Here is a 72,089-nt window from a genome sequence, read left to right as displayed (position 1 = left end):
GGTGCATGCACTGTCTTGGAGGCTCTACCTACAATGGTCTCGGACACAGACCTAGAGGCCTAGAAACATTCAATAAAACTGACGCAAGGCCCGATAGATAAGACGACAGACTAACACATAGACAGAGAGACCACTGGACGTTCAGAGAGCCAATATGGGCCCTTAATGATTTATTACTTTAGAATTTATTAAATAAACCAAACACTAAAAGAATGACAGGCCAGCCAGTTTAGTGAAGAGTGTGGAGGAATTCAATTACAGATGTCTTAACTTCAAAGTTATAAACCACGGTCCTTTTTCTGGCAGCCTCTGCTCTCCTTAATTAAGTGAAATGCGTTAATTTAGTGTTGCTTGCTGAATCTCTGAAAAATGTATTCTCTCTGGTGTGCCACCCTAAAAAAGTATAAAGAAAGGATCTCATATGCAATTGCTGAGTGATGCCTTGCATTTTTTGTCTTTGTGCATTATGGCTGAACATATATTTCAAAAGTAGACTTTAAAAAATATGTACATTACAAAGGAAAAGAGTTCATCGGAGAACATTTGGCTTTTCATGAAATCATGGTCCCCGCTTATCTGTTCCCTAGAGCAGCATTTATTTACAGTGTCATATCATGCATTTCATTGTGTACTGTCTGGGCTTGCTGACTGTGACACAGGACTGTTAATGGGTGCTTAATGCGTGAGGCTGATTATGAAAGGAGACCCACAAGGCACGTATGCAGACTTCAGGAATCAGACACTAATACCAATGATTGACTCCTATCTGCCTCGCATCCATAGATGGCGCCATTTTAATTGTATTAACTTGTATGCAACTGTACACAAATTACTTTGCAATATTTTTTCCTAATGTGTACACAAAATATGGCGTTTGACTCTGCTAATCACCGTCGTTTATATTACTACCATAATTAAGCCCCAGCAGCAATCTGCACGTTTGCTTGCAAAGAAGTTTCAATGTGTCACCTTGGGGAAAACTGAAAATGTAAATAATATCAACATGGACCCCGTTTTACAAAGACTGATTATCAGATGTGTTTTAGTTCTAAGCGTGCTTGTCTTAAATTTCTCACCTCCAACTGTACTGACCTTTAACCCAGCGCTCCTGCTCATTGGAGGTTTAGGACATTCTTGACGGTTACCTCTGCCACTTGCTCTGCGTCCTCTCATCCAACTCAACTGCTCCTTCTCTATTCAGGAAAATTCCTTTGCGGCCGGGGGTGGGGACAACCAACCAGCTCTCACGCTGCTGCCTGGAGTGCCCCGGAAGTCGATTTGCGCTGAGATCTTCCTGTTCCGTTCGCCCGGGCCAGCCTGTTCCATTTGTGATGAGGCCTGCCTGTCGCTGCAGAGCCTTGAAGGTGCCTCCGACCACAGCCCTGCTCACCACTTCACTCCTTGCTCCGCAGCTGACCGACTCCTATCAAGCCTCAAAGCAATGAAAGAAACTCCACCCTGAAATAGTCGACACCTGCAACACTCTGGAGCATACCTATGCTCATCAATTCTATAGACCCGGCCCTGAGAAATAGGTGCCGGTGCTTAGCACCGGAAAGCACCGGCACAAATTAAGCACTGGGCCTGTCTCTGTCCTGAAGCCGGGGTGAGGCTTGTCTGTCTTGAAGCCAGTTAGGCCTGCCTCTGTTCTGAAGCCTGAGTGAGGCCTGTCTCTGTCCTGAAGCCTATGTGAGGCCTGTCTTTGTCGTGAGGCCGGTGTGAGGCCTGTCTCTGTCCTGCAGCGGGTGTGAGGCCTGTCTCTTTCCGAGGCCTGTCTCTGTCCTGAAGCCGGCGTGAGGCCTGTCTCCGTCCTGAAGCCGGTGTGAGGCCTGTCTCCGTCCTGAAGCCGGCGTGAGGCGTGTCTCTGTCCTGAAGCCGGTGTGAGGCCTGTCTCTGTCCAGCAGCGGGTGTGAGGCCTGTCTCTTTCCGAGGCCTGTCTCCGTCCTGAAGCAGGTGTGAGGCCTGTCTCCCTCCTGAAGCCGGTGTGAGGCCTGTCTCTGTCCTGAAGCCGGTGTGAGGCCTGTCTCTGTCCAGCAGCGGGTGTGAGGCCTGTCTCTGTCCAGCAGCGGGTGTGAGGCCTGTCTCTTTCCGAGGCCTGTCTCCGTCCTGAAGCAGGTGTGAGGCCTGTCTCCCTCCTGAAGCCGGTGTGAGGCCTGTCTCTGTCCTGAAGCCGGTGTGAGGCCTGTCTCTGTCCAGCAGCGGGTGTGAGGCCTGTCTCTTTCCGAGGCCTGTCTCCGTCCTGAAGCCGGCGTGAGGCGTGTCTCTGTCCTGAAGCAGGTGTGAGGCCTGTCTCTTTCCGAGGCCTGTCTCCGTCCTGAAGCCGGCGTGAGGCCTGTCTCCGTCCTGAAGCCGGCGTGAGGCCTGTCTCTGTCCTGAAGCCGGTGTGAGGCCTGTCTCTGTCCAGCAGCGGGTGTGAGGCCTGTCTCTGTCCAGCAGCGGGTGTGAGGCCTGTCTCTTTCCGAGGCCTGTCTCCGTCCTGAAGCCGGTGTGAGGCCTGTCTCCGTCCTGAAGCCGGCGTGAGGCCTGTCTCTGTCCTGAAGCCGGTTTGAGGCCTGTCTCTTTCCGAGGCCTGTCTCCGTCCTGAAGCCGGCGTGAGGCGTGTCTCTGTCCTGAAGCAGGTGTGAGGCCTGTCTCTTTCCGAGGCCTGTCTCCGTCCTGAAGCCGGCGTGAGGCCTGTCTCCGTCCTGAAGCCGGTGTGAGGCCTGTCTCCGTCCTGAAGCCGGCGTGAGGCCTGTCTCTGTCCAGCAGCGGGTGTGAGGCCTGTCTCTTTCCGAGGCCTGTCTCCGTCCTGAAGCAGGTGTGAGGCCTGTCTCCGTCCTGAAGCCGGTGTGAGGCCTGTCTCTGTCCTGAAGGCGGTGCAAGGTGATGGAGCGCGGTTACCAGCTCTGGTTACACGCACATACCTAATACTCACCTGGGCCCAAAAACATTCACAGAATAAGCTAGTAAAACCCGCTGGCATAAAGTTTTGGGTTTTTACCTGAAATTTGTTATTCACCTTTACCAAATCTTACCAACTCGATTATCATAACAGTAATGTCCTCTCCTCAATGCATCAGGTTGCTGAGTTAGTTTAAGGTAGAATGACATTAACCTTTTATATTACGTATAACCACAGACTCGAGAAGTTTTGAAAACCTTTATCTAAATCAGTATTTTGTGAGTCAAGAATCAATGACAGTGACCACCTTCATCCAAAAAGGCAGAGTGAGCCACATATAACAAAGTCATTAATTTATCAATGAAGACGGTACCTGAAAAGGGAGGGAAAGAGAAAGCACAGGCTCAAAAGACAGATTTTGCTGAATTATATTTACCTATGGTCATAGATGAACCCACCTCCTTTAAGATGGGCCAGATAGAATCTCCCAGGACAGGATGTAGACAGAGGAGCGGGCAGATTCAGATCTGGGAAGGTGATGTCTTCTAATGTGCAACGCCAGCGTCGCACCCCTCTCTGGCACTCCTCTCCTCGAATGTCCCTCTTCCGAAGTCCCCTTCTAGATGATTAGATTATCGATCAGTCTCTCGATTTCTCAAGCAGAGTTTCTGGCAGCAGCAGGGTCTGAGACAGCGTCTCAGACAAAATCTGGAGCAGCATACGCATTGGGTCGGTGACGAGTTGGAATGACGGATCTGACAAGTCTGACAAAGTCTCTAGCTAACTTACCTCAATTATACTATTCTGTATTCGTGTGCCACCCCCAAAAGTTTCAATATTTGTGTTTTCCCCTATTCTGATTGGTCAGGGCGAGGAGGTGAGTTCATCACACCATATTAAAAGCAATGTTTTCTCTTTGGGCCATTGTTTTATGTTCCCGCCCCTTAATTTACTTTCCCATAGCTTTATTCCCACCCGCATTTCACGTTATGCTTTATACAAATTTTGCAACAAAATATACATTTCTTCATGCATTCAGGTCAATAGGTCCTTTTCCCAGGTGTCTCAGTTCGATGTGGCCTTGGCTGGGTTTCAAGTGGTGCTGTCACAGGGTTCCGGCAGGTTCTTGTGCGCCTGCGTGAACATAAGATGGGTAGGGAATCCAGTCACCCTCCGTGGCCCAAATATAGACTAATAATAAAGTCAGAAAAGGACACATTAGAACACGGAAATAAATGATTTCACTGTATGCCACCTATCTCTACTCTAGCCCCATTTACTTATTTAAACCTTTTGCATTAGTGTTTAATTGAGTTTACGAGGTTTAGCTCAAGCAGCAGCATATGCGTTAACATGTGAGTTTGAAGCGGCCATATTTAAAGCTATTGCGCAGCTGCAAAGTTTCCCACCAAAAGCATAGAGTGTCATACTACGTAGATGCAGTAGACACACGCGTTTTTGGCAGCCATCTTTAGTCACTCGGATTACTTGTTAATAATACACATAGAAAAGCTTCCCCTAGATACAGTATGTTCGTATGTAATGCAATATTAGTATTTACAAGACTTGTTGGTTACATTATTACATGTTATTTGAGAGGATTGCATCCAAGCAAGTTTCTTTTCCCCAAACCTTGCTCCATCAATCCCCTCTCTGATGGCATTTATTGCCATCATTAATTTCTACTGAAACAGATGCCAACTTTAGCACATCTCTATTTCTTCCTCAACCTTTTCATTTCTTTCTTTTTCCTTTTTGCATTGTAATCCTCTCATTATTTTATAAAAGCCTCCTTTCAATTCTTCTAGTTGTATTTCTTCACGTTTTCTTTTCTTTCCCATTTAATTCACTTCATATTTCTTTCTCCCTTTGCAGCATTTGTGCCATAACGTTATTGCTAATACTAGTAGGGTTATTCCCATTATGGGCAGTATTATTTGACCTAGAATACCTATACCTAAATTAGAAAACCAACTACCTATGTTAGAAAAGCTATTTGTCAATTTCTTCCACACACTTTGAACTTCCAGTGGTTTTAACTCTTCCTCTAATTTCGTAATATTTTTAATATATTTTCCAATCTCAACACTTTTAATAGGAACATATGTGCAACAATGTTGCGTTTTCAATAATTTATAGACTCCACCCTCTTTTGCCAATAATATGTCAAGGGCAAGTCGATTTTGCATAACCATAGATCTGACCGCAACTAATTCAGTGTTGATAAGCAGGAATCCTCCAGCAGTGTCAGTAGATAACCGATCAACTACTGTAGATAATTGAGAAATCTTCCATGAATTTAGAAGAACTCCCACTGACGGTATCAATGCACCAAAATTTTCACCTACGATTTCTAAAAAACGAGCTCTTTTTATGCGCGTTAGTCCATTGGTGTCTTCATTGTTTCCAGTGAGTCTTTTTACGTGATAAACTTTAGGGAATACTATTCCGAAATAGCAACTCCCATACCAATGGCCTGGCAGCCTCAAGTAGGCTTTATTGCCGCTCACATAATAAATTCCAGGAAATACTGGATCAGTTCCTCCTTTTAGTCCCCATCCCCCAATTACTAGGAAATGATGCTCACATTCACTGGAACCAATAAATACATTGTTATATTCTGTTTTTAACCTATTGAGGCAGAGTGTTCCCTTCTTTTCAAAATCTAGGGACATAGCAGCTTGAGTCTTGCCATTTGCAAAATGCTCTTCCTCCTCAGCACATTTAGGTATCTGAGGTTTAGGTTCCGAATCTCTTCTTTGGGAATCTTGTCTCCTTTGTTCAACTAGATTCAAAAATATTTTCTCTTCTTTATGCAATTTACATGTTAAATTGTGCTTATGTGCTTCAGCTATATCTATTATTTTCATGGTCAGGAAATATTCACCCATAAATTCTGAATCTCTTTTACTAAGAACAGGGTTCATGCTTTTTCGCACAGAAACCTCAGAAAAAATCCCATCTACAATAGAATAATAATATTGCAATTTTCCTGTTCTATAAAATAAGCTTTCTAAGACACCACAGGAGATACCGTACGTTAATGGTAAATGATGATAGGTCACTCCTTCTGCTACAGATGCGGGTAATTTCATGCAGACAGAGCAATCACTAACCTCCATGGTCTCTACGTATTGTACTAACAGGTTTGTAAAAACATTGAAGTCTGTATCATTTTTATTCATCGTGTGATGCAAATCTAACTCATCTGGTGCTTCTAATTCTACTCTATCTCCTTTGATAGTAGCTTCCTTTTCATGTGTGTTAGTGTTATTCTGTACATTTGTGACCATTAAATAAGGTATGGCCACAGCTAATATCAACCATGTTATGAGTACTACAAACATGCTACATATACACATTCTGCAACATTTCTCTAAACATTTTCCAGCAGCTCTATAGTCAGCCATTTTCAAATGGGATATGAAGATTTATCATCTCTACTTGAGTAATTCAACTTTGAGACTGAGTCTAAGAGGGGGAAATTCGTTTCAGGGTGGTCTCACTTCTTCGTCAATTAGCTCTGCATTAAAATTTTCAATTTCTTCTTCAATTATTTCCAAATTCTCGAAATCTTCGAGAATTACGTATGTCCACTCAGGACCTTTGAATTTATTATTTATAATTTTTGCTCTAGGGCTTCTTCGTTTTGGGTTTTCAGCTGATGGTCCAGTTCGACTGGACACTTCGTCTACCTGCTCTGGCATTTCTGTTATTGTTTTAAGGTAATATTTCAATCTCTTGATAACACCTGGCCTATTATAACCTTTTGTGATTTTTTTTAGCTTGCACTGCGCTTTCACTTTCTTCAAGTGCTCTTTTGTTCTCGCTGGTTTGAGGCACAATTTGGTTATTTTCGTCTTCAGAATCTCTCTCTAGCTGACCTTGTCCAGGCCTTATTATTTTACTGTCACCTGCCTGGATGCGTTCTCCTTCCCTAGTCTGACCCTGTTCAGGTTTCATTTTTATTGGTGTTTCTTCTTCTTTCACCTGAACTTCTTTGACTTCTCCTATCTGGTCCTGCTCAGGCCTTTTTGTCTCTTGATTGTCTTCTCCCTGAACGTTTTCTCTAATTCCTACCTGTCCCTCCCCAGACTCCGGATCTGTGAATTTGATTTCTTCTGTCTGAGTAAATGGCACTTTCCTTATCTGGTCCTGCTCAGGTTCCCTAACAATCGTGCTTTCTATCTCCCGAGCTCGTTCTTCTGTGCCTATCTGGTCATCACTCTTTTCCTGACTATTTTGTCTAGTTTGGCTTCTTGTTCTCACAATTACTTCTGGTATATCTACTATTGGTTTCCAATCATGCTGACTGGTGCTCGGTTGTTCTTCGTCAGCTACTTCAGGATCTATCACTTGGGATCCTTCAGCTGTGCAACCTTCAGCCCCTTCAGCTGCTTGAGTCAGTTGAGGTTCGTCCTCGTCAGGTGCTGGTACTCTCTTAGAATGGCTTGCATGGATCCAATTAGGCAAGCCAGTACACTTTACTGCTGTTGTTGTAACCATTATAAACCTGATGTGGTTTATCCCACCTTGGTGCTAGGCACAATTCTCGAGTGTGATTCTTCACTACAGCCCAGACAGCGGGATTCAGATCATGCGCTTGGTTCGGCTGCCTGGCGCCTGTGTCTTCTCCTACCTGGTGAAATATAGAACGCACTTGGTCAGCCAACTCTCTGCAATATTCCAGTACCAAATCATCAGTTATATTTAACAGCTTGTGTCCTGGTATACATGCCTGCCTCATTGCTCCTCCCATGATTATTTCATGGGGACTAAATCTGGTATTCTTGTCTGGAATACTTCTAAGTCCCTTCAGAACAAGAGGTAAAGCATCAGGCCAGTCCAGTGGAGTGGATGCACACACCTTTCCCAGCCTTGACTTAATTGTGCCATTCAATAGTTCTACCACTCCAGAAGCCTCTGGGCGGTATGCGCAGTGCAGTTTTTGCTCAATTTTAAATGCTTCACAAATTAATCGAATTATTTCATTATTAAAATGAGAACCTCGGTCTGATTAAATAGTTACTGGAAAACAGAAGTGTGGTATAAGTTCTCTCAGTAAGAGTTTGGCCACTGTCAAGCTGTCATTTCCTCTGGTGGGGTATGCTTCCACCCACTTTGAAAATAAACAAACAATGACAAGTACATATTTCCATCCTCGACAAGCAGGTGACTGAATGAAGTCAATTTGAAGTCTTATAAAGGGACCTTCAGCCTTTCCAATTTCCACTAATGTTTTCGTGCCTGGATTCATTTGTTGGCAGGTCAAACACCTTTGACATAGTCTTTCAGCAACATTTCTAAACCTTGGATTAAACCAATCTCGTCTGAAAAGTCTGATCATTGCATCTCTGCCTATGTGGGTGTCTCCATGATACATCCTAGCCATTGGTGCAAGCATACGGGCTGGCAATACAGGTCTGTCATCTAAGTAAACCCATACACCATCTTCTGCCCTTTTTGTACAACCAATTTTCACCCATTCTTCATTCTCTTTTGCTTCTGCTTCATCTGGCAGTCCTCTTACTTCTCTCCATGTTTCTAAACCTGACAATAGCATAAGTTGGCAGCTGTTTCCACAAATTTCAACAGTTCTGTTTACTGCCATTCGAAAGTTTGCGCAGTGTTGGGCAACCTGGTCAGCATAACGATTACCTGCAGCCACACGGTCATTTCCTGACTGGTGTGCAGCACATTTGACCACTGCCACTTGTTTTGGTAATTGTATTGCTTCAAGCAATTCTTTAACAAATAGTCAATTTTTAATGAGAGACCCTGAAGAAGTCAGGAAGTCTCGCTGCATCCAAAGCTGGCCAAAGTCGTGCACAACCCCGTAACCATACTGACTGTCAGAGTAAATGGTTACTCGCCAATTTTTCCCCTTTTTGCAAGCTTTAATTAAAGCAATCAATTTGGCTACTTGTGCAGACCTGACTCCTGGTAAATAAGATGCTTTGACTATTTCAGCCAATGTACACACAGCATAAGCAGCGCTCAATCCTCCCTCCTCATGGCGCATGCATGAGCCATCTACAAAAAATCCATGCTCAGCATCTTTTAATGGCTCATCCTGCATGTCTGGACGTGGTTTGGTACTGAGTTCTGTTACGTCAAGGCATTCATGTTCGGGTTCATCTTTCACTTCTTCATTGTATTGATCTGGTAACAGAGTAGCTGGGTTAAGTACAGTACATCGGACTATGGTCACATTTTCTGCTCCTCTCATACTTCGTTAATCTGCTTGTGGTAAGATACTGAGTTCGAGTTCTTGTTAAAAGAATAACAACTGCATGTGGAACGTACACCTTTACAGGGTGTCCCATCACAATTGTCTCACTTTGCTCCAGACTCACGCACGTGGCTGCCACAGCTTTTAGGCATCCTGGCAAAGCGGATGCTACAGGATCTAAGGTAGCAGAAAAATATGCCACTGGGTATCGCATTAGACCATGTATCTGAGTTAGAACTGAGCGGGCGCAGTTATCTCTCTTGCAGCAAAATAATGCAAAATCTTTTGGTTAATCTGGCATACCTAGGGCAGGTGCTTCGCACAGGCAATTTCGTAATTTCAAAAAGGATGTCATGCTCTGATCATCCTATTCTATCTGGTCCTTTGCTCGTTTCATTGTCATTTGTATCAAAGGCTTCTCTAACAAGGAGAACCCCATAATCTACTGCCTGCAATACCCGACTACACCAAGGAACATTCCTATTTCTTTCTGTGTTTGCGGTAACTTCATTTGTTTTATTATTTGTATTCTTTCTGTGGTCACTCTCCTTTCTCCTCGTTCCATCTGGTGTCCCAGATATTTTAATTCTTTTCTGCAAAACTGTAGTTTCTCAGGGGACACTTTATGTCCACCTTTGGCTAAATGGTTTAGCAAGACTATGGAATCAGTTACACAGTCACTTTTTGTTTTGGAGGCGACCAAAAGATCATCGATATACTGAACTAGGACAGACTCCTCAGGCATCACTAAGGTCTCAAGACATTTTTTCAAAATTTGATTAAAGATCGAAGGACTGTCTGTGTACCCTTGAGGAACGCGATTCCAAACATAAACACGATCCTCAAATTTGAAAGAAAATAAAAACTGACTGCCTGGATGCAATGGGATGGAGAAAAAAGCATGGCATAAATCAATCACGGTAAACCACCTCGCATTCCATGGTATTTGGGTCAAAATCACTGCAGGGTTGGGCACTACCGGGCAACAGGGCACAACAATCTTGTTAATCTTCCTTAAATCTTGAACTACCCTATATTTTCCGTTTGGTTTCTTAATGCCAATTATAGGTGAATTACAGGAACTACTCTTGATTTCCTTTAAAATGCCTTGTTTAGTTATGCAGCACAATATCCTTGGTTCAACAACATCAACTGTTGCATGGCTAAACACTTATACGGTCCCAAACGCAAGACCTATTGGCTATGCCAATGCTTGTTTCATTTTCCTAGAGAGCATTTTCACTTCAAGATGTAGTATGTGCCCTGTTTGTTAAAGCATAACTAAAGTTTGCTTTCCTGTTATAGTCGGATGCATCTTTGAAGCAAGATCTTTCAAAAACCTTTCCCTTCTGCTTTACTCACAGGACCACCTCGATCAATGGTTGAGCGTCTGCAGTCGCATGAATCAGATGATGAGGATTCCTCTTCTGGAGAACAAACTGTAGTGAAGCCCAATCCCATTACCAGGGAATCCAGGTGAGATTACAACAGTCGTCTAGAAGTGGCTTCTATAATGCCAAACTTGATCCGTCTCTGGCTGCTTTCCCTGCTTAACAGAACATGTTGCACATATGAAATATTATAGTTTGTCACACTAGAAGTACAGAAAACTTTGTTTATACCACTTAGCATGCCCATCACACGTACTAGATTAATTTCCCAGGTCCTGTTTTGTATCCGCATATAGCATATTTGACATATACTTTACAAATCACACTTTGCTTTCAAGTGTGTTGCCACTTGCGAGACAACCCACCTCAGCTCCTGAAGGAGATTTTCATGCTTATGGCAGGAAGATCTTTAAACATGGAAAAGGTCCAGTGTGTGACAAACTGGACTTGTGACAATGCTGTTTGTTTACATAAAGAAATAACTATCTGGATGTCAAGTCTGTTATGAGAAACCTGCACATTTTTTAACCTAAGTTCAATTAGTACTGGGAGTTGAAAATATCCAGGAAAGAGTGAGAAAGAGAGAGAGAGAGGGGGAGAGAGAGAGTGAGAGAAGGGGAGAGAGAGAGTGAGTGAGTGAGAGAGAGAAAGAGAGAGCGGGAGAGAGAGAGGGGGAGAGAGAGAGAGAGTGAGAAAGGGGGAGAGAGAGCGAGAGAGAGAGAGACAGAGAGCGGGAGATACAGAGAGAAAGAGAGAAAGCAAGAGGAGAGGGAGGGAGAGAGAGAGAGAGAGAGAGAGAGTGAGAGAGAGCCCGGGAGTGGTGCGTGCGTGCGCACGCAGTCTGCTGTTTTTGTAAGCACTGCACTCGTGCTTGTGGCGCGCCGCTGCGCGCGCCCGCAACCTGGATGCTGCCACAAGCACGAGTGTGTGCTTCCAAAAAGAGCAGAGCGATGGCTAAAGGTCCTCCTATGCAACGCATGCGCGCTGCGTAGGCGAGACCTGAAAAGGGAGCAGTAAAGGTGCGGCTCTTTTTCTAGATGGTACTTCGTGTGTCTGGGGCAGATCATTCTGTGAAGTCCTCAGTATTACAAGTCCCTTCTACGTGACATGTTGCTCACTAGCCACTCTCTGTTAATGTATTTTTACTTTTAAAAGTTTGTTCAGTCCACTTCTCTCTTTCCTGGCTGCTTTAATTGTGACATTTTCTAAAGGACAATCAATGTACAAGTGTTGCTACACACATTTATATACATGTTGTAGTTTCACTACAACTCCCATAATGCGTTAGTGATTCACTAAGAATGTTAAAAATTAATTTCTTAGCAAAATATAAGAATAAATTAGTAATTTAACACGCTTGCTAATCTACGAAACGAACGTACACATTTTATAATGTGACTTTCAGTAGTAGATGGTGAGTTTGATGTATCAACGCTGAAAACACCCACAATACTCTCAGGCTGAACTGTTCCCTCACTGAGAGTTTCCATGGGTGTTGGTGGTGGATGCGGAGATGGTCCTCAACTTGTCTCACGTGCTCATGCCTTGTCTTCGGTTCAGGGTCTTAAGTCGCACCATCTTTTGCGTATTTCCGGGATGGTACACCTCACAACACGGACAGAGTTTACCCTGTCCTGGATGTCACGCCAGATTTTCTTTCCCCGAAAATGTGGCGCATTGACGGAAGTCTTCCCAAACAGCTTCTTCTTATGGGACACCCTCCTCAGGACCTCTATCTCCGTCTCAGAAATCTTCATTTTGCATTTCCTGACAGCAAGATCTCTGCCACCTTCTTCCTTGACCTGGTGCTTCTTCTTTTCACTCCATCATCTCTTTCTGCTTCCACACAGACTCCTGTCGCTCACTGCCTTCCTTGGAGTTACAGAACACTGGGAGAGGATGCGCTTGTAGCTTTACGTGTAGGAGGAGGCTAGCGGTAGAGTTCTGACTTCGCTGTAATCGTTTCATAGTTGGTAAAGGTGAGCTGTGATGTAGTACATCTACACGGCTATGCGTATACCATAGCATAATAGACCATTAGCATAATCCAGTTTCAATCGGGCAAGGGAGATTGTCACTTGGACCACGTGGGGGAATCATTGTAAGAAAGAGTGATTTGTCTTCCTTAAACACTTGGGGGCCGATTCACAGAACTAATCTGAGATAAAGTCCTAACTTTACTACTACTAAATGCCTCCTGTGAATACCCAAAGTTGTAAAGTTAGGATTTTGTCTCAGTTTAGTAGTAGTAAAATTAGGAGTCCTAACTTTACTACTACTAAATGCCTCCTGTGAATATCCAAAGTCGTAAAGTTAGGATTTTGTCTCAGTTTAGTAGTAGTAAAGTTAGGAGTCCTAACTTTACTACTACTAAATGCCTCCTGTAAATATCCAAAGTCGTAAAGTTAGGATTGTGTCTCAGTTTAGTAGTAGTAAAGTTAGGAGTCCTAACTTTACTACTACTAAATGCCTCCTGTGAATATCCAAAGTCGTAAAGTTAGGATTGTGTCTCAGTTTAGTAGTAGTAAAGTTAGGAGTCCTAACTTTACTACTACTAAATGCCTCCTGTGACTACCAAAAGTAGTAAAGTTAGGATTGTGTCTCATTTTAGTAGTAGTAAAGTTAGGAGTCCTAACTTTACTACTACTAAATGCCTCCTTTGAATACCAAAAGTAGTAAAGTTAGGATTGTGTCTCAGTTTAGTAGTAGTGAAGTTAGGAGTCCTAACTTTACTACTACTAAATGCCTTCTGTGAACACAAAAAGTAGGAAGTTTAGGATTGTGTCTCATATTAGTTCAGTGAATCGGCCCCCTGGGCATTTATTGACAGCTTCACATCCATGGTAATTCCGAGGTTTCATACCGCCTTAGATATTTTTCAAGGTGGTCCTAGACTCCAGGCGCAGAGAGGGTCATACGTTTTCCAGCTGCCACAGTTGAGTATTTCGGTTTTGCACGCATTGAATTTGAGGTGGCTCCATGTCATCCATTGGTCAACGGCCCTGAGGCAGTTAAAGATGCTGCATGTTTGTGGGTGCAGTCTCCCTTACATCATAGCACTGTTGTGTTTCTATGAATTCTTCCTCCCAAACATCACTTCTTTTCTTGGGGCTTGACTTGGCAATGCGAGGAAATTACATTTATGGGGATTGAAAGATGTAAGTGCACCTTGAAGGCACGTGCCACAAGAGCTCACGTGGATGGAGATTCCCAATCTTTTTAAGTACACTGTGAAGGCACATGCCCTAAGAGCTCACATGGGCGGAGATTACCAATTTCCTTAAGGGCACCCTGAAGGCACATGCCACAAGAGACCACGGGGGCTGAGATTCCCAATCTTCTTAAGGGCACATGAAGGCACGTGCCCTAAGAGCTCACGTGGGCGGGGATTATTCCCGATCTTCTGGCAAGATCCACAATGGCCTTTGGGACAAATGATGTTAGCAGGAAAGTAGGAATGGATTTATTAGGACTCAGCAGCAGGGGTCACTTCTGCTTTCTTCAGGTGCTTTCTAAAACTGTGCCAGCTATGTGAAAGTAACAGATAGCAAACTTTCACAAAAAGCGAGTGAATAAACCTACCGATTTTTGGTTTTTAAGGATAAACTCTACAAAATGTATTTTTCATTGAATATTTCAACCCCCACCCCCTCTTTGTGCTCCTTCCCTCCTTTGACCTTTCTCTTCCAGACCGGCCTTCAAGCGAGTGTTCAAAGTGGCCCCCTCCATTCTGATCACATTTTGTGTTGCAATGTAGTTGCATTTCTATAGCGCTTCACATCCAGGTCTAGGAGCCATATCATACATACGGCGCATTTTCCCTGTTTGCGACAGGTGCAACTTTTAAATGGTGCGTCCGGCTCAAACAAGGAAAATGTGCTGTATTAGGATGAATGCGCCACCCCCAGAGCAGCCGCCACTCGTGCCGCCCCCAGAGCAGCCACCACTCGTGCCGCCCCCAGGGTAGTGCATTCATGTGAAAAACTGAAAAAGCTGCTTTGAAGCCGCTCTGTGTTTCTCTGTGCAGGCGGCAACCTGTCTGCACTTTTAACCCCTTCCCTGCTCATGACGGAACCACTCCGTCATGAGCCATGGTCGCGCTGTGCTCATGACGGAGTGGTTCCGTCATGCTGCGGCCATTGGCGGCCGCTCCGCCCACGCGGTGCCTTTTCCCCGCCTGTGCGGGCATGTAACGTAAGTGGGCGGCGCCGAGACGGAACCACTCCGTCATGAGCACAGCTCCCCCGTGCCTCATGACGGCGTGGTTCCGTCATGAGCACAGCGGCGCCGCGCTCACCGAAAAACCCCCCAGCGCCGCGGCGGGGATCGCGCCGCGGCGAAGGGTTTAAGGGGAATTGTTGCCTGAAAACTGTTGTACATACAAGGAACTCTGCAGTGCTTTAAAAACTGCTGCACTGCTACAAAATCGGTCCCCGGTAAATAAAAGTGCCACCCCGCTTCTAGCCATCCAGGGGAACGCCCCCTGCCTGGTCCAGGCAGTCTGCCTTGTTATGTGTCTGAGAGGATAGTGTAAGAGAGAGAGTGGGCAGGAGAGTGTGAGAGAGAGAGAGTAGGCCAGGATAGTGTGAGAGAGAGTGGGCAGGAGAGTGTGAGAGAGAGAGAGTGGCCAAGAGAGCTTGAGAGCGAGAGTAGGCCAGGAGAGTGTGAGAGAGAGAGTGGGCAGGAGAGTGTGAGAGAGAGAGTGGGCAGGAGAGTGTGAGAGAGAGAGAGTAGGCCAGGAGAGTGTGAGAGAGAGAGTGGCAAGGAGAGCTTGAGAGAGAGAGTAGGCCAGGAGAGTGTGAGAGAGAGAGTGGGCAGGAGAGTGTGACAGAGAGAGTAGGCCAGGAGAGTGTGAGAGAGAGTGGGCAGGAGAGTGTGAGAGAGAGTGGGCAGGAGAGTGTGAGAGAGAGAGAGTGGTCAGGAGAGCTTGAGAGCGAGAGTAGGCCAGGAGAGTGTGAGAGAGAGAGTGGGCAGGAGAGTGTGAGAGAGAGAGTAGGCCAGGAGAGTGTGAGGAAGAGTGGGCAGGAGAGCTTGAGAGAGAGAGTAGCGAGGAGAGTGTGAGAGAGAGAGTAGGCCAGGAGAGCTTGAGAGAGAGAGTAGGCCAGGATAGTGTGACAGAGAGAGTAGGCCAAGAGAGTGTGAGAGAGAGTGGGCAGGAGAGTGTGAGAGAGAGAGAGTAGGCCAGGAGAGTGTGAGAGAGAGAGTGGGCAGGAGAGTGTGAGAGAGCGAGTAGGCCAGGATAGTGAGAGAGAGAGAGAGTAGGCCAGGAGAGTGTGAGAAAGAGTGGGCAGGAGAGCTTGAGAGAGAGAGTGGCAAGGAGAGCTTGAGAGAGAGAGTGGCAAGGAGAGCTTGAGAGAGAGAGTAGGCCAGGAGAGTGTGAGAGAGAGAGTGGGCAGGAGAGTGTGAGAGAGAGTGGCCAGGAGAGCTTGAGAGCGAGAGTAGGCCAGGAGAGCTTGAGAGCGAGAGTGGGCAGGAGAGCTTGAGAGAGAGAGAGTGGGCAGGAGAGTGTGAGAGAGAGAGTAGGCCAGGAGAGTGTGAGAGAGAGTGGGCAGGAGAGCGTGAGAGAGAGAGTGGCCAGGAGAGCGTGAGAGAGAGAGTAGGCCAGGATAGTGTGACAGAGAGAGAGTAGGCCAGGAGAGTGTTAGAGAGAGTGGGCAGGAGAGCTTGAGAGAGAGAGTGGCAAGGAGAGCTTGAGAGCGAGAGTAGGCCAGGAGAGTGTGAGAGAGAGAGTAGGCCAGGAGAGTGTGAGGAAGAGTGGGCAGAAGAGCTTGAGAGAGAGAGAGTGGGCAGGAGAGTGTGAGAGAGAGAGTGGCCAGGAGAGTGTGAGAAAGAGTGGGCAGGAGAGCTTGAGAGAGAGAGTAGGCCAGGATAGTGAGAGAGAGAGAGAGTAGGCCAGGAGAGTGTGAGAAAGAGTGGGCAGGAGAGCTTGAGAGAGAGAGTAGGCCAGGAGAGTGTGAGAGAGAGAGTGGGCAGGAGAGTGTGAGAGAGAGAGTAGGCCAGGATAGTGAGAGAGAGAGTGGCCAGGAGAGCTTGAGAGAGAGAGTGGCAAGGAGAGCTTGAGAGAGAGAGTGGCAAGGAGAGCTTGAGAGAGAGAGTAGGCCAGGAGAGTGTGAGAGAGAGAGTGGGCAGGAGAGTGTGAGAGAGCGAGTAGGCCAGGATAGTGAGAGAGAGAGTGGCCAGGAGAGCTTGAGAGAGAGAGTGGCAAGGAGAGCTTGAGAGAGAGAGTGGCAAGGAGAGCTTGAGAGAGAGAGTAGGCCAGGATAGTGAGAGAGAGAGAGAGTAGGCCAGGATAGTGTGAGAGAGAGAGTGGGCAGGAGAGTGTGAGAGAGCGAGTAGGCCAGGAGAGTGTGAGAAAGAGTGGGCAGGAGAGCTTGAGAGAGAGAGTGGGCAGGAGAGCTTGAGAGAGAGAGTGGCCAGGAGAGCTTGAGAGAGAGAGTGGCCAGGAGAGCTTGAGAGAGAGAGTGGCCAGGAGAGCTTGAGAGAGAGAGTGGCCAGGAGAGTGTGAGAGAGAGAGTAGGCCAGGAGAGTGTGAGAGAGAGTGGGCAGGAGAGTGTGAGAGAGAGAGAGTGGCCAGGAGAGCTTGAGAGAGAGAGTGGGCCAGAGAATGCCCCAAAAAATGGGACCGGAAATGAGCAGCATGGAACACATACAGAGGCGATATCTGCTTGTCCCCGGCGGCTGAGCTAGACGGGAGGGAGGAGAGGTTGGTGGAATCACTGAATGTAGACACACACTATTGAAAATGTCTCAGATTATAAAAGCAAACGTATGGAGTATCAATGTTGTAACCCACCCATGTCAAGCTAATTACTGTTCAGCTGTGTCTTTTGCTGTTTTGTTTAATACAAAGATTTACGAAAAAAGAAACATAAAGACAGACTTCTTCTGAAGTTATGAACCCTGCTGTTGTGGGTTCCAGCAAGATACCAACATAGAAATTGTTTAGGCAATCCCCATATCCGCAGCCAAAGATGCGGACAAACCCTTGGACTAAACAACAAAGTCCATGGATACAACACCTTGCATAGATAATTTTGAGAGGTGCTTGGAAAACACGAAATAGTGCAGGGGTACACCCTGCTCTTCTAAGGTTCTAGGGATCTTGCTACATACATATTTCATGCTTCCATCAACTCCATTTAAAGGCCGCTTGGACCGAAGAGGCCGCGGCTGCTGCTTTTCACCACCACCGCAGAGAGTTTGGAAGGAGACCCTGATGATGGTTGTGAGAAGGCGGCCTGATATATGCTGTCCACTAGTTCTAGTGGGCACCTTGTATCAGTCCAACCAACCCCTTATGGTGATAGGTTAAAGACAACCTTATGTGAAAGCTGTCCTAGTGGTAGCTATGGAGAGCAGCCTTCAGGCTAAGTCTTGAAGGAATGTAAAGCAGCTTGTTTTACCAGTCTATGACCTCTTGAATGATCAAATGAAAGGACAACCACACCAGGTATATATTTAAAATATATGTATTTAGGTTAACACACCCCTCTAGTCTCTTCATGAGGCTGGAGTTCGAAGTACTTTAGTTACAAGTGATCAAGCATCAGTAAAAGCACAAATACACGTTTGGGCCCTAGGGGCGTACCAAACCATATACCAAAAAAGTGGTATAAGTACCACGACTGAAATAGGCACTAGGCCTACTGCCTCTAGAATCGCTGGGACCCCAAGGAACCACCCAAGTTAGTGACACAGGGGACCCACGGGAGCTGTATGCAGCGTGAAAACACAACCACGGGTTCCTATTATCTTCTGTGGGCAATGTCGTCGGTGGAATTTTAAAGATTAGGGCCACTTCTAATCGAGTCTGGACCAAGCCCTTTTGGACTTAAGAAGTTCTAGGGCTAGCACCCACGAGAGCACTGGAGTACTTGAGTTACCTCACCCAGGGAAGCCAGGTGCATAGGTGTCTTTTGGTGTCGGGTCGCGTCGTCGATTTCAATGGAAGCCTGAAAAGAACTGCTGCTGCCGTGAAGAGGAGAAGTGTCCGAAGAGATCCAAGTCTGGATCTGGGATGTAAGGAACCTGAAAGCAGAGGGGACAGAGTCTGGGTCACTAGCCAGTGACCAAGGGCAGGATGGACCAATGCCCACAGATGTCAGGTGCTTCAGGTGAGTTGATGGGTATCTTGACTCTTCAGCCACGAGGTCCAGGAGGTGTCGACGAAGGCCACGAGCCGGATTCGAGCTGTTCCACGAAGTCTGTTGAGTGCAGCGGTGTCAGCGACCAAAATGGACCCAAAAAACCTTGGCAACGGCAAGTCATTGGAATTCAGAGAAAGGACTGCGGTGCAGACCAGCAAGGTCTGCGGGACTCACCCAGTGAGGGTAAGTCAGGGCACGTCTGGAACAACCAGGTAAGCTCAATCAGAAAAGAAGTCGCCTTCGTGGGGACCTGCTAGCCAACGGGCTTGTGATCGTGAAGGAGCCTCGAGCGGTCACACTTGAAGCTGGCCCACGGGTCACTCGTGGAGTGGAGGCCAACATTCGTCGGTGCAGGAGGTGCTCAAGGCTGGGGCTACTCGGAGCCCAAAACACAACTTCAAGGAGGACCAGGAAGATAGTGTTGCTGCAAAAGTTCACGATGTCCAGGGGTCACGGTTCCACGTCACCCACGATAGCCACGGGCCTCAGCTTTGCTGTGGACTCAGGGTAGCCTCAGGGAAGTCTGGAAATCTACCTCTGGGGATGCAGAGACTTTGGTGTCCGGCGGGAGCTTCAGAATTGCAGACCGGTCAGTTGCTTCTTTGGTGCCTGCCAAGCAGGGGATTCATTCCTTGACCTCAAGGGAGATTTCTTCAGTATTCTAGTCAGTATAGAACGTCGAAGGTTCAGGATATACGCTGCAGAGTTTCGTCCAGAGTAATCTAAAGTCCTAGGGACTGGATTCCTATACTTATACTAAGTTTAGGGGGTGGACTAACTCTAAGGCCCCACCTATGGGTGGGCCAGGAAAGAGGGGTGGTTACACCCATTTCCTTTGTCCATTTTCGTGCCAGAGCAGGGGCAGGTAGCCCCTGCAACCGGTTTGAACTGGAGTATGCACAGGGACACCAAGTGTGCCCCCAGTGCAGGACTTCAAAGCACCAGAGAGTGCTCCCGCCCAGCCCCAATACACATCAGTCTGTCTGGGGAGGTGGGGACACCTCCCCTTGACAGTAAACCTATTGTCAAGACCTCCCCTGCCGGAGTTTCGGTCAGCAGCAGGAGGCCAGACCCGTGTCTGTGGCAGAGGCATCCATTTTGTGATAACAGGGCTCAGGAAAGTCCTACCGGGTTTAGAAAGTGTGAACATGTCTCTCCCTCTAGAAGGGTGGAATGCTACCTCCGCTGCCAGGACTGGCGGGGGGTAATATTCCAAAGCCATGTCTTCCGGTTTATTGACCGCCAGTCACGGATCGAGGGCACACACGGGATTGACTTGACACTCTTTACGTCTGAGTGCGATTTTGGGCGCCACACTCGGCTTTTCCTTCCCGCTGCATTTGAACGCCATTGGAGTTTTGTTTCTTTTTGAGCTTTTTGGACTTGAAGTATAATTTATACGTTGGAACTGACTTTGTTACTCGTGAACCGGGATGGAAGGATTACCGGTATTGTGAACGCAATGAATGAAAGTTTTTCACGCCTTGAAGCCTTGAAGAAGTCGTGGGTGTTGACCCTGACGAAACACGTGTCGGCTGGGCATTGAGATCTCCAATAAACATAACGAACACGAATCATCTGGAGTGTTCTACGTTCATTATTGTGTTCAAACTAATTTGCAATGAACATTATAATAGCCATACTTGGATCAAGAATAGGACAGTACTAGTTGTCTATATCTAACCACGTTGTGTGCACAGGCCATTGTGTATAAATTGTGGGGCGTTTTTGCCCCTTATGAATGGTTGAGGGTTTTCCCTTTGCCTGTAGCGCCACATTGATTTTTGAAATCTGTCAATCTTGCGGGTGTTTGGGAGGCGCCATCGCATACCGCATTATTAATAACCCGTCAGTTTACTAGTATTCCAAAGCGTTTGACACCAAACACGACATGTTTTGATGCAGCCATTCCAAAGTTAGCATTTACCGCGAGGTTATAATGCGCTTAAGAGTATATGGTATGGCTGTATCACAGAACAGCCAAAAGGAAGTATTTCCGAAATCTGCAGAGGGGCTCAGCTCATGCTTGGGCACCCTCTCACATAAAATCAAGCACTCTGCCTTCAGGATTGTCAAGGCCTGCCATAGGAGTGGCTTATAGGTTTATATGTGTCTGTATGGGTAGTGATATAGGTAGCCTATACCACAGTAAGGGGTGCAAACACCCTTACCCAGGCTGCAGTAGCAGACCTGTGGTGTCATTTTGGAGTGCTTCCCAGGGGTGGCATAATGTATGCTGCAGCCCCTGGTAGGCCTCGGAGGTACCTATGCCCTAGGTAAATAGTATACCATATAGTAGGGGCTTATAAGGCACTCCAGAATCCAATTAGATATGTACCTAATGTACATGGAAACCATTTTAGAGAGGAAGCAGCTAGGCTGTGGTCCTGATTAGCAGGGCCACAGCCAGACTAAGGTTGAAAAACAGTGAAACACCAGCAAAAAGTGGGGGTACCCATGTGAAGCAGATCCTGCTCTCCTACAAGGGTAGCCAATCGAGATACCATTACGAACGCCTTCCTAGATCTAACATTTCAGATTGGCCACCAAGAAAGGTGAAAGAGATCAGGAAGCAACTGAGAACTAAGTGAACAATTGTGCCAATTGCTCTGGAGAATTGTGTTACACCTCCATCAGAAGAACATATATAAATAGGGGAACTTTGAAAATTCATGAGCGCAGAGGAGGACATGCCCGTTTTTGTGGCTTTTGCTGCAAGGCTGGCCTCGGCTGCAGGAGAAGGAACAATGCAGACCTAGAACAGACATCTCTAACCCGCTCTCCTTTGCCTCTCAAGATTGTTACCTCTAACATCACAGGTTCTCTGTTGATCTGGGCTTGGATTGATTCTGGAGCACCCAACTGGTTTATTGATGGAAATATGTCAGAGAAACAGGCATTCCCACTCATGATATCTTTGCAGTAAGCGTACAATGAATACACAGGTTTTTTTGTGTGAAAAAAGAGTAAAAACCTTCTCTTCTCACCGGGAGTATGATTTCCCTATCAGCTTATTACCAGATGCTGAAATTCCCCATGTAGGATGTACACACTAACAGTTAAGGAGGATGAAAGGCTGAAAAATTACTTCAGAGAGGCTCTGAATGAGGATTTTATCCAATGGTCTTCGTTACCGATGGAAGCCCCCATTTTATTTGTGCCCATATCTAATGGGGGCTGAATCTCTAAGTGAGGAAGCTTAGAGTCAAAAACCACCAGGATGGTGCAAAATGTTATGCTCGTATGGCACTCGGCCCAGTGATAAGTGGTCATATGACCACTGATTTTTGATATAGACCCCAAAAATCTGACCCCCCCCCCCATTTTATGCGTGTGATGTCATAATACAAAATGTATTATAATCAACAAGGGGGGGGGGGCTTGAAGAAGCAGTCATCCATTCTTCTTCCTATATGTATTTTGAATCAAAAGGGAATGGATCACTTGTAACTGAAAAAGGGGGGTTCTTAAACCGTTGTTAACCGTCAATACCTAAAAAGGTATTATGAGAACCCTCAATCACGTATCTTTGGTGGTATAGCGGTTTATCTTGATTCTCCGCCTTATTCATACGTGTCAGCATTATCATTGGGTCTCTTTTGTGCAATGCTTCCTCCACCTGGAGGGAACCACTGATTTTCAGTAGTGATCAGGAATATTTGTGCAAAAGTGATGTGGTGACGTTAAAAATGTCTTACTCACACTGCCCTCAAAATTGATATTTATTCTGTCCGGTGTGTGAGGAGACTTTTAAAATAATAAAAATATTCGTGCAATAGGTCAAATAATGTAACCAATGCACTTATTAGTGTCCAGATCAAAAAAAATGAATAAGGCGGAGAATCAAGATAAACCGCTATACCACCAAAGATACGTGATTGAGGGTTCTCATAATACCTTTTTAGGTATTGACGGTTAACAACGGTTTAAGAACCCCCCTTTTCCAGTTACAAGTGATTCATAATACAAAATGGCCACCACCAGAGCCAAAAAATTATCATAAATGTAATATTAGTCTTCCAGCACATAACTGCAACGGTTTTTAAGCCAATGATTTTTAAAAAAAGGAAATTTTGTTGACTCATAGTGCACTATGCTAAGTAGGTAGATATATCGTAGATTCACAGGTTGTTGCACATAACTTGCTCACCCCCTTTACTTTTGAACTGCTATAGATAGAAATTTCAAACAAAAATCATTGTTCATCCAAAAATGTCTCGTTTATGTTGCTATTATTTTAGGCGCGCTTGGGCCCCACGTTCAGGGTGAAGCAAAATTCTATTACGAAATTTTAAATGACAACTTGCGTAGTTTTGCTATATTTTATGTTATAAGATAAAAAATGATTTTCTATTGAAAAAGAATGAAAAAAACATGATATTGTTATTAATAATTATTGTTATTTTAATCAACATTTTTTTTAAAAGTTACAAATTGGTCAGCCATCCAAAACATGTCCTCCTGCTTGCATTGTCCATCACAAACATCAAGACTAGTACATGGAAGGGACAATTGTTTACATTTACAAGCATGGGTACACATATGTTTTACATCCACACTTAACAAGTTCCTTGCAGTATTTTGAAGCAACAAAGTGACCACAGAGGTTCATATCCAGAATCTTCCCTCTGCCGTCCCCACTGAGCTGGATGAGGTATATGAGGATACACATTCCACTACTGAGACCACACATAACCCGCTTGCAAAATAGCTTTCTTGCTCTGCTTTAAAAGAGCAGTCTCACTTGGTGGCACATTTTCTAGAGAGCGATTAAGTTTGGTCACCATCATACTTCGACACTCGTTAACAGAATCTGTTTTGATGTTCTTATTGTATAATCCAATTACAAATTGCTGAGCCTGGGTGAAGCTGTTATTTGAAATATCTGGTGAGCAATGAGAGAGCTCAATAAATGTTTTCGTGACAGCCTGAAAATGTTGCCACATTTCCCAACCTGTTTTCTTGCCACGACCTGCAAATGCAGATACAGTGTCGCAACCTGTAAATGCATAGAAAATAAAATACCTTCACAAACTCTTTTGCCAAGTTTATCAGCATACACACCGATAGGCAACAGTCTTTGATGTTTCTCAATACCAAAATCAATCCACAAATGTGAAAGATTTAAGCTGCTAAATGCATAAAGAGCAATACCAGCTACATCGGAATCAACACTACGGATAGTTATAGACTTCTGGACACTTTCACTGGCATGTTTTGCATGTAAAAGTATTCTGGTATTGGTTTATTCTTGATAACATGGTCTGAGTTCAGATACATTCACATTTTAGGGAATATTCCTCATGTTATCAAACTTTGTCAGTACTTCAATTTTACCCTCTGGTAACTCAAGACCCAAAAAGTTTGAAGAAAAGAATTGGAACAAATCATTTTTATCTTAATTTTGTGGAAAAGTCGTCCAGTTTTTCGGTATATTTGTTGAACCGTTTACACAAGAGCATGGCCCAAAACCTCACCTATTTCTTTCTTCCTTTCCAGAGACCCCTCCAGGTAGCGGTCACATGCGATGTCTACTCGTTTCGATACTTTAAGTATGCTCATTACAGACGGCTGGAATACATCGGTGCTGTAGTCTTGAAGATTGCGTACGTTGTCGGGTTTTAATCAATGCATTATTGCCGACCCATCCATAATAACACAACTTGCAGTGTCTGGAATGTTATTCATGTTATCTACAGCACCATTAAGCTTTTCCAAACAAGCGATGATGTCAGACTCTGTCAGTTTTCTTAGCAATCCTCCCTCCGAAAGGGATAGGGGATAATCAGGATTCTCATGGGCCAAAAATTCCTTTAAATCTCCCTCTCTGTCTTTGCGAGCACTATACAGTCTACTGAAAAGTGAGCAGTCGCTTTTAAATATGGAAACTTTGGGGTTCACTGATTTTGGGGCTACCTTATGAAATAATTATATCTTGTTTCTAGGAATAGGTTCAAATATAGAGTTTTCACAGAATACCAAGCGTTCTTGAACAAACATTCCATATTGAGTTCTCCCCACGTCATCAGCAATGCACACAGATTTATTTGCATCATCACTCATGATTACGTTGGATGCAATATTCATAAGATTTTCGCCAATATCACAGGCAGAAGGAATTCTGTTATCAGGCGAAAACACTTGTGTAAGTTCCTTAACATCATTTACAAATCGAGCGTTGCGAGACGCATTGTCTTCATGGTGAACACAGTTATTTTCGTTTTCAATGAATCCCATTTCTTCATCGAATTATCCGAGTAAATTGGAAATTTCATCCCTGCACTCAGATTATGAAGAATCCAACCTCCCGCCGTCTGACTTTATCTCCTTGTGACACTGCTCATGCATCTGACCATGAGATAGGCAGGAAAAGGTCTACAGCTTTGACAAGCAACACAATATCACTTTACAAATTCTTGGTACGCATCTGGGGCACATTATACTTGCGGCGCATCTTCCTTCATTGCGCTAGGCGCACCTTCTAAAAGGTGTGCCCAGCGCAATGAAGGAAACTACACCGTATTATGATGAAGGCGCTGCCCTCAGGGCAGCAATGTACTCCCGATGCCCTGGGGACAGAGCATTCAAGAGAAATACGGAACGGCTTTGAAGCGGCTGCTCTGTGTTTGCACAGTGCGGGTGGCATCCTTCCTGCACTTTTAAAGGGGATTAGAGAGTAGGTGACTACACGCACCTGCAAGGGGATGTCTCCCTCTTCCAGAGGGCTGCTCTCTGGGGGCGCACTTACAGTGTGCCTCCTTTTGGGTGGCGCACTGTCAGTGCGCTTCCTGACAGCTTCTTTGCCTCTGGTCCCGCATCTGTAATATGGCACGGGTGCAGAGGCAGAGGGATTCCCTCATTTGCATAGGGCATGACCCCATGCAAATGAGGGAATGCCCCTTAAAGACAGCTCTGGCGCTTTATGTGCGCCAGAGGCATCTGTTTTATAGAAGGGGCCGCACAAGCGTCTGCGGCCCCTTCTGCTATACCAAAGTGCCCCAGGGGCATGCAAATCAGGCGCAAACACCCATTTCCCCCCCCCGGGGCACTTTGTGTAATACGGTCCCTGGAATTCTTGTTTTCATCTCGACAAGCATTTTATTGAACACTGGCATCTGCCTGGCATGGTGGGTGCGGTCCATAGCAAACATCCGAGGACAGATCATTTGTAGGGTTATAATAAACTTCTCAAAATTTGCTGATCAAATGGTATCAAGTAATTGGAATAGCAGTAATTTGAGTTGAAGTGTAATATACCAATATGTGAAATGAACAGACTCTGTAACTGCATGTAATCCATTCTTTCATGGATCGTTGCCCATCAGTAGATACATCATAAGCCTTCTTCAAAAGTATATGCAGTGCTGCAACACTAACTTCGTGTATGTAGCGGATCGTTTTCATGAGACCCCTTTAGACATTTTCCAACTCTACCCTCTCTGGTAACATTGACTTCAACTAAAATATGGGCCCAGCCACTACCATCAAGCCGCACGGAGTGACAGTTCAATGGGTGTAACGCTCCCATCATGACTTCCATCTCGTCTTTCTCATAGAATTCTGTAAGTAGCCACTGTAATTGTTTGGCTGCTGCATGGACTGGTTGATCAAATGTCACCTCAGGAGTCTGATTAGGGTTCATTGTGGCCAGTGTGCGCTTTGGTATATGAAAGCAGTGGCGTACCATAGACGGAGAATGTAGTGACTCATTTAATAAAGGTAGCAATGCACTAGGGCTGTTTGTGACAAAACCACTTCTGTTGGCGTGCAAAGCCGCCCAACTGGTGTGGCTCATATTGGTTCGATTGTGGGGATGAAGAGTTTGCATCATCTGCAGCCATTCGTCTGACATAGGTTCATGATGAAGAGGCGGCGGCTGGAAGGCATTGATATTACTTATAGGTTTCTTTGCGGTTCTACATGGTAACTGCAAATACCGCTCTGGCAGGGATGAAGTACATTTCTTGGTCTACCATTTTCTTTTATTTTTAAGAAGGATGACATACCCTGTGCATCTGATTTTCTCTGTACCAGAGATATGGCTGTTCCGTGGAATGACTGAGTGGATGAAGATGACGAGGGATTGTGATCAATATTGTCTGTTGCAGCACAAGTGAAAGTGGAGAGTTGAAGGCCTGTTGGGTACACAACCCTGTCACTGCAGAATTACTTACATTGTGTTTTAGTTATTGTTGCTGACACTTCTCGAACACGCTCATATAACACGAAACCCTCCTGTCTCAGCATGCACCATTAATCCAATCTGAAGAGGAAGCAGCGTTTCATTCTCTTTTTTGTGGCAGATGTTTCCTTCTGGATTTGCCTTCTTACTCTCACTGGTATACGACCAAACAAGCTGTGAGACTGACAAAGCTGCACTCCTCTCTTCATTCACTGTGCTGTCATTTGAAGTCTTACAACCTTCCATAATCGTTCGGATTAGACTTAGCATCGCAGTCGCTACTGACTTTTCTTGGCAACTTTGCTCAAACTGTCCACTAAGTCCATCTACTTGAAGCATTTCTTTTTGAACAACAGCAACTGCACTGTCCAGGCATTTTGTTGACAGATACTGAATGTATTTTCTCCTATATCCTTTTTGTGTATTAGATGAGTATCTCTACCATTTGGTTCAGCTGTTACTTCTGGTATGAGCACAAGAATCTTTTCTTTTAATTGTGTGCTGTGTACATATTTGTCTGCATTTTCTTCACCTAATTTGGTCATACGACGAACTACAAGTGATTTGATGTTAGATAAAGTAAATACTGGAGATGCTTAAGAATTTTGAAGTGTATCTTCGAGATAGTTTACAATTTTACCTAATACCATGACAGAGATGAATGTTGTCTTCGCTTTTTTCTTTGTTCTGTATTTGACGAAGCTGTATCTAAAAACGAACAAGACACTTTTTGTGGTACTTCGCTTCTGTCGCAACCATATCACAATTACTTTTGAGTCACTAAATGCAACTGTAGCATCTCGTACTCGATTACTCAATTCAAGTGTATGCACATTTCTGAGCTCTGACCCTAACTCTTCGTTACAGAAGAAACACGCATCTTTATATTTGCCAACCATAAATTAAGCACGCGTCCACCTAGAAGCACTCTCTTGAAAACTGTCTTGAACTAGTTAGGTTTTTTGATAACCTTACAAGTTTGTGTTTACCAAATTTGTTTCTACACGTTTTATGAAATTTTCCACAGTTTTCATTTAACAGCTGTTCAACTACATCATTATTTTTTAACAACTTTTTGTCTTGATGATTGATGGAAGTCCTTTTATTTTATCAAAAGCTAGCAGATCATGAAGCAAACCTTTCTACCCAATTCCTTTATCAGAGCATTTACTATTAGCTGGGCCACTCAAAGATTTACTAAATGAGGCAGTTAGCTCTGGGCACTACCCAAACATCTGGAAAGAGGCTTCCATTCTTCCGCTTGTGAAGAAACCCTCCTTGGAGCCCAAGCTGGTGGATAGCTATAGACCAATATACCGGCTTCTGTTCACTGCGAAGGTGCTAGAGAAGGCCATGAACGAGGAAATTCTAACTTTTCTGGACACCCATCAGTTGCTGGATTCTGCTCAATAAGTGTTCAGAGAAAACCATTGTACAGTGTCGGCACTGGTGGCCGCATCGGAGGAAATAAGTTTCAGGGTGGACATAGGTGGCACAGTAGCATTAATCCTACTGGATCTCTCCGCTGCCTTTGATACGGTCCACCATGCACTACTTATCAAACGTCTGCACTCCTTACGCTTTAGGAACACTGCACTAACTCTGCTGAGCTCATGTCTCAAAAAACAGAAAACAGTGGGGAGAGATTGGAGATGCAAAGTCCAGCCCTTTCTTCCTCCCCTGCGTGGTGGCGCTGGGATCTGAGCTTAGTCCCACTTTTTTCAACGTGTATGTCACCTGCTTGGTAAAGCTCATTCTTAATTTTGGTCTGATCGTACTATCCTACGCTGTTGACGCACAGATAGTGGTATCCATCTCATCACAGCTTGAGAATGATGCAAACAATTTCTGCAGATGTATGGTTGCAGTCGTGAGTTGGATGCAGAGTAACTGTCTCAAGCTAAATTCGGATAAAACAGAGGTGTTGCTCTTTGGGAACGAGACCTTCTTTCGGAATGCATCCTGGTGGCCCCCGGAGCTGGGCAATCTTCCAAGCCAGTGCAGAAGGCAAGAAACTTGGGAGTCATCTTCGACACCAAACAATGTTTCTCTGCTGAAATCAATGTGGTGACCTCAGGGGGCTTTTTCATGCTACGGGTTCTCAAAATAAATCCTCCCATTCATCCCGTTTGACTTACAGAAGACTGTAATGCTGGCCCTCATTGGCTCCAAAATGGACCACTGCAATGCCCTTTATCTAGGCACCTCTAAATACCCAATAACAAAATTGCAGTCTTTACAGAATGCTGTAGCAAGAACTCTTTTGAAAATCCCCAAGCTCAAACCAATATCTCACCTATTGCATGGCCTTCACTGGCTACTGGTGGAGAGAAGAGGATCTCACCCAAGGCTCTGTGTCTAATGCATAAGGCTCTTCATAGTACCGGTCCGTCCTATGTTCAAGAACGGTTCTCTTGGTACACGGCCAGCAGAATCCTCAGATCTAGCACTGCGCGTCATGGTCCCTAGAATCAAACAAGTAAACTGGGCAGTAGGATGCTTGCTTACCTGGGGGGAAAGTTCTGGAACTCCCTTCCTCTTGCTCTCCGGTCACAACCCAGCCTGCAGTTATTCAGAAAGCAGTTAAAGACCTGGCTGTTCCCACTTTAAATACCAGAGTCACTTAGACCTTAAGCTCAGCTTGCTGCTTTTCTTTTCGGCTCTCGATCTGCCTAGCGCTAAGGCACCCTCGGGTAATGCGTGCTCTATAGAACTATTTCTTTCAGTCATTCAGCTCGACACATCATAACGTCAGGTAAATCTTGTTGACACAATACACACCGATCCCAATCAATCTCAGTTCCAACATTTTGTGCTCTAGATATAAACTTTTCATTAATATTTACAAATTCATATCTTCTTCTGGTAGATATTTGTACTCATGTACAGTGGCTAATCTTGTCAGAAGTGCAGAAACCTGCAACAAAAATGGTAGTTTACATCAAAGGGTATTTACTTACTGGATCCATAAAAAAATTCTCATACTTTATCAGGGGTCAGCTAAAATGCTAACTTTGCACCACTTTTGGCACTCCCGACCAGAAAAGTGTGAAATGATGTGATGGATGCCTAACATTAGATTCATAATCGCTATACAAACAATAGCGGCGGCCATTTTTGTTTATGACGTTATAAGGGCAAAGTAGCCATGCGATTTTGGGGGTCTATATCAGGGGTCTTCAAAGTGTGGGGCGCGACCCCCAGGGGGGCCGTGAAGTGATGGAAAGGGGGTCGCGCATTCCCGGTCACACTTCTGCCCAGGCACAAAAAGGGATTCAGCCCCCCTCCTCCCCCATAGTGTGTCTCAGCTCGAGCTGCTGTGGACTCCGCTGGGATGTCTGCAGTCTTATCTCCTGAGTTTTTCACAGGTCGTTAAGGACCATTTGCAGATTTACATACCTTTTGTAAAGTGGTTACTGAGGCTTGGTTTTTTTTCTAGCTCCAGTACCCCCTGGGCCCCAACTCTCCCCTTTCCTTACATTTGTGTTTTACAATTACTGCAGTAGTGCGAGAATGCATTTCATGAAAATAAATATAAAGTAGGGTTGCAAGAAGAAAAATACCAGCCATTTGATGTTTAAAGAGCCTGCAAAGGCCTCCTCTTGACACTAAATGGGATTGTAAATAAAATCATATGCATTCATTCGTAATGTGACTTTTCTGTCTTTGTTCCCTTTAATTATCAGTCATGGGTCATTGAGGCAGCCCTAGAACACAAAAGTGCTTTCTATTTATATTTGCTGTTCTAAGTACGCACAGATGAGTGCTGAAATATACAGCTTTAGGTGACTGCTTATTTTTGTACCGTTTGGGACATCAAAATAATGAGCTGGCAACCCTAATCATAAGACAGGAAGTGTGTTGCAGGATCAGCATATTGTTTATTTCCTCCACCCTTGATCCCTGATTAATGCCATAATAGCAATAGTTTAACTTATATCTTAAACCCTACGCTGCCGTCAATAATATGCTGAGTTACTTCAAGTGTTTGGGAATGCACCCTGCATTCAGAGAACTCACTTCTCATTCTCACACTTCACTTTCACGCCCACCCTGCACTCACAGCGATCGCAATGCACTCACACTGATCACCATGCACTCACATCATTCACCCTCTCACACTGCACTCACAGTGATCACTCTGCAATCACAACGCACTTGCGTTGTTCACCCTGTACCTCACCCTGCAGTCACACCACTCATCTGCACTCATGTGACACCTCATTCACCTGTCCCCTCACTGCTCAATTTGCAACTTGCTCAAACAAGCCCATCATTAACCATGCATTCATTCGTCCCACTCTGCACTTACATCCGCACCCAAATTCATGGTCACCTCACTCACCCTCCAGACACTCCTCTTTTCCTACTCTCACACTGTTGTATCACTCACCGTGCACTCACATGGGCACACTTCTCATCCACAGAGTGCAGAGGGTTAATGTACCTGCTACAAAGAACATGTACTATGCAGATCACAGAACTGTGAGTAAACTGAGTAGCACTATAAAAAAAAAATGTTTGTCAGAAAGGTGCTACAGAGAGATGAGGTGCTTTGTTGGTGAGTGGTAGTGAGGGAATTTATGGAGAAGGAGGAAACGGGGATGGGGCACCAAAAAAGACTGTTGCGCCATGTGTGGCCAGTGCTATGGCCAGCCCTGCCTGGGAGTGTAGGCCCCCTCGCGAAGTTTGGGTCTAGTCGCTCCCATGCTTCTGCCTACTACTATTATTATTTACATTATAGAGTCTTGGTGGAGCGAAGCAAAGGATGGTGGACATTCCATAACTGTGTGGCCTGCACCAAAACAGCAAGACAGACAATTCGTGTCTTCCTGAATTAGGGAACAATAAGCAGAGTGGCACAGGCCAAGAAGAGCATACGGGTCCAACCCGTGTGCTCAGTGAGGAGAGATGAGAGGATGAGAAAGGACAGCAAGGGAGTGAGGGAATTTGATTGAAGAGGTCACGGATGAGGAGAAATGTGAAGTGCCGAAGGGAAGTGCGGACACGCAAGAAGTGAGTGTGAGGGAAAGTTGAGGGCACAGAGGAGGGCTACTGTCAAACTGTGAGAGAAGATAGCTGAGAGATGATCTGTGACCTAAAAAGTAATTTGAAGCAACATTGGTGAGGGACAGCAGCGATAGGGGAAGAGAGGGAGTACTGCGGTGGGTGCTGAGCAGTGATTAATTTGTAATTAAACATGTGCCAGGAACCTCACCAGTAGGCCACTGCAACTTTAACCACCCACCCATTGCCTTGCATGTGCGGCCAATGTCAATTCCTATTTCAAGCCCTCAAAGCTATAAGAATGGCATGGATGTCAGGAGTTTATCGTTTTTAATGTATATTGAATTAATAAACAGCTGTTCTGCTCATCTCTAAATTACACAGACAGAGCCATCAAGTGGCATGTGGCAGACTGTCATATTGGCAGTGTGCACAATTAGGTGCCAGTGCGGAGCAACGGAAACCACCTGCTCAAATTAAGCACTGGTGCTGAGGTAACAGGGGAGAGGGACATTGGTTCAAGAAGGTGTGAAAAAACAAAGGGTAGATGTGACAGATGAATGGGGAACTGGAGAGGTGTAAGATACAAATAGACAACAATTTGAACGGAGAGACTTGAGATGAATGAGAAGTGCAGATGGGCACGGTAGGTGACAGGGCCAGAGAGGCCATGAGATAAATGCGAGAAACTGTTAGAGATGAGGGCAGTGAAAAGGCAGAATGGCAAGAGGTGATTAAGGGTGAAGTGAGAAGTTGAATGGGGAGAGTTTAGAAGTTGTAAGAAGGGGTGAAAGAAAATGGCCTGCAAAGTGAGAGAGGGATCCAGGATTGGGAGAGGAGAGGAGAGAGGGATGGAAGGGAGGGGTGAGAGGAAAGTGGCATGGGTAAATTGCTCAACTCTGCACAAGACTGCCAGGGTTTTAAGGGACCCCTGCTGCTCCCGGACAGGGCCAGGTGAGCTTCTAATGTGGCACACGTATTCCTGCGGAGTGGAAGGCCCATCACAAAGGTTGACTAGACATCTTTCTGATGTTAATTGCTGTATTTTGGTTATAAACTGGTACTGAAGGGGTGAAATCTTTCCTCAGTGTTACTATGTGCAAAAAAAATCAAAATAATGAAGCAATTCTATCACAAAATAACGCTGCATCACATAACATTATTTACATTTTCTTCCCACATAATTTAGTCAAGCCTGTCGTGTAATTTGGTCCTCACCTGCCTCGTAATTCCAGAAGCCGTGCCTACAGGTTTAGAAATGTTTATCAGGAGGGGGTCCTTACGACTGAAAATGTTGACAGGGGGGTCTCGGCACCCAAAAGTTTGAAGACCTCTGGTCTATATGCTCATATTTTCCCTTTTTATTGGCCCTGTGCAAAGTTTCATGTTGGTATCATATTTTGCACGATTCTAACGCTAAGCTACCTCACTATCCATGTGGATTACAGAAATGTGAACGCCATTATGGTACTGGTTGCCAATGCCCTTTTCGTGACAGATTAGACTATGGGAGATTTGACTCCGGCTCCCGTCACTTGTGCCAACTTCATGGATTCCTTCAAGAATCTAATCCTATTTAAAACATGTTGCTTCTGGCAGAGAACCATTCACAGCCTTGCCCCTGACGTCTTAGCCAAGCTCTCTTAGCCGCATGTGCCTGGCAGAAGTCAAAGCTCAGAATCTGAGGCACCCTTTAGGGTTTGCACCCCCAGAAATGTTAAATGGACTGGAAGACCCTTTAGGGTGCAATGTGCAGCCCTGTAGAATAAGGCTATTCTGGAATGCGTAGACGCTTTCTCCTACAGTTCGGAAAAGCCATACAGATGTGGCTCTGTGATGACCATGCCCCTGTTCTTCCTCAGGACTCTTTCGTGCCCGCACCATACGGCACCGTCAAAAGTTAAGGCTGTGCCGCCTATAATAAATAAAACGAATTACAACAAAGAATTGGACCAACTGCCTTTCAATTCTATATTACTGACCCGAACTTGAACTGGCTTCATTTTTCAGCCAGTGAGATCTGTGTGGTACCCATAATGTGGTCAGTATAAAAGTGGGAAATAAATAGAAAACACCCGTCAGAGCCATTAGGAGTATCTGGTGATGACGTGTGGACTGCACAAACCCCAAGCAGCGTTTGAACATTTTGTAAATCACATGGTTCATGATACTTTAAACAACTCTATCATACATTTAGATGACATCTTGACTTTTTAATTCGTTTTTGAAAGGTCACACAGAACCTGTTATGGAAGTGTTGCAATCTTTATGAAAGCGTGCCACGTTTGCAAGCCTGCCAAAGTTTGTCGCATCTTCTATTTCAATATTGTTTGTCACCTCAGACAAAGACTTCAATATGGATTCTCTAAAAGTCCCTGCGATTATAGATTGGCCTCAAGCTAGAAATGTGCAGGAGGCTGAACCGTTCCTAGTGCTTTCTAACCTCCATAGACACTAGACCCAGGTGACGTTTCTGGTATTACGCGGTAATCTCACATTAGTTTGGTCATTTTTATACTTGTTACGCGAAAGCACTAAAACGGCGCCATTATGCCACATTGCGTCGTTGCATCGGTGAGAAGCCGGCCTGGTACATGATGTTCACTAATGTAAGTGGGCTCCTTGAACCAGTCCAGACAACCCTTCTGGTGATTTATGAGGTCTTAGACAATCTTAGAAGCTCTCTAGTGGTAGCTGTGGAGAGCAGCCAGAAGGAGCGTAAAGCAGCTTGTTTTACCAGAATGCAATCTTATAGTATTGATTAAATGAAAAACAACCACACCAAATATTTATGAAAATATGTATTTATTATATAATATTCTCTGATACATTTAGATATCTTCTACATGGAGATAAAAACAATGCACACAATACTTCACAAAGAAACACGGTAAATAGCACGGAATACACAGTGGACTCCAGGGGGGGACCAAACTATATACTAAGAAAGTGGTATAAGAACTACGACTCAGGTCATGACAAGGTCAAGATGATGTAGAAGTGCTGGGAACCCAAGGAACCACCCATGGTGAGTAGATAGGGATCCCATGGAGAGTGTGTGCAGTGTGGGAACACGACAGGTTGCTCCGTACAATTCTATGTGAAAGTTGCGGTTGGATTTTTAAAGATTGAGGACCCTTCACAGTGGACCCTGAAGAAACTGCGTGGATGACAGAACATTGGAGAGCCACCCCACCCGTGGATACCCTAGTACCCACGTTCCTACACCAGGGAAGCCGGGTGCATAAGTGTGAAGTGGTATCAGAAACCGCCGTCAAACCCAATGGAGTGCTTCAGGAAAGTGCCACTGCTGGAAGAGGAGAGAGTGTCCATGGGAATCCAAAGGTGGATACTGGTTGAGAGGTACCTGCAAGTTGAGGGGACAAAGTCTGTGTCACTCAGGAGTGACCAGGAGATCTGGAAGATGAATGCCCACCAATGTCGGGAGTTGCACGAGAGTTGCGAGGACCTTGACTTTGAAGCTGTGAAGACCAGGCAATGCTGAGGAAAACCAGGAGCCGTGCCCGAGCTGACCCACATCGTATGTCGATTGCTGAGGGATCGGTGTCCGGCGGGAGCACCAACAAGCCTTGGCAAAAGCAACCCACGCAGAAGTCAAAGAAGGTGCAATGTCGGCAACAGGAAGGTCCAGGGGACTCACCACACACAGGGGAGTCAGGGCAGGCCCCAAGCAATCAGGGGAACCCAAACTAACAAAGGTGACCCTCAAATGGACCCACAGTCCAGAGGCGTGTGAGTCGCGAGAGGACCTCAAGCAACTTGCCAAATGATGCAGGCCACGATATGCAACGATGTGGTGGGGCTGAAGAATCTGGTCACTGGAGGTGCTCGACATTAGGGCTACTTGGAGCCAAAAGATCTTCTTGGAAGGAAGCCAACAAGCCTTTGCAACTGCAAGTTGACGCGGTGCACAGGGGTTTGGTTATTGCAACCCCCACAATGGATACTGGCCTCCAAATTGTTGAGAGGAGAGGGAAGGCCTCAGGAGTTGTGGAAAACCACCACCTGTGTTGCAGTACCTTTCGGAGTCCAGAAGAGGTCAGGATCAGCAGACCGGTCGACTTAGTTGCGGTGCCTGCGAATGCACAGAAGTGACTTCTTCACTTCAAGGGAGATTCCTTCAGGTGTCTTTGATGCTCCCAGGCCTTGGAAGATTCCTGTATGATGCACAGGCACAGACAATGCAGCAGACTGGAAGGGAGACAAAGTCGAACCCAAACGAAGTCCAGCAAAGTCCAGAGTGCCCAGAAGGTAGAAGTTGAGTGGTGTATGAATTGAATTGTGTCCCATGACGAATCTAGGGACCCACCCACAGGTAAACCCTTAAGTACTCTAAGGAAAGGGTTGGAACGATTCAGGGGACCCTCCCAGGGGAGGGTTTGGGCAGGGGGGAGGTTACTCCCATGTCCTTTGTCCAGTTTCGCGCCAGAGCGGGAGCCACTGGCTCCCAGAGCTGGTTTGAACTGGACTATGCAAGAAGACACCAAATGTGCCCTTCATGCAGACTTTGTGGCACTGGCAATCACACCCCACAGCCATAATACACTAAATACTGTCTTGGAGGTGGTCACACCTCCCTGTGACAGGATAACTATGTTCTGCCTTCCCCTGCTCGAGCTTGGCTCAGCAGCAGGGCAGCAGAATCGTGCCTCTGGTCGGAAGCAGACATGTTGTGCTGTCTGGGTCTAGAAGACTGGTACCGGAAACATGGAGAGCCTAACGGAGGGCTCTTCCAGTACTTGGAATCATATCTCCCACACGGTTCATGGTGTGGGGGTATGACTCCAACATGTTTGATAACAAACATGCTATGGTTTGTTGCAGCCGTTTTCGAGATGGTCATCTCATAATTACGCGGTGCCCCTCTTTATGGTATATAGCTGCTTCACTTACAAACAGAGAGAATGGACTCCCTCACACTGATAACCAATCACCCTGCCTTCAGCATTGCAAAGGCCTGCTATTGGGGTGACTTATAGTTTTTAAGTGCAGTGACCCTAGATATAGGAAAACTATATCTTTAGTGAGTGGTGCTAGCACCAACTTACACAGGATGCAGAGGCAGGCTCATAGTTCCATTTTGAATGGTCTCTCATGGGTGGCATAATGAATGCTTCAGCTCATGGGGGCCCTTTGGGTACATATGCCCTGGGTACCTTAGTGTCATATACTAGGGACTTATAAGGGTCCCCCATATCCAATCTGGGATGCACCTAAGCACTGAACATAACAGTTTAGGGAGAAATCAGACAGACTGGGGTCCTGATTAGCAGGATCCCAGGTAGACAAGTCAATAACAGGTTAGCACCAGGCATAAAGTGGGGGTAACCATGCAGAAGGATTCTACCTTCCTAAAGCATCTCTGGCAAGAATTTAGTGCAAGCGCATGGGACCATCCGATACGCCCAGAACATGAGCTGCTGCTGTTTAAAGTGCTTGTGTTTTTTGTTGTATTTTTTGGTCTGCTTTTACTTTAAAATATAGCATCCGGGGGCCAGTTTTGCATTTTGCACAATTGCGCGGGTACACCTAATTTTTCTACATTTTGAGTAATTATGCAGACAATTACACGAGTTTGGAGCACTTCCAATACACACTTCATCGACAGCTTTTCATCCACTTTAACCCCTATAACTCAACTCCCTGAGTGTGAGGTTCTATTCACGCGGTCGGGATGCTGAAGGCAACATGCCTGCGAGAGACTGAACCCAGCTTTCACTTCACCTCCAATTCTACAGCACCCCGACACTGGTTCACCCTTTATTATAGCAACTGGCATCTCTTCATTGGCCTCAGGGGCCATTCTAGCACAAAGAAGTCCCGGGACAGCGGCATTGCACCCCATGGCGTTCCTCTGCCTTCCCAGAAGTTTTCACCTCTAGACCAGGGAGAAGTCATAGGGAGGCGGACTCTCTTATAAGAAGGGACGGTCCAGGTGATGGACCCCAGAGACATCTCGTGCCACAGTGAAGGGCATTGATTACTGAAAGGAATGCCAGACATATCCTCACATCGGATATCCGCTGGACTGTTGGCCCCTTTACTATTACTGACGGACTCTGGAAAAGAATGAACATTTCATTAGGGACCTTCCCCTCTCAAAGACGTTTCGTGGTGTTGTGGTCACTGTAGACTTCTTCATGGAATGCACCATCCTGCACCTCTCCCCAAGGTTCCTTCTGATCCAGGACTTGACTGGTTTTCTTCCCAGAAGTTGTGCATTTGGGTGGTCTCCCTTCTCTTATCTTCACTGATGGAGGTTCCTAATTTGTGTCAGAATTCTGAACAGTATTTCTGAAAACATTGTGTACAGTCAGTCATAAATCCAACAGCTATCAGTCACCCTCCTCACCCTTCCTTGTGCCCACGTTCTTCGTCCACAATTACTATCTCACTCTGTTCGACACGCCCCGGGTCCTTGTTTCAGGACTTTGTCATCCATAGCAGCTGCTCAGGCAGATACAGGGCTTCATTTGCACAGAGTGAAATCAGAATTCCAGAAGATTTTCAGATCTTCAGAGCGAGGCTTCTCCATCATGTTGTATTGTATGGTAATTGCATTTATATAGCGCTTCTTACCCCTGACGAAGTGTCAAATCGCTTTTTCGGCGAGTAGCACGCTACTCCGGAACCCATAAAGGATTAGTGTTGAAATAGTATAGTGAAATACGAAAGTAATTTGAGTGGTCGATAGGTTAGTCAGTTATTTGGATAGCGGAAGGAAAGAAGAGGGAAAAAAAGGTTTGCATTTACATAGCGCTTGTTACCCCTGATGGAGTGTTGAAGCGCTTTTTTGGCGAGTAGCACGCTTCTCCGGGACCTATAAAGGATTAGTGTTGAAAATTAGTATGCAACTGCAAATAAAGTTTGGATTTACACTCCCTTTTTGCACGTTCCCGTGTCACTCCCCAACGTCTTGCCCAGATTTTTAGGACCATTTCCTGTTGCTCATCTAGTGTGAAAATGGACAGTTTGATTGGCGCTTGCACGTCACTGCTGCATTCACCCAGGATTTCATGTCTCACATATTAAACTTGCTTTCCCATGTCCCACGTTTCCTCCTCCAACTATTGTGATCGAGGACATCCCATAATTTGAGGTTCAGGCTGTCACTCATCCACAGGAGCCAGCTGCAGTATTTGGTGCACTGGACCAGTTGCTTCTGAGCAGTCCTGGCTACCTGTGGATTGTGTTCCTACCCCAGGTCAGTGGCATGGATCTGCAGACATTTCCCTAAAAGTCCAGTACATCAAAGTCTGACAGGGGGGGCTTCATTTGAGAAGGGGGTGTAGGGATGAAGAGGAGACTTGGTGCTGTCAGGAATATGCCTCATGAAGCCGCTGAACCAACTTTACTTTAAGTAGACCCAGGTCAAACTTAAATGACGCTGGCACGGTTTGTGTAATCTCGGGAATTTTATGTTATACATCCTACGTGAAATTCCTAAAATGACGCAATATGTGAAATTACACCGCATTCATGGCAAAATTATAACGTAGGAAAAAGAAGAATGCGAGCTGTGGTTGTTCACAACACGTATTATTATCGCTATTTTTCAGAGCAGTATGTCTTTGGGCCAGATGTACGAAGGCATTTTGCATGCGCAAACGGGTTTCCGACTCGTTTGCGCATGCAAAATCCCTCTGGGCCATGTACTAACACTATTTAGCGAGTCGCAAAAAATTGCGACTCGCAAAATAGTGTTTAGTAACTTGTAATTAGGAAGGGGCATTCCAAGGGCGTCCCTTCCTAATTACGACTCACAGCTCCATGTGTGAATGTTTTGTGACCGCAATTGCAGTCTCAAAACACTCGCAATTTACCGCCTTCAAGAGGGTGGTAATGCAGTCGCAAATGGGAAGGGGTCCCAATGGGAATCCCCACCCATTTGCAAATGCGGGGCGAAATATTTTTTAGGGGCCCTTAAAAAATGAAACAAAAACGTTTCATTTTTTTCTTCTTCTAAATGCATCCCATTTTCCTTTAAGGAAAACAGGCTGCATTTGGAAAAAAACTGCTTTATTGACAAAGCAGACCCAGACATGCAGGTCTGCTGAGCCCAGCAGGCCACCATCCCTGGGAATGCAAGCCATTCCCAATGGGGTCGCAAATTGCGACAGTCTCATTAATAATAATGAGGCAGGCAATTTGTGACCCCTTTGAGAATCGCAAACAGTGTCTCAGACACTGATGTACATTTGAAATTGCGACTCGCAATTTCCAGTGTTCGTACATCTGGCCCTAAGTGTCCAAAATCAGCACCTCAAGAAAATGCCCTTTGAACATTACATGTTCATTACGATTTAATTTGCGGGTTGAATATTCCTACTTACCCTTCTTGTAAGTAGAACCGAGCATTCCCCCATCAGATCGCCGGCTTCCATTCTTTCTTCTTATCAAGGGGGCCCTTGGTTCATGTCCTCTGATGAACTAGAGTCACTGGAACAAGTGCAAGAGGAGGAAAGGTTATTGACACTGTGGTCCGTAGACCCCTGGGGCTTCGCGTCAAAGTAAATAATACAAGCAGATTAATTAAGTATATAGGGCCATATGTAGGTAAAACGTGTTTTGCGATTCTCTAATTGCAATTTGTAGGGAATCCCAATTAGAGAATTGCAAAACGGAATGTAGGTAGGATTAGCAAACTATTTTGCGATTCCCATCTATTCCTTATTTGCGAATCCCAAATTGAGATTCGCAAATAAGGTATACCTTGCCATTCATTCCTATGGGCTAGAAGGCCCATAGGAATGAATAGGAAGACATTCTCAATTTTCGATTCTCAATTAGAGAATCGCAAATTGAGAATGCAATTTCAAGGTTGCAAGGGTGTCAATAGGACACCCTTTTGCACCCCTGAAATAAACATGCGTGCACATGTGGCGCACATACATGCGCTAAGGGCATGTATGTGCGCCACATGGCACTTTGAAAAATGCAAAAAAGTGCATTTTTCAAAGAAATTGCAAATTACCACCAACCTGAGGTTGTTGGTAATATGCGATTCCTTAAGCCAAAAAAGCACAACTTGGGTGCTTCCTACATTGCATTTAAGGAATCGCAATTTGGGATTCCTTAAATGCATTAGCAAAATAAGGAATCGCAAATTTTGCCATTCCTTATTTTGCGTGTGGGTTTTTGTGTGCTACATAGCACACTGCCCAAATTGCGATCGCAAACGCCGAAATTCGGCGAATTTCTGCATTTGCGATCGCAATTTGGCTTCCTACATATGGCCCATAATCATCAAAACACAGCACTGAAACCTGAACATTTTCAAACTCTCTGTGAATATGAAGAAAATTGAAGTTGGAGGCTACAAATTAAGTTGGTATATTCATCTTGATGCGTGGGAGAACCGCAATTACATTAACAAGAGTCCGCTATGGACCATTGGTCAATTCATTAGGATTTGTATAGAGCGCGGCTGATCATCAGTGAGGGTACTGGTGGCCGCAGCTGGAACACTGGTGTGTGCTGGTAAAGAGAGGATGCAATAGAAGCAAAAATATAGACAGGCATCTGCTTCATCTTCTAAAAATAAAACTACATTTTAAAAAGCTCCAACCTTTCCCTTAAAATTAACATTACGATTTTTTGAATATTTTGTTTGTGAATCAAATACAATATTTCTTAACTTGTGTATTTGTTGTGCCGTGCACTTGTTTTTGTATTGCTGTGCATCAGTGACTCAGTGGGGGTCCACGGATGATAAAAGGTTGAGCACAGCTGCTGTAGTGCATACCTGTCTGTCACAATTGTACCTGTTGACAGTGAGAGAGGAGTATTTTTGTTAGAAAGGGTAGACGGACCGGGAGGGTCGGCCGGGGTCAGGAGGAGAGGTCTCCGGGGAGAGCCGTCTCCAGCGATCGTACAGACAAGTAACTTCCCCCCCCACAGACAGATACCACACACGGATAAGGTTCAGTGTTCTTTATAAGCACTTCTTAAGGTACGGTTGAATGGTACAAGGAGGTCTGGACTCAGGGGTCCCCTCGATTCAAGTCTCTCAGAGCAGGGTAAGGGGTAGCGGGACAGTCTGTCTACCAGTCAGGTAGGTCGGATGAGATGATGACTAGCTCACAATCCTCGAGCTTGGTGGTTTAGTTGGTACGGGCCGCGGCAGCGCCAGCAGGTCCCGGTTGAGATGGTCGGTACACGGTCCGCGGCAGCGCCAGCAGGTCCCGGAAAGATGGTCGATGTACGGTCCGCGGCAGCGCCAGCAGGTCCCGGTGAGGATGGTCGATACAACGGGCCGCGGCAGCGCCAGCAGGTCCCGACGAAGATGGTCGTTACCACGGGCCGCGGCAGCGCCAGCAGGTCCCGACTAGGATGGATGTTGCAGAAGGCCGCGGCAGCGCCAGCAGGCAGGACGACGGTTCACAGGAGCGGGCTACGGCAGCGCCAGTAGTCCGTCAAGGCTGAGTTCTCTCGGTGTCTCTCGACTCCAGGATACAACTGCCTTCCTGCTCCGGAGCTGCCCCAGTTATAGGGCAGGCGCCCTTTGATGTCCGGACCCTCGCACTTGGAGGTCGGAGGGCCCGGGATGAAGGTGTCCAGACACCCAGCAGGGGGTGGAGCCAGCGCCTGGGGGAGCTGGAGGCGATCGGCACCTGGCGGGGGAAGAGCTCTTGACACTTCGTTCTCCCATTGCCCTGCCAAGTGGTCCGCTCACCTCCTGGGTGGAGGGTGGTGCCGGGATGTCGGGGCCGGCCAGGCCCGGGGTTAGGGTCGGGCCGAGGCCACGCGGCCTCGTGGTGCAGGGCCCAAGATGGCGGCTTGAACCGGCCGCGGGAGCCGCTGGGGCTGGGCCCCGTGATGAGTAGAGGTCCGAGGGCAGAAGATCCGTCAGGAGACGGGGTACAGGTGCTTTTCGTGGGTTATGCCTGGTGGGCCGGAGCTCGGGCCCTGTCGTGCGGGGAGGGAGCAAGCCCTTCGTGGGGCCTGTCCAACATGCGTCCCCCCCAGCTGAAGGCGGGGAGAGTCACCCATCTCCTTGGGGACTCTCTTCGTCGAGGCGGAAAAAGCGGGACAGGCCATCCGCGTTGGCGTGGTCTTGGCCTGGTCGGTGCTCCACAGTGAAGTCCATTCCCTGCAGGGAAATGGACCAGCGCAAGAGTTTTGGGTTCTCCCCCCGCATCTGCATCAGCCACTGCAGGGGTCGATGGTCGGTTTGTACCCGGAAGTGGGTACCGAAGAGATAGGGCCGGAGCTTTTTGAGGGCCCACACCACTGCGAAGGCCTCCCTCTCGATGGTGCTCCAGCGCTGTTCTCGGGCCAGGAGACGTCGACTGATGAAGGCCACCGGCTGGTCATGACCCTCGGGGTTTAGCTGAGAAAGGACGGCTCCGATGCCGTGGTCGGAGGCGTCGGTCTGTACCACGAATTCCCGACTGTAATCGGGGGCCTGGAGCACAGGGGCGGTGCACAGGGCGGCCTTCAGCTTCTCGAAGGCCGCTTGACAATCGGGGGTCCAGTTAATCCGCCTCGGCTGGTTCTTGGACGTGAGACCCGTGAGGGGCCCCACGATGCTGCCGTAGTCTTTCACGAACCGCCGGTAGTAGCCGGTGAGCCCCAAGAAGGCTCGGACCTCGGTCTGGGTGGCGGGGGGCTGCCAGGACTGGATGGCAGCAATCTTAAGTTGTAGCGGGGCCACCAGCCCGCTTCCCACTTGGTGCCCAAGGTAGGTCACAGACCCTTGGCCAATTTGGCACTTGCCGGCCTTAACTGTGAGGCCGGCCCGCTGGAGGGCCTGTAGGACCTCTTGGAGGTGACGGAGGTGGTCGGGCCAGTGGCGGCTGTATACAGCGATATCGTCCAGGTAGGCAGCGCTGAACTCTTCGAGCCCCGCCAAGACCTGGTTCACGAGGCGTTGAAACGTGGCGGGGGCATTCTTCATGCCGAAGGGCATGACCTTGAATTGGTAGTGGCCATCGGGGGTAGAGAAGGCTGACCGTTCCTGAGCCCTGGGTGTGAGGCCGATCTGCCAGTAGCCCGCTGTTAGGTCGAAGATACTAAGGTAGCGGGCGGCCCCCAGCCGGTCGATCAGCTCGTCTGCTCGGGGAATCGGATGAGCGTCGGTCCGGGTGACAGCGTTCAAGCCCCGGTAGTCGACGCAGAATCTCAGTTCAGGTGCGGTGCCGGGGGCAGCGGCTTTGGGAACCAATACAACCGGACTGGCCCAGGGACTGTCCGAGGGCTCGATGACCCCGATTGTGAGCATCTTGGCCACTTCCTCCTGTATGCAGGCCCGTACCCGATCTGGTACGCGGTAGGCCCGGTGTCGGACAGGGGGACTGTCCCCGGTGTCCACGTCGTGCAAACACCAAGGGGTGACCCCGGGGGTGAGGGAGAACAGGGTAGCGAACTGCAGCAGGAGGTTCCGGCAGCCCTGGCGTTGCTCCGAAGTGAGGGCCTCAGAGAGCCGGACCCCGTCCACGGAGCCGTCATTCTCCTGAGTCTTCAGAAGATCCGGGAGGGGTTCGGAGTCTTCCTCTGCCCCACTGTCCGTAGCCATCAGGAGGCTGAGTTCTGAGCGCACAAAGTGTGGTTTGAGTCGGTTGGTGTGGAGGACCCGGAGGGGGTTCCGGGAGGTCCCCAGGTCGATGAGATAAGTGACGGGGCTTTTGCGCTCGACCACTTTGAAGGGCCCCGTCCACTTATCTTGCAAGGCACATGGTTCGGTGGGGGACATCACCCATACTTGTTGTCCGGGCTCGAACTCAACGGAGGAGGCATTGTGATCATACCACCTCTTCATGTCCTCCTGGCTGGCCTCGAGGTTCGCCTTGGCCATCTCCCTGAAGCGCCGGGTCTGATTGCGTCGGGCCAGGATGTATTTGAAGACGTCTGGAGGGGTCTTTAGGGGGGCCATCTCCCAACCTTCTTTTACGAGGCTGAGGGGCGCTCGCACAGGGTGCCCGTACAGGAGTTCGAAAGGGCTACAACCGAGGGACTTCTGGGGAACTTCTCGGTAGGCGAAGAGGAGGCACGGGAGTAGTACATCCCACTGGCGACGGAGGGGCTCTTCCAATCCCCCAATCATCCCCTTGAGAGTGCGGTTAAAACGCTCCACTAGTCCGTTCCCTTGGGGGTGATAGGGGGTCGTGAATCTGTAGGTGACCCCGCATTGTTGCCAGAGGGACTTCATGTATTTGGATATAAAGTTCGTGCCTCGGTCGCTGACGACTTCTCGGGGGAAGCCTACCCGGGAGAAGATCCCCATTAGGGCCCGGCCAACCACCGGAGCTGTCACGGTCCGTAGGGGCACCGCCTCGGGGTAGCGGGTGGCATGGTCCACCAGTACTAAGATGAACCTGTGTCCTTGTGCCGTGCGGGGGTCCAGAGGCCCCACAATGTCTATCCCCACCCTCTCGAACGGGGTGGTGACCACAGGGAAGGGTTGCAGAGGGGCTTTCAGCTTCCGACCACTCTTCCCACTGGCTTGGCATGTGGGGCAAGATCGGCAGTGGTTCAGGACGTCGTTCCTCATTTTCGGCCAGAAAAAGTGGGTCACTAGGCGGCTGTACGTTTTGTCCTGGCCCAGGTGTCCAGCCAGGGGCCATCGTGGGCCAGGTTGAGCAGAAAGTCTCTGAAGCGGAGAGGTACCACCAGTACTCGACCGGCCCCCAGCTCGGCGATTCTTTGCTCGCTGTATAGCAGGTCGTTATCCCAGTAGACCCAGTGAGTTCCGGTGGAGTCCCCTGCGTTCTGGGCGCTGGCTTGTTGGCGGAGTCCCTCGAGGGAGGGACAGGTCTTTTGTTCCTGGCGGAACTGTTCTTGGGTGGGCCCCCCTTCTTGACGCCACTGAGCCAGGTCAGGGAGGTCCTGGGGTTGCGCGTCCCCTTCGGTCGTCGGGTCTGGGAGGCTGGCCTCGTCGTTGTCTTCTACTGGGGCGACCGGGGGCGGAGGTGCTGGCCATTCCGGTTCTTCTGATCGAGGGACGGCACGGGCGGCCATGGACCGGGTGGTTATGCAGGCCCAGTCCGGGAGGCCCAGCATCCCCAGGTGCTCTCTTCTCTCAACGGTGGCCCACGGGGAACTCTCGAGGTCATTCCCCAGGAGGCAGTCCACGGGGGCATCGTCCCGGACCGTCACTTTCAACAGGCCGGAGACCCCTCCCCATTCGAATGGGACGCAGGCCATTTGACACATACTTTCAGAGTTGTCTGCCGAGCGGACGGGGCAGAGAATGTTCGGCAGGATCTGCTCGGGCTTCACCAGGTGACAGCGGACGGCCGTCACACTGGCGCCTGTGTCACGCAAGGCCTCGGCTCGCTGTCCATTAATGGTCACCCACTGACCGTATTTCCTGGTGTTAGCGGGTAGGGGAGCCCGCGGGACCATGTCTCTTCCCCCTAAGCACGCCAGGACCATGGCGGCCGGTTCCCACTCTTGCTGGGCCGGCTCATACTCTTCTGGTTCCTCCGATGATCGCTCTTCCCCCAGGGCGGCGGCAGCTACCTGGCGGGGCTTGGGTGTTTGGTTCTGCGGGCAGCTCGGGTCATTGGCGTAGTGGCCGACTCGCTGGCATCGGTGGCACGTGACGTTGGCTCGGACCCCAGGACGCCACGGGGGGTTGCCCCGGCCGGCCGGAGGCGGGGTGCTGGTCACGGGTGTTGCTGGCAAGGCGTCTCTCCCTCGCCCCTGGCCCCCTCCTCCTCCCCGAGGACGGTGCTGGCCTTGGTTGCTTCTGTTCTGTTCGTGTGGCCCCCTCCGGCCCACTCGGGTGCTTTCCCATCGGTCAGCTTCGGCGGCGAGCTGCCGGGGGTCAGTCAGCTTACTGTCGAGGAGGTGCTGCCTGAGCTCGACGAAACAGTTGTTCGACAGGTGCTCCCATACCATAAGGTTAAAGAGTTGTTCGTAGGTGGTGACATGGCTCCCCTTTATCCAACCCTCGAAGGCACGGCTGAAATAGTTCACGTATTCTACCCAAGTTGTACCTGGGATCCGGGTGCAATCTCTGAACCTCTGGCGGTACATCTCGGGTGTGAGGCCGTAGCGGGTGAGGAGGGCAGCCTTCATGTGGTCGTAGGACGACATTTGGTGATCTGGGAGCTGCAGTAGGGCATCGCGACCCTCGTTGATAAACCTCCCCCAAAGTCCGGCTCCCCAATCACTCCGGTCGATCCGGTGGGAGGTCATGGCGATCTCGTAGGCTTTAAACCACTGTTGTATGTCGTCTTCTCGGACATACTCGCGGACAACATCCTTGGGGATGTGGACTTTTTTCTCGATTGGCCCCGGGGTGTGTGGTCGCTCAGGCACCCCCAGTTCTTTATTCTGTTTCCGAAGTTCTATCTCCGCTAGTTGGCGCTCGTGCTCGAGCGTTATTTTTTTCTCCTCCAGCTCTCTCTGTCTCTGCTTCTCTTCTCGTTCATCTCGGAGCCGCATATGCTCGAGGTTGAGTTTCTGTTCAGCTAACTTGAGTTCCCCATCCATCTTGAGTCGTGCCATTTCCAACTCGTGCAATCTGGTTCTTTCTCTTTCTCGGATCTCCTCCTGCGAGAGGCCCGTTCCCCGCTCCTCGGGAGCCGTGGCGTTCCCCTCTGGTGTGATGCTGCTTTGGTCGGAGGGTCCGGCGACCCCAGTTTCCGTCCACGACTCTAGGGCGTGCTTTAGATCATCCTTGGTACTCAGGCCGGTGGTAGCAATGCCAAGTTCTATGCAGAATTGTCTCAGTTCGCGGTGGTTGTATTCTTCTAATTTATCCATTTGGAATTTCTCGTGGAGCTGCTATCTTTGGCTGACATCGTGTTTTTGTCGTGGGGTGAGCTACTCTCTGTACGATTACGCGTTGATTCGGATCGCGCTGCTGGCCACCAATGTTAGAAAGGGTAGACGGACCGGGAGGGTCGGCCGGGGTCAGGAGGAGAGGTCTCCGGGGAGAGCCGTCTCCAGCGATCGTACAGACAAGTAACTTCCCCCCCCACAGACAGATACCACACACGGATAAGGTTCAGTGTTCTTTATAAGCACTTCTTAAGGTACGGTTGAATGGTACAAGGAGGTCTGGACTCAGGGGTCCCCTCGATTCAAGTCTCTCAGAGCAGGGTAAGGGGTAGAGGGACAGTCTGTCTAACAGTCAGGTAGGTCGGATGAGATGATGACTAGCTCACAATCCTCGAGCTTGGTGGTTTAGTTGGTACGGGCCGCGGCAGCGCCAGCAGGTCCCGGTTGAGATGGTCGGTACACGGTCCGCGGCAGCGCCAGCAGGTCCCGGAAAGATGGTCGATGTACGGTCCGCGGCAGCGCCAGCAGGTCCCGGTGAGGATGGTCGATACAACGGGCCGCGGCAGCGCCAGCAGGTCCCGACGAAGATGGTCGTTACCACGGGCCGCGGCAGCGCCAGCAGGTCCCGACTAGGATGGATGTTGCAGAAGGCCGCGGCAGCGCCAGCAGGCAGGACGACGGTTCACAGGAGCGGGCTACGGCAGCGCCAGTAGTCCGTCAAGGCTGAGTTCTCTCGGTGTCTCTCGACTCCAGGATACAACTGCCTTCCTGCTCCGGAGCTGCCCCAGTTATAGGGCAGGCGCCCTTTGATGTCCGGACCCTCGCACTTGGAGGTCGGAGGGCCCGGGATGAAGGTGTCCAGACACCCAGCAGGGGGTGGAGCCAGCGCCTGGGGGAGCTGGAGGCGATCGGCACCTGGCGGGGGAAGAGCTCTTGACACTTCGTTCTCCCATTGCCCTGCCAAGTGGTCCGCTCACCTCCTGGGTGGAGGGTGGTGCCGGGATGTCGGGGCCGGCCAGGCCCGGGGTTAGGGTCGGGCCGAGGCCACGCGGCCTCGTGGTGCAGGGCCCAAGATGGCAGCTTGAACCGGCCGGGGGAGCCGGTGGGGCTGGGCCCCGTGATGAGTAGAGGTCCGAGGGCAGAAGATCCGTCAGGAGACGGGGTACAGGTGCTTTTCGTGGGTTATGCCTGGTGGGCCGGAGCTCGGGCCCTGTCGTGCGGGGAGGGAGCAAGCCCTTCGTGGGGCCTGTCCAACAATTTTATGGGGCCCTGTGGAATTGTTGGATGACCTTGAGACCCGTGCATACCGAAACTGCTGTGTGTGGAGTGTGTGTGGAGCTGAGCGGTGTCTTTCTCTCCCCTCTCTCTCTAACCTCTCCCCCCTGCAAACCTGGTGTTGGACAGGCCTCACAGACGGCTTGCTCCCTCCCCGCTCGACAGGGCCCGGACTCCGGCCCACCTGGCATAACCCCGCGACAAGCACCTGCACTCCGTCTCCCGACGGACCCTTTGCCCTCGGACCCTTACTCATCACGGGGTCCAGCCCCACCGGCTTCCCCGGCCGGGTCAAGCCGCCATCTTGGGCCCTGCACCACGCGGCCGCCTGGCCTCCCCTCGACCCTAACCCCGGGCCTGGCCGGCCCCGACATCCCGGCACCACCATCCACCCAGGAGGTGAGCGGACCACTTGGCAGGTCAATGGGAGAACGAAGTGTCAAGGGCTCTCCCCCGCCAGGTGCCGATCGCCCCCAGCTCCCCCAGGCACTGGCTCCACCCCCTGCTGGGTGTCTGGACACCTTCATCCCGGACCCTCCGACCTCCAAGTGCGAGGGTCCGGACATCAAAGGGCACCAGCCCTATAACTGGGGCAGCTCCGGAGCAGGAAGGAGTTGTATCCTGGAGTCGAGAGACACCGAGTGAACTCAACCTTGACGGTCTACTGGCGCTGCCGTAGCCCGCTCTTGTGAACCATCGTCCTGCCTGCTGGCGCTGCCGCGGCCTTCTGCAACAGTCATCTTCCTGGGACCTGCTGGCGCTGCCGCGGCCCGTTGTAACGACCATCCTCACCGGGACCTGCTGGCGCTGCCGCGGACCGTATATCTTCCGGGGACCTGCTGGCGCTGCCGCGGCCCGTACCACCAAGCTCGAGGATTGTGAGCTCATCATCATCTCATCCGAACTACCTGATTGGTAAATAGACTGTCCCGCTACCCCCTTCCCTACCTTGCGAGACTATAATCGAGGGGACCCCTGAGTCCAGACCTCCTTGTACCATTCAACCGTACCTTAAATAAGTGCTTATAAAGAACACTGAACCTTATCCGTGTGTGATATCTGTCTGTGGGGGGGAAGTTACTTGTCTGTACGATCACTGGAGACGGCTCTCCCCGGAGACCTCTCCTCCTGACCCCGGCCGACCCTCCCGGTCCGTCTACCTTTTCTAACATTGGTGGCCAGCGGCGCGATCCGAATCAACGCGTAATCGTACAGAGAGTAGCTCACCCCACGACAAAGCACGATGTCGACCAAAGATAGCAGCTCCACCGAGAAGTTCCAAATGGAGAAATTAGAAGAATACAACCACCGCGAACTGAGACAATTTTGCATAGAACTTGGCATTGCTACCACCGGCCTGAGTACCAAGGATGATCTAAAGCGCGCTCTTGAGTCATGGACAGAAACTGGGGTCGCAGGACCCTCCGACCAAAGCAGCGTCGCACCAGACCAAAACAGCATCACACCAGAGGGGAACGCCACGGCTCCCGAGGAGCGGGGAACGGGCCTCTCGCAGGAGGAGATACGAGAAAGAGACAGAGTCAGATTACACGAATTAGAGATGGCACGACTCAAGATGGATGGGGAACTCAAGTTAGCTGAACAGAAACTCAACCTCGAGCATATGCGGCTTCGAGAGGAACGAGAGGAAAAGCAGAGACAGAGAGAGCTGGAAGAGAAAAAAATAACGCTCGAGCACGAGCGCCAACTGGCGGAAATAGAACTGCGCAAACAGAATAAGGAACTGGGGGTGCCTGAGCGACCACACACCCCGGGGCCAATTGAGAAAAAAGTTCACATCCCCAAGGATGTGGTCCGCGAGTATGTCCGAGAAGACGACATACAACAGTGGTTTAAAGCCTATGAGATCGCAATGACCTCCCACCGGATCGACCGGAGTGATTGGGGAGCCGGACTTTGGGGGAGATTTATCAACGAGGGTCGCGATGCCCTGCTGCAGCTCCCCGATCACCAAATGTCGTCCTACGACCACATGAAGGCTGCCCTCCTCACCCGCTACGGCCTCACGCCCGAGATGTACCGCCAGAGGTTCAGAGATTGCACCCGGATCCCAGGTACAACTTGGGTAGAGTACGTGAACTATTTCAGCCGGGCCTTCGAGGGTTGGATCAAGGGAAGTCAGGTCACCACCTACGAACAACTCTTCAACCTTATGGTATGGGAGCACCTGTCAAACAACTGTTTCGTCGAGCTCAGGCAGCACCTACTCGACAGTAAGCTGACTGACCCCCGGCAGCTCGCCGCCGAAGCTGACCGATGGGAAAGCACCCGAGTGGGCCGGAGGGGGCCACACGAACAGAACAGAAACAACCAAGGCCAGCACCGTCCTCGGGGAGGAGGAGGGGGCCAGGGGCGAGGGAGAGACGCCTTGCCCGCAACACCCGTGGCCAGCACCCCGGCTCCGGCCGGCCGGGGCAACCCCCCGTTGCGGCCTGGGTACCGAGCCAACGTCACGTGCCACCGGTGCCAGCGACTAGGCCACTACGCCAATGATCCGAACTGCCCGCTAAACCAAACACCCAAGCCCCGCCAGGTAGCTGCCGCTGCCCTAGGGGAAGAGCAATCATCGGAGGGACCCGAAGAGTATGAGCCGGCCCAGCAAGGGTGGGAACCGGCCGCCATGGTCCTGGCATGCTTAGGGGGAAGAGACATGGTTCCGCGGGCCCCCCTACCCACCAACACCAGAAAGTACGGTCAGTGGGTGACCATTAATGGACAGAGAGCCGAGGCCTTGCGTGACACCGGCGCCAGCGTGACGGCCGTCCGCTGTCACCTGGTGAAGCCCGAGCAGATCCTACTGAACATTCTCTGCCCCGTCCGCTCGGCAGACAACTCTGAGAGCATGTGTAAGATGGCCTGCGTCCCGTTTGAATGGGGAGGGGTCTCCGGCCTACTGAAGGTGACGGTCCGGGACGATGCCCCCGTAGACTGCCTCCTGGGGAATGACCTCGAGAGTTCCCCGTGGGCCACCGTCGAGAGAAGAGAGCACTTGGGGATGCTGGGCCTCCCGGACTGGGCCTGCATAACCACCCGATCCATGGCCGCCCGTGCCGCCCCCCGATCAGAAGAAACCGAATGGCCAGCACCTCCGCCCCCGGTGGCCCCTGTAGAGGACAACGGCGAGTCCGACCTACCGGACCCGACTACCGAAGAAGACGCGCCACACCAGGACCTTCCGGATCTGGCTCAGTGGCGGCAAGAAGGGGGGCCCACCCAAGAACAGTTCCGCCAGGAACAAAAGACCTGTCCCTCCCTCGAGGGACTCCGCCAACAAGCCAGCACCCAAAACGCCGGGGACACCACCGGAACCCACTGGGTCTACTGGGATAACGACCTGCTCTACAGCGAGCAAAGAATCGCCGAGCTGGGGGCCGGTCGAGTTCTGGTGGTACCGCTCCGCTTCCGAGACCTTCTGCTCAACCTGGCCCACGATGTCCCCCTGGCTGGACACCTGGGCCAGGACAAAACGTACAGTCGCCTGGTGACCCACTTTTTTTGGCCGAAAATGAGGAATGACGTCCTGAACCACTGCCGATCTTGCCCCACATGCCAAGCCAGCGGGAAGAGTGGCCGGAAGCTGAAGGCCCCTCTACAACCCTTCCCTGTGGTCACCACCCCGTTCGAGAGGGTGGGGATAGACATTGTGGGACCTCTGGACCCCCGCACAGCACAAGGACACAGGTTCATCTTGGTACTAGTGGACCATGCCACCCGCTACCCCGAGGCGGTGCCCCTACGGACAGTGACCGCTCCGGTGGTTGGCCGGGCCCTGATGGGGATCTTCTCCCGGGTAGGCTTCCCCCGAGAAGTCGTCAGCGACCGGGGTACGAATTTCATATCCAAATACATGAAGTCCCTCTGGCAACAATGCGGGGTCACCTACAGATTCACGACCCCCTATCACCCCCAAGGGAACGGACTAGTGGAGCGTTTTAACCGCACTCTCAAAGGGATGATTGGGGGATTGGAAGAGCCTCTCCGTCGCCAGTGGGATGTACTGCTCCCGTGCCTCCTCTTCGCCTACCGGGAAGTTCCCCAGAAGTCCCTCGGTTTTAGCCCCTTCGAACTCCTATACGGGCACCCTGTGCGGGGGCCCCTCAGCCTAGTCAAGGAAGGTTGGGAGATGGCCCCCCTAACGACCCCTCCAGACGTCTTCAAATACATCCTGGCCTTACGAAACCAGACCCGGCGCTTCAGGGAGATGGCCAAGGCGAACCTCGAGGCCAGCCAGGAGGACATGAAGAGGTGGTATGATCACAATGCCTCCTCCGTTGAATTCGAGCCTGGGCAGCAAGTATGGGTGATGTCCCCCACCGAACCATGTGCCCTGCAAGATAAGTGGACGGGGCCCTTCAAAGTGGTCGAGCGCAAAAGCCCCGTCACTTACCTCATCGACATGGGGTCCTCCCGGAACCCCCTTCGGGTCCTCCACACCAACCGGCTCAAACCACACTTTGTGCGCTCCGAACTGAGCCTCTTGATGGCTACAGACAGTGGCACAGAAGAAGACTCCGAGCCCCTCCCGGATCTCCTGAAGACTCAGGAGAAGGACGGCTCGGTGGACGGGGTCCGGCTCTCTGACGCCCTCACTTCGGAGCAACGCCAGGACTGCCGGGACCTCCTGCTGCGGTTCGCTGCCCTGTTCTCCCTCACCCCCGGGGTCACCCCCTGGTGTTTGCACGACGTAGACACCGGGGACAGTCCCCCTGTCCGGCACCGGGCCTACCGCGTACCAGATCGGGTACGGGCCTGCATACAGGAGGAAGTGGCCAAGATGCTCACGATCGGGGTCATCGAACCCTCGGACAGTCCCTGGGCCAGTCCGGTTGTACTGGTTCCCAAAGCCGCTGCCCCCGGCACCGCACCTGAACTGAGATTCTGCGTCGACTACCGGGGCTTGAACGCTGTCACCCGGACCGACGCTCATCCCATCCCCCGGGCAGACGAGCTGATCGACCGGCTGGGGGCCGCCCGCTACCTTAGTATCTTCGACCTAACGGCGGGCTACTGGCAGATCGGCCTCACACCCAGGGCTCAGGAACGGTCAGCCTTCTCTACCCCCGATGGCCACTATCAATTTAAGGTCATGCCCTTTGGCATGAAGAATGCCCCCGCCACGTTCCAACGCCTTGTGAACCAGGTCTTGGCGGGGCTTGAAGAATTCAGCGCTGCCTACCTGGACGATATCGCTGTATACAGCCGCCACTGGTCTGACCACCTCCGTCACCTCCAAGAGGTCCTACAAGCCCTCCAGCGGGCCGGCCTCACCATTAAGGCCGGCAAGTGCCAGATTGGCCAAGGGTCTGTGACCTACCTTGGGCACCAAGTGGGGAGTGGGCTGGTGGCCCCACTACAACTTAAGATTGCTGCCATCCAGTCCTGGCAGCCCCCCGTCACCCAGACCGAGGTCCGAGCCTTCTTGGGGCTCACCGGCTACTACCGGCGGTTCGTGAAGGACTACGGCAGCATCGTGGGGCCCCTCACGGGTCTCACATCCAAGAATCAACCGAAGCGGGTCAGCTGGACTCCTGATTGTCAAGCGGCCTTCGAGGAGCTGAAGGCCGCCCTGTGCACCGCCCCGGTGCTCCAGGCCCCCGATTACAGTCGGGAATTTGTGGTGCAGACCGACGCCTCCGCCCACGGCATCGGAGCCGTCCTCTCTCAGTTGAACCCCGAAGGTCATGACCAGCCGGTGGCCTTCATCAGTCGACGTCTCCTGGCCCGAGAACAGCGTTGGAGCACCATCGAGAGGGAGGCATTTGCAGTAGTGTGGGCCCTCAAAAAGCTCCGACCCTATCTCTTCGGTGCCCACTTCCGGGTACAAACCGACCATCGACCCCTGCAATGGCTGATGCAGATGCGGGGGGAGAACCCAAAACTCTTGCGCTGGTCCATTTCCCTGCAGGGAATGGACTTCACCGTGGAGCACCGACCCGGCCAAGACCACGCCAACGCGGATGGCCTGTCCCGCTTTTTCCGCCTCGACGAAGAGAGTCCCCAAGGAGATGGGTGACTCTCCCCGCCTTCAGCTGGGGGGGACGCATGTTGGACAGGCCTCACAGACGGCTTGCTCCCTCCCCGCTCGACAGGGCCCGGACTCCGGCCCACCTGGCATAACCCCGCGACAAGCACCTGCACTCCGTCTCCCGACGGACCCTTTGCCCTCGGACCCTTACTCATCACGGGGTCCAGCCCCACCGGCTTCCCCGGCCGGGTCAAGCCGCCATCTTGGGCCCTGCACCACGCGGCCGCCTGGCCTCCCCTCGACCCTAACCCCGGGCCTGGCCGGCCCCGACATCCCGGCACCACCATCCACCCAGGAGGTGAGCGGACCACTTGGCAGGTCAATGGGAGAACGAAGTGTCAAGGGCTCTCCCCCGCCAGGTGCCGATCGCCCCCAGCTCCCCCAGGCACTGGCTCCACCCCCTGCTGGGTGTCTGGACACCTTCATCCCGGACCCTCCGACCTCCAAGTGCGAGGGTCCGGACATCAAAGGGCACCAGCCCTATAACTGGGGCAGCTCCGGAGCAGGAAGGAGTTGTATCCTGGAGTCGAGAGACACCGAGTGAACTCAACCTTGACGGTCTACTGGCGCTGCCGTAGCCCGCTCTTGTGAACCATCGTCCTGCCTGCTGGCGCTGCCGCGGCCTTCTGCAACAGTCATCTTCCTGGGACCTGCTGGCGCTGCCGCGGCCCGTTGTAACGACCATCCTCACCGGGACCTGCTGGCGCTGCCGCGGACCGTATATCTTCCGGGGACCTGCTGGCGCTGCCGCGGCCCGTTGTATCGACCATCCACACCGGGACCTGCTGGCGCTGCCGCGGCCCGTACCACCAAGCTCGAGGATTGTGAGCTCATCATCATCTCATCCGAACTACCTGATTGGTAAATAGACTGTCCCGCTACCCCCTTCCCTACCTTGCGAGACTATAATCGAGGGGACCCCTGAGTCCAGACCTCCTTGTACCATTCAACCGTACCTTAAATAAGTGCTTATAAAGAACACTGAACCTTATCCGTGTGTGATATCTGTCTGTGGGGGGGAAGTTACTTGTCTGTACGATCACTGGAGACGGCTCTCCCCGGAGACCTCTCCTCCTGACCCCGGCCGACCCTCCCGGTCCGTCTACCTTTTCTAACACCTGGGAAGTTCTTCAAACCCGGGGTCTCATTCACTATATTTTGATGCACAGCAGCACAGAAGCACAGCAGCACAGCAAGCCCTCCTGCTGGTCCGCCCATGCATCACAATAAAAGGGGAGGCATGTGCTGTATGAACGAGATGCGGAGTATTCCTGTCCTTCTTCATGGAGCACAAACAGCAGCCTTGCGCCAACGCAGACACCCCTGACCCTGTCCTTCTGCACGGCGCACAAACAGCAGCCATGCGCCGACACAGACACCCTTGCCCCTGTCCTTCGCCACGGAGCACAAACAGCAGCCTTGCGCCAACGCAGACACCCCTGACCCTGTCCTTCTGCACGGCGCACAAACAGCAGCCATGCGCCGACACAGACACCCTTGCCCCTGTCCGTCTCCACGGCGCACAAACAGCAGCCATGCGCCGACACAGACACCCTTGCCCTGTCCTTCTGCACGGCGCACAAACAGCAGCCATGCGCCGACACAGACACCCTTGCCCCTGTCCTTATCCACGGTGCACAAACAGCAGCCATGCGCCAACGCAGACACCCTTGCCCCTGTCCTTATCCACGGTGCACAAACAGCAGCCATGCGCCAACACAGACACCCTTGCCCCTGTCCTTCTCCACGGTGCATAAACAGCAGCCATGCGCCGACACAGACACCCTTGCCCCTGTCCTTCTCCACAGCGCACAAACAGCAGCCATGCGCCAATGCAGACACCCTTGCCCCTGTACTTCTCCACAGCGCACAAACAGCAGCCATGCGCCAACACAGACACCCTTGCCCCTGTCCTTCTCCACGGCGCACAAACAGCAGCCATGCGCCAACACAGACACCCTTGCCCCTGTCCTTCTCCACGGCGCACAAACAGCAGCCAATCGCCAACGCAGACTCCCTTGCCCCTGTCCTTCTCCACGGCACACAAACAGCAGCCATGCGCCAACACAGACACCCTTGCCCCTGTCCATCTCCACGGCGCACAAACAGCAGCCATGCGCCAGCAGAGACACCCTTGCCCCAGTCCTTCTCCACGGCACACAAACAGCAGCCATGCGCCGACACAGACACCCTTGCCCCTGTCCTTCTCCACGGCGCACAAACAGCAGCCATGCGCCGACACAGACACCCTTGCCCTGTCCTTCTGCACGGCGCACAAACAGCAGCCATGCGCCGACACAGACACCCTTGCGCCTGTCCTTCTCCATGGCGCACAAACAGCAGCAATGCACCAATGCAGACACCCTTGCCCCTGTCCTTCTCCATGGTGCACAAACGGCAGCCATGCGCCAACACAGACACCCTTGCCCCTGTCCTTCTCCATGGCGCACAAACAGCAGCCATGCGCCGACACAGACACCCTTGCCCACGTCCTTCTCCGCGGCGCACAAGCAGCAGCCATGCGCCAACACAGACACCCTTGCCCCTGTCCATCTCCACGGCGAACAAACAGCAGCCATGCACCAGCATAGACACCCTTGCCCCTGTCCTTCTCCACGGCACACAAACAGCAGCCATGCGCCAACACAGACACCCTTGCCCCTGTCCTTCTCCACGGCGCACAAACAGCAGCCATGCGCCAACACAGACACCCTTGCCCCTGTCCATCTCCACGGCGCACAAACAGCAGCCATGCGCCAGCAGAGACACCCTTGCCCCTGTCCTTCTCCACGGCACACAAACAGCAGCCATGCGCCGACACAGACACCCTTGCCCCTGTCCTTCTCCACGGCGCACAAACAGCAGCCATGCGCCGACACAGACACCCTTGCCCCTGTCCTTCTACACGGTGCACAAGCAGCAGCCATTCGCCAACACAGACACCCTTGCCCCTGTCCTTCTCCACAGCGCACAAACAGCAGCCATGCGCCGACACAGACACCCTTGCCCCTGTCCTTCTCCATGGCGCACAAGCAGCAGCCATGCGCCGACACAGACACCCTTGCCCCTGTCCTTCTCCACAGCGCACAAACAGCAGCCATGCGCCAACACAGACACCCTTGCCCCTGTCCTTCTCCACAGCGCACAAACAGCAGCCATGTGCCAACACAGACACCCTTGCCCCTGTCCTTCGCCACGGCGCACAAACAGCAGCCATGCGCCAACACAGACACCCTTGCCCCTGTCCTTCTGCACGCCGCACAAACAGCAGCCATGCGCCAACACAGACACCCTTGCCCCTGTCCTTCTCCACAGCGCACAAACAGCAGCCATGCGCCAACACAGACACCCTTGCCCCTGTCCTTCTCCACAGCGCACAAACAGCAGCCATGTGCCAGCACAGACACCCTTGCCCCTGTCCTTCTCCGCGGTGCACAAACAGCAGCCATGCGCCGACACAGACACCCTTGCCCCTGTCCTTCTGCACGGCGCACAAACAGCAGCCATGCACCAACACAGACACCCTTGCACCATGGTGCGAGGATGCCTGTGTTATAGGGATGATTGTTTATGTTATATCATTCACCGTCTCTCAGCCGCTTGCAAGAGTGTATGCTCTCTTTTAGCAGAGCCGTAATGTATGTAATCCTGAGTAATCTACAAGGATCTCTTCAATTCATCATCTGACAATGCAAAGTTAACCTGTGCTGCAGCAGCACGTAAGCATCAACAGCTTCATACATGTCTATAGTATATGAATGTCAGGTATGGGGTATAAAGGGAGTTTGACAATGAGCCGTATTCAACCCTGGTTTGTGCCGTAAACCCACCTTATTATAAACTAGGGCATTATTCACAAGCTCATAGCGCCGCCAGGGCGTCACTTTTTTAGACGCACCAGTGCAAGGCCACGTAAAGTCACCCTGCGTGACTTTTCATGGCCTTGTAATTATGGGTCCCTATCACGCATTACTCTGCTTGAAAGGGGCGTTCCATGGGTGTTGCTGTGGGTGTGTCTGCATGAAAGAGGCGTTCTATGGGTGTTGCTGTGGGTGTGTCGGCATGAAAGGGGCGGTCCATGGGTGTTGCTGTGGGTGTGTCTGCATGAAAGGGGCGTTCCATGGGTGTTGCTGTGGGTGTGTCTGCATGAAAGGGGCGTTCCATGCGTGGTGCTGTGGGTGTGTCTGCATGAAAGGGGCGTTCCATGAGTGTTGCTGTGGGTGTGTCTGCATGAAAGGGGCGTTTCATGAGTGTTGCTGTGGGTGTGTCTGCATGAAAGGGGCGTTCCATGGGTGTTGCTGTGGGTGTGTCTGCATGAAAGGGGCGTTCCATGGGTGTTGCTGTGGGTGTGTCTGCACGAAAGGGGCGTTCCATGGGTGTTGCTGTGGGTGTGTCTGCATGAAAGGGGTGTTCCATGGGTGTTGCTGTGGGTGTGTCTGCTTGAAAAGGGCGTTCCATGGGTGTTGCTGTGGGTGTGTCTGCATGAAAGGGGCGTTCCATGAGTGTTGCTGTGGGTGTGTCTGCATGAAAGGGGCGTTCCATGGGTGTTGCTGTGGGTGTGTCTGCTTGAAAGAGGTGTTCCATGGGTGTTGCTGTGGGTGTGTCTGCATGAAAGGGGCATTCCATGGGTGTTGCTGTGGGTGTGTCTGCTTGAAAGGGGCGTTCCATGGGTGTTGCTGTGGGTGTGTCTGCATGGAAGGGGCGTTCCATGGGTGTTGTTGTGGGTGTGTGCTTGAAAGGGGTGTTCCATGGGTGTTGCTGTGGGTGTGTCTGCATGAAAGGGGCATTCCATGGGTGTTGTTGTGGGTGTGTCTGCATGAAAGGGGCGTTCCATGGGTGTTGTTGTGGGTGTGTCTGCATGAAAGGGGCGTTCCATGGGTGTTGCTGTGGGTGTATCTGCTTGAAAGGGGCGTTCCATGGGTGTTGCTGTGGGTGTGTCTGCATGAAAGGGGCGTTCCATGGGTGTTGCTGTGGGTGTGTCTGCACGAAAGGGACGTTCCATGGGTGTTGCTGTGGGTGTGTCTGCTTGAAAGGGGCGTTCCATGGGTGTTGCTGTGGGTGTGTCTGCATGAAAGGGGCGTTCCATGGGTGTTGCTGTGGGTGTGTCTGATTGAAAAGGGCGTTCCATGGGTGTTGCTGTGGGTGTGTCTGCATGAAAGGGGCGTTCCATGAGTGTTGCTGTGGGTGTGTCTGCATGAAAGGGGCGTTCCATGGGTGTTGCTGTGGGTGTGTCTGCTTGAAAGGGGTGTTCCATGGGTGTTGCTGTGGGTGTGTCTGCATGAAAGGGGCATTCCATGGGTGTTGCTGTGGGTGTGTCTGCATGAAAGGGGCGTTCCATGCGTGTTGCTGTGGGTGTGTCTGCTTGAAAGGGGCGTTCCATGGGTGTTGTTGTGGGTGTGTCTGCATGAAAGGGGCGTTCCATGGGTGGTGTTGTGGGTGTGTCTGCTTGAAAGGGGTGTTCCATGGGTGTTGCTGTGGGTGTGTCTGCATGAAAGGGGCGTTCCATGGGTGTTGTTGTGGGTGTGTCTGCATGAAAGGGGCGTTCCATGGGTGTTGTTGTGGGTGTGTCTGCATGAAAGGGGCGTTCCATGGGTGTTGCTGTGGGTGTGTCTGCTTGAAAGGGGCGTTCCATCGGTGTTGCTGTGGGTGTGTCTGCATGAAAGGGGCGTTCCATGGGTGTTGCTGTGGGTGTGTCTGCACGAAAGGGGCGTTCCATGGGTGTTGCTGTGGGTGTGTTTGCTTGAAAGGGGCGTTCCATGGGTGTTGCTGTGTGTGTGTCGGCATGAAAGAGGCGTTCCATGGGTGTTGCTCTGGGTGTGTCTTTGTGAAAGGGGCGATCCATGGGTGTTGCTGTGGGTGTTCCCACACAACATCCATGGAACATGACACATTCACAGATTTACAAAGTGTCGTAAACATGGGAATGCATCAGAATCCTACGGCTCCCCAGCGGAGGCGTAGGAGTGGGTCGCAACAAGGAGAAATATTTTTATTTCTCCTCGTTTTTTGTTCATTCTGCACATTCTGCAGTACACATAGAATGAGAACATCGCCTTTAATGATTGTTTATGTTCAGGAAGGTGTCCCTATCCAGGCCACAGGGTAGAACTCCCAGGTTCTTACACTACGACACTACGATAGCTGATGCACTGTCTCATTCACTGTGTGTGAGAGCCCTTGGGTTGACACCAGGATCTTTGAGGGTCCCAGTTCAGATGGCACAGAAGATGTGGACTCTAGGTGTCTAAAGGCACCTTATCTGGTGGAAGCACATCTGACAACATGCACATAGGTCTCCTCCAAGAAGGATCAGGTGGAGTTTGCCAATGGAGCAAGGTACGGACTCAAACTAGAAGAGCTCATGGGAAGCGCAGGGACGAGTTCCTCAGGAATGTTCATGGTTTGACAGGCGGGACCTTGGCACCTCCATCACTGCAGTAAAACCTGTGGGAGGGCCGTTGTTGGGAAATGGTGTGGGGTTATGAACCAAAGTAGGTGAGAAGGTCAACAGTGGTTGATGAATGCGAAAGAATAATAGGGAAGAAGAATGCCGACAGCAGGCGCACGGCAGCAGATCTGTGATCAGATCTGCTGCGGGCATTTTGCCTAGTCTGTACGTCATGCTTTGAAGACAGGCAGTTCAAAGCATTTATTCACGCCATAGGTTCTGTCTATCGTAATTTGCAAGTGGTATCAGAATTGGCAGGGTGCTACCCACCATCAGGGGCAGCAGATACATGCGGCTTACCAGGTAAAAATGCACTGAAAGAGAAGACTCTTTTGGATTTCTCTGGGGGCCTCCAAAGGTAGCAGGACATGTTCAGTCCTGATCAGCCGCGGCCTTCGTTGAGGTCCAAAGATGGGAGAAGATGCAAGTGTCTTTTGACTTCCATGAGACAGGATGAATTTGTGAGGTCTGGCCATCTTAAGAAGAAATGTTCTAGGGCTGCTTGAGATGGTCCTGATGCGACAGTGGGTGAAGACCAACGATTGTTCACATTCTTGACACTTTTGAACTTTGTGCTTTTTACCCTAAGAGTGAAGAAGCTGATGGAGGGGATGACCGCAGTAGAAGCAGACAACAGAACCTCAGGAAGGCCTCTGGAGGGACAAGGGGTCGTGTGGTCAACTCTGGGTAACCGATGCTCCTGGAGCTGGTTTGGAAGTGCACTCCATCAGGTTTGTTCAGCTTCCTCCCAGAGACCCTTGGTTCGCAGCATGGGGCAGTGAATTGCACATCTGTGCAGTGGCAACAGCACTGGGATAGGGGAAAACAAATTTGCCTAGCCTGGTCCCTCTGGGTGCCTTTTCATTTGGGCTTCTAGTTCCAGAAGTTGTGGGAGTCCTGATCTACACCTGACCTGCTCTCAGGTGTCCGCCACGTGTGTGCTGTGTGAAAAGTGCAGCTCCTGACTACATGTCCTGACACTACGCAAGCAGGGATGGAGTAAAAATAGAAATAACTGGACCCATGCATGAAATCAGTCTGTGTAGTGTACCTCTGGCTTGTGGTATCAGGGCTGGATAGAAGGCTGTGGAAGAAAAGGGATGCTGACACAGTCAAAATGAAACACTAACCAGAGTAACCGCTAGGCTGAGAGAAAGTGAACTATTAGTTGAAGCAGGAGGTAGACCTCTCGAGTAATAATCACATTATTCCTCAGTAGGTCCAGTTAGGTTTCACTAATTTAAACCTGGGCTTATAGAGAAAATGCGTAAAGCATTTCTCAGAATCAAAAAAATAGATCAACATTTTAATGAGCAAAAAGCCATCAAAATGACACAAATCGGATGTAGGTAACCAGCGGTGTGATTTTTCCAAGTTTTAGATGCTTCTACCTTCTAGCGCATAGAAGCACAAAGCAACAACTGGTAGTATCTAGTCGTGCTAGACCGAGTCAAAGTCAAAATGTAACACTGACAGCGATGGACCCCGGGTTGGATCAAGGGACCGGGTTCGGTCCGGTGAAAAGTTTACCTTCTGAATTAGCGTTTTTCTTGGATAAAATCCTTGTTGACAAACCTGTCAGCGGGTCAGGGCGCCATCCGGATCTGAAGAGGCGCTGGCCGCCGTCTGACATCTGGAGTGCAGGGACTCCGTGTGAGCCTTAGGTTTGGTGAGAAGTTCAAAGCTCGTGGCGTCGACAGCAGAAATGTTGAGAGCTGGCTAAGTGCGAAGTCTGTGGGTGAGGAAGTCTCATCGGCGGTCGGTTACTTCTCGACGTCGGCCTCGGTTGAATCCTTCTATTTTGGAATTTAAAACTTTTCTGGAAGTCAAACGTCTCTTAGCGGTGAAAACCAGCAGGTTGAATCTGACCAGCGAAGTGACATCATTGGCTGCAGCTGTCTGGTGGCAGCCTCTGGTTCTTTTTGAAAAAAGTTTGGTAAAAAGTTAAGATAAGGAAGGACTTCATTAGACCCCCTTTATCGAAGGTGAGAGGGCAAAGATTGGCAAGAGGTGTTTTTTGTAGTAAACTGCCAGGTTCCATCAACTGTGCCGACAGCTAAGGAGTAGTCTTGCATGGCCAATAATGTATGTATGTATGAATGCATATATGTATGTATGTGGTACTTGTACAGTGCAAACCTCTCCAAAAGGCAGCAAAGCACAGTTCAGGGTCCGAGGCAACGTGTGTGTCTGGAACGGTACCTGGATTCTAAGAGTGAGCGTGGTCTGCTACTACATCATTGTATTTTATTGTATTGTAATTGCATTTATATAGCGCTTACTACACCTGATGAGGCGTTGAAGCGCTTTTTCAGCGAGTAGCACGCTACAGGGTGAGATGGATAGGCCAGACCCGGAAAACGGCGAAGGGAGATTGCGATATAGTTAATTTTAATAACCCCCTGGAGGCGGGTTTCATTTTTCATGCCTTAGGCTCGATGGGCACACCTTCAGACTGTATTACTGCTCTCCCACTGGGCTTTTTTTTACCCCCCCAACAACCCCAACATTGGGGGCTAGAGACATTTGACTTTACAACAGGGAAAGCTGCGGGATCGCCTGGCAAATGCACAGGCCTCATTTAGCACCACTCCCCTGTTACTGAGCAATCTTTTCCTCCCATTGAGCGAATGAGATGACCCTGATTGACTGGACTCTTCTCCCAACACGGATCTTCAGACTCATGCCTGATCTGCAGTGTCTGGTGGCTCAGTCGACTAATGCGTCTACTGCAGGGGCCTGTGTTCGACCTCATGGTCACAAGTTCAAATCCCGGTGGGTGCACTCAGCCTTTCATCCATCTGAGGTGATAAAATGAGTACCATTGAGTTGGGTAACAACAAACATCTGTTATTCAGCGCCAAGATCCCTCCAGGTGAACGTGTGCTTTACAAATACACATGTTATGTTATACCTCCCTAACCAAGGATCCCGTGATTGCGACCCAAGACTTTACTGAGCTCATCTGTTGGAATATAGCCGGGGTCCAGAGGAAACTGTTGGATCGTGACTGGCGGGGCATGCTGAAGAACTTTGGTCTGATCTGTCTACAGGAGACATGGGACGCTAAGGGATGCTTGAATCTTGATGGTTACTCCTCCCGCTCAGTTTTAGCTGCCCGCTCCTCTAGTGGGCGGGCTAGTGGTGGCCTTACGACTCGAATTAGATTAGAATATAACTGTAAAGTCCAGGTGATAAATTCTAAATCTAAAACTATCTTGGGCTCCCTTATAATATTTCCTAACAAACATAGACTGCTCCAAATCAATTTCTAAAATGCAGTTTCCCCGAAAGATGGAGCGGGAGCTATGGCTAGTCTTAAATGTTTTATGGCTGACTTTTTTCTGTCAGAGCCCCCTTTACTCTAATTATGTTGGTGCGAGATTTTAACCTGCATCCGCGCCGCTCCTGTGTTAATAAAAAGGAAGCCGATTTTGAAGGGCCTTTTGTAAACCAGGCACATTTCAAACACACATGCCAAGGGGAAGCGACAGTCTCATTTCAGAGTTTAATCTGGTGAACTCGTTGGTGAACAAAGATGACCCTGCAGAGGCTTACATGCCCACCTTTAAGGGGGGAGGGCACCGTAGTGTCATTGACCATATCTTTGTCTCTGGTTGTCTGCTCCCCACACTTCTAGACTTTGAGGTTTTACAACATCATCTGAGCGATCATAACCCGTTAACCGCTTCAATAAACCGGTGAGCTCTGAACCCGTTAACCAGGCGCCCACCACACTAGCTGACCAGGGCCAAAGGATAAAGTGGGCTAACATCGTCCCATCGGCATTTGTCCAAAACTTGGCTGGCTCGTGTCTTGATGATTTTCAAACTTGTCTGTCAGATGCTGAGCCACCACAGAGGATCCTGGCATCATTTACTAACATCTGCAGGTTTATGAAGGTAGCTGTCCTTGAATCTGTTGCCTCGCCGGCCACCTGTGTGGTCAGATGGTTTGATAGACAATGCTCTAGAGCCAATTAGGACCTCTGGATTCTATTGCATGCCAAGAAAAAGTTAAGAAGGCTCGAGCGGCCTTTATGAAAGCCTGTAAAGATCGTAAAGCCCAAACAAAAGACGTGACATGGGACAAGTTGATGATGGCCAGTCAACAGCGCAACAGTTCTGCCGACTGGAATGCCATCAACTCGCCCCTTTTTCTTGAAGACCATCTCACCAAGCAGGCATGCGCCTTTCCATCTCAGGCCCGGCTGGATCGGTTTAGGGCCATTTATAGCCTTGAAGCAGAGCTGGAGCCTGCAGAAGGTCTGCGGACAGAGTGTAGCTTAACCTTCAGCCAGACGGAGGTCAGAGCTGCCATTTCTCAGCTGCCCATAAATAAGGCACCAGGGCCGGATGGGGTTCCTGGTGAGCTATACAAGGATTGCATAGATTTATGGGCCCCAATACTGGCACTGCACTTAAACTCTGCTGTATCTAGCCAGCTTCCCTCTACATAGTCCCAGTCTATAATAGTTCCTGTCTTTAAAAAGGGCAGCAGATCAGACCCAGCCTCTTTTAGACCTATTTCCCTCATAGACTCGGAGCTGAAAATTATTGGTAGGATCCTATTAAATCGCCTCTTCAACTGGGCCGAGGAGCGAGGCTTTGTGTCTGACCTGCAGTACGGGTTTGGTCCTGGACGGGGAACAATAGAAGAGACCTTGAACCTCTATCTTTTAACCTGCAAGTATGCCGAGGCCGAGACGGGGGCCATCTATCTGGCCTTCATGGACCTTAGCTCGGCCTTCGATAGAGTCAGTCCCTCGAAGCTCTGGTCAGTGATGGAACAGATGGATGTTGCTATTGTTTTAATTAACTTCCTGCGCGATTTGCACAATAGCCTCTCGGCTGGCGTTAGGTTTGGCCCCAATGGGGAATGCACAGAGCACTTTAAACTCCAACCAGGAGTTCGGCAGGGTTGCATTTTAGCTCCTTTTTTATTTATATTTTACATCAACAGTTTAGAGCAGGTCCTGACTGTTGCGGTGTTGATGTTCCCAGAGTAGAAGTCCGCCCCATTCCTGCACTACTGTATGTGGACGATACAGTGTTAATGGCCCGTGCTGCTAAAAGCCTGAACAAGCTTCTTTCTCTTTTTAATAATTTTATGAACAGCCTTGACCTATCCACCAACTTTTCTAAATCACATGTTATAAGTTTTGGCCCAGCAAAAACGAGAACAATGAGATATGTAATAGATGGCCAGCACATCGGAAAGGTATATAAGTTCAAGTACCTGGGATACAACTGGATTCTGAGGTTAATTGGCACCCAAAATGCTTCCTCTTTTAGCAGGGCAATATTTGGTGTACAGGATTTTTACCGCTAATTGGGGCGCAGTCATATCCAATTGGTTCTGGAGGGGCCGATTCACAGAACTAATTTAAGACAAAATCCTAAACTTACTTCTTTTGGTATTCACAGAAGTTAGGATTTTGTCTTAAGTTTGTCTAAAGACAGACTTAAGACAAACTTAAGTCTGTCTTAAGTTTGTCTTAAGACAAACTTAAGACAAAATCATAACTTAAATCTGTCTTAAGTTTGTCTTAAGTCTGTCTTAAGTCTGTCTTAAGTTGGTCTTAAGACAAAATCCTAACTTCTGTGAATACCAAAAATAGTAAGTTTAGGCTTTTGTCTTAAGTTTGTTCTGTGAATCGGGCCTACATTTTTAAGGAGTCTCTTGGCCGTTTGTCAAAGCACACCTAACGAAATTGTTCACAAAAAACTAGGGGCCCGGTTCACAGAACTAACTTAAGACAAAATCCTAAACTTACTACTTTTGGTATTCACAGAAGTTAGAATTTTGTCTTAAGTTTGTCTTAAGACAAACTTAAGACAGACTTAAGACAGTCTTAGGACAGACTTAAGACAGTCTTAAGACAGACTTAAGACAAACTTAAGACAAACTTAAGACAGACTTAAGACAGACTTAAGACAGACTTAAGTTAGGATTTTGTCTTAAGTTTGCCTTAAGTCTGTCTTAAGTCTGTCTTAAGTCTGTCTTAAGTTTGTCTTAAGTCTGTCTTAAGTCTGTCTTAAGTCTGTCTTAAGACTGTCTTAAGTCTGTTTTAAGACTGTCTTAAGTCTGTCTTAAGTTTGTCTTAAGACAAACTTAAGACAAAATCCTAACTTCTGTGAATACCAAAAGTAGTAAGTTTAGGATTTTGTCATAAGTTAGTTCTGTGAATCGGCCCCTAGGTTTGGATTATTTAACTGATCGGCTTCGCCTTAATCCATTAAAACTCTGGAACTCAATCTTGAAAAAGCAGAAGTTGGGCTTTAGCAGACTGATCCTCCAACACAACTTACAATTAGACAAGCCCTTAGACATTCCGCGGCTGGCTTGAGGGCTATAGGGAGGCCGGATATGTTTGGTAACACCATAAGTATAACTCGCGCGGATGGTCATTGGGTTGAATCTGCACTTATGGACAAGCTCAGGTCAGAATGTGAAGATGTTTCTTTAACAAAGCACTCCATGCGACACGCGCTGCTGGTGAAAACAGTAATATGGAACCCTATCTGACTTGGGATATACCTCACAATCATCATCGTTTGTTCAATCAATCAATCAATCAATCGGGTGTTTGCTAAGCACGACTACTCACCCGTAAGGGTCTCAAGGCGATGGGGGGAGGGGGGGTTGCAGGTTCCAGTCCATCAAGGAGGGGGTCTGTCGAAGAGCCAGGTTTTGAGGTTTCTCGCGAAGATGGTGAGCGATGTCTTTCTAAGGTGAAGCGGAAGGTCGTTCCGGGCTCTGGCCTTGCAGAAGGAGAAGGAGCGGCCTCCTGATCTGGTCTTTCTGGTGCGGGGGACCATGGCTTAGGAGAGCTGGGCTGATCGTAGGGTCCTTTGGGGTGCGCGGAATTTGAGTCTGCTGTTCAGGTATGCTGGTCTGGCGTCGTGGAGGGCCTTGTGTGCGTGGGTGAGAATCTTGAAGGTGATTCTAGCCTCGATGGGGAGCTAGTGGAGTGTGCGCAGGTGCTGGAAGATGTGGCAGTGTCTTGGCAGGTTGAGGACCAGTCTTGCAGCGGCGTTCTGGATGCTTTGTATCTTGCGGGTGAGGTTTTTTAAATTCCGGCATAGAGTGCGTTGCCGCAGTTGAGTCTGCTGGTGATGAGGGCGTGAGTGACGGTCTTTCTGTTCTCAAGGGAGATCCATTTGAAGGTCTTACGTAGAAGGTGTGGAAGCGGAAGGATGAGACGGAGTTGATCTGGCGGTCCATTTTGAGCTCGGCGTCCAGCGTGATTCCAAGGTTGCGTGTGTGGTCCGTGGGGGTAGGTGGGCTTCCGAGGGCGGGGGGCCACCAGGTGTCGTTCCAGGCATTGGGTTTGGGCCCATGATGAGTACTTCTGTTTTGTCGGTGTTGAGTTGTAGGCAGCAGCTTTTCATCCATTTGGCAACAGCTTCCATGCTTTCTTGAAAGTTGGGTTTGTTGGAGAAGGAGAGAATGAGTTGGGTGTCTTCTGCGTATGACACAATGTTGAGTCTGTAGGTTCTGACGATGGGGGCGAGCGGAGCCATGTAGATGTTTTTAAAGGATGGGGCTGAGGGAGGACCCTAGGGGGATTCCGCAGGTGGTTGGTATAGGGTCCGTGAGGAAAGGCGGGAGTCTGACCCGTAGCACTCTGCCAGAGAGGAAGGAGGGGATCCAGTCGAGGGCCTTGACCCAGATCCCTGCTTCGTGGAGTTTGCTTATTAGGGTGCGGTGAGAGACTGTGTCAAACGCCGCTGAGAGGTCGAGGAGGATGAGGGCTACTGTTTCTCCTCTGTCCAGTAGGGAGTCGATGTTGTCTGTTGCGGCGAGGAGGGTGGTTTCTGTGCTGTGGTTTTTTCTGAAGCTGGATTGGGAGTAGTTGAGGATCTTGTGCTCTTCGATGAAGGTGGCGAGTTGGCTGTTGATGGCTTTTTTAATGACTTTCGCTGGGAATGGTAGCAGGGAGATGGGTCTGTAGTTCTTGAGGTCGGTGGGGTCCACCAAGGGTTTCTTCAGGAGGGAGTTGATCTCTGCGTGTTTCCAGTCATCGGGGAAGAAGACTTCGTCAGGGAACGGTTGTTGGTGTGGCGGAGCATGAGTGAGATGGTGTCAGCGGCTCTGTTCAAGATGTGGTGGGGGCAGGGGTCTGTGGGGGCCCCAGAGTGAATTGACTTCATAGTCTTCAGTGTGTCTTCGGTGGTGAGGGCTGTCCAGTTGTCAGTCGTTGGCTTCAGGGTGTCGGCTGACTGGTGAGGGATCAGTGTGTTGGTTGTCTTTGTTGAAGTTGTCTTAAATTTTCTTTTGTGGTGGAAAAAGGTGCTGAGTTTGTTGCAGAGGTCTTGTGAGGGAGAGATGTCAGTAGACTCGCTGGTGGTTTAGGCGAACTCCTTGATGATGTTGAAGAGTTCTTTGCTGTTGTGCGCGTGTGTGGAGATTCTGTCTTCAATTGCTTTTTTTCTCGTTTTTCTGATGAATTGGTGGTGGGCATTGATGGCGGCTCTGAAGTCTTTGTGGGCCTCTGTAGATTTGGAGTTCCTCCAGGCCTTTTCGAGGCGGTGGCACGTGTGTCTTCACTCTCGAAGTTCGGTGGTAAACCATCTGGCTTTCTTGGCGTGAGTGTTGTTCTTTTACTTGAGGGGGGCTATGGTGTTGGCGCTGTTGGAGATCCATCTGTACAGAGTTCGGGCTGCGGTGTTGGGGTCGTCGTCTCCCGCGATGGTTGGGGTGGAGTTGCTGAGTGAGGAGGTGAGCGGGGTGTCGGTGATTTTGGTCCAGTTTCTTTGTGGTAGCAGGTGCTGGTGTCTGTGGATGGTGGGTGTTCTGAAGGTGAAGTGGGCGCATCAGTGGTCTGTCCAAGGGAGTTCGGTGGTGTGGCTGAAAGTTATGTAGTTTTCTGTTGTGAAGAGGGGGTCAAGGGTTTGTCCTGCTGAGTGCGTGGGTTCGGTCACGATCTGGTGGAGTCCAATGTTGTGGAGGTTGTCCAGGAGGGATGTGGTGTTGGGGTCCAGTTGGTTGTCGAGGTAGAAGTTGAGGTCTAGAATAACAATATTGTTGGAGAGGCACACACTAAATGATCTTAATCAAACAGTTTTATACAATATTCTCACACTGAAATCTAAACACTTTCAACATAGGCGTGCCGCAGGGGAAGGCATGAACAATCAAACTATGCCAACAAAACACGACAATGTATAGGGTCAATGAGACCCAACCTCTACGCACTGTAGCAGCAGGTAAAACGTACCTTAATGAATCAACATAATTAACTACACAGTAATAGACTGTTGGTGAATTCTAACATAAAAATCAAATCCACATCAGACTCGAAATTGTTCAAATGTATTTACAATGAAGTGTTCAAACATAAATTCGAAAAAATGTCCATGAATCCATCATAACATGACAAAAGTCTTTTCAATTAGATACACTTCATTTGTTCAATGCCCAATGCATTTCGAGCCGGGCTGGCTCTTCATCAGGGGCTTGAATTCTGAAAAATCAACATGAAAAATACACAACTGGAATGACACAAACATCTGTCAGGTCAAAGCAGCAACAATTCATTACAGTTCGATACAACGGGGAGTTATAAATCAAGAGTGTACTCATGAAATAAAAACAGATGAAAAAAGGAAGAAATGAAAGAAAAACGACCCTCCACCAAAGTGAACCATTTACACAAAAGCGAGTATGTTGAAAACTCTCACAGATCAGAAATGATACACAACCACATCTCTTATTTCAGAGGGCCACCCGTGAGACGCCCAACGTGATGTGAAGCAAAAAGAATATATACCTTGTTCATCACAATGGAGAGTGCTGAAAGCCAAGCGACTGAAAAAACGCCTAAAAACTGTTTGATTAGGATCATTTAGTGTGTGCCTCTCCAACAATATTGTTATTCAGTCTCCAGTAGAGAGCACCCAACCATGTCATTTGACGCTATCACCAGTCTCACTGATAATAGGGCCAATACCCTTGCCTATACACCCGAGCAAGCCTCAGACATTTATTCATTAATACAGGATGTCAAAGCATCGGACCTTCAAGGCAGCACAATTACTCAACAATTAAAACAATTAGAATTTCTAGTTAGGAGAGAAATCAACCAGCGTCTTCACGCATCCACCCTAGTACAGTATCACCGAGCCAAAAGGATTCCGTGTGGACTGAGGTTGTCCATTAAACCCATGTTATTTCGGTTTCACCTTAAGAAAGACTTTATGGACAAATGGTACTCAATTTTAAATAAATGTTCTCTTGATTTGATCCTACTTTTAGTAGAGGAATTATCTAAAGCCATCAAAGATATTAACAACGAGATTGAAGAGATTAAACAAAATTTAATCACACAAATGGATGATGGAGAATGGACAAAATCTCTTGAAGATATTAATTTGAGATTGGACAAATACACCAAGGAATTGCAAGAGGGTAAACTGCGGAAATATAAGAGAGACACTTCAGATTATAAACTGAACGAAGTATATACCTGGGCGGAAGTATATGCCCAGCGACGCACTTACTTTAAAAAACCAACCACTACCACCTCGTCAGAAGAGAGCGTAGCAACTGAGTCCGATACAACTATGTCCAGACCACCAGCTCAAAGTCATATGAAAAGTGCCACACATCCTACGGAGAATATCGAAAGTGCATCTACTTCGAGTTCAGTACATTTTTTATCCAAGGACCTGGATTCCAGTCAACCACCAGGAACATCAAAAATCGCAAAACCAGGAGAAGTA

The sequence above is a fragment of the Triturus cristatus genome, chromosome 3_2 (assembly GCF_964204655.1).
Source record: "Triturus cristatus chromosome 3_2, aTriCri1.1, whole genome shotgun sequence".
Classification (NCBI taxonomy): Eukaryota; Metazoa; Chordata; class Amphibia; order Caudata; family Salamandridae; genus Triturus; species Triturus cristatus.
The sequence above is the reverse complement of the archived record's forward strand: the minus strand, read 5'-3'. Positions refer to the sequence as shown.